This window comes from Perca fluviatilis, chromosome 11 (assembly GCF_010015445.1).
Source record: "Perca fluviatilis chromosome 11, GENO_Pfluv_1.0, whole genome shotgun sequence".
Classification (NCBI taxonomy): domain Eukaryota; kingdom Metazoa; phylum Chordata; class Actinopteri; order Perciformes; family Percidae; genus Perca; species Perca fluviatilis.
The window spans coordinates 4,310,475-4,372,974 of record NC_053122.1 but is presented as its reverse complement, the minus strand read 5'-3'; the positions used below and the strand labels follow the sequence as shown (position 1 = coordinate 4,372,974).

At 43.2% G+C, this 62,500-nt stretch overlaps 2 protein-coding genes across 2 annotated transcripts in view; both read right to left on the bottom strand.

Annotated features, from left to right (window-relative positions):
* Positions 1 to 23,816: 23,816 nt before the first annotated feature.
* cavin4a (caveolae associated protein 4a) lies at positions 23,817 to 35,890 on the bottom strand. Its single transcript, XM_039815669.1, has 2 exons — positions 35,241 to 35,890; positions 23,817 to 24,880 (listed from the first exon to the last, which is right to left on the bottom strand). The coding sequence occupies exons 1-2, from the start codon at positions 35,646 to 35,648 to the stop codon at positions 24,284 to 24,286; spliced, it is 1,005 nt and encodes a 334-aa protein (XP_039671603.1). The 5' UTR covers positions 35,649 to 35,890; the 3' UTR covers positions 23,817 to 24,283.
* Positions 35,891 to 49,393: 13,503 nt separating this feature from the next.
* Positions 49,394 to 62,500, bottom strand: part of tmeff1a (transmembrane protein with EGF-like and two follistatin-like domains 1a) — a 111,458-nt gene continuing 98,351 nt past the window's right edge. The window contains exons 9-11 of the mRNA XM_039816105.1: positions 56,750 to 56,873; positions 55,814 to 55,975; positions 49,394 to 50,028 (exon numbers count right to left, since the gene is read on the bottom strand). Of these exons, the coding sequence (XP_039672039.1) occupies positions 49,944 to 50,028; positions 55,814 to 55,975; positions 56,750 to 56,873 (371 nt within the window). The 3' untranslated portion in view covers positions 49,394 to 49,943. The remainder of the gene's footprint in view (positions 50,029 to 55,813; positions 55,976 to 56,749; positions 56,874 to 62,500) is intronic.

Here is a 62,500-nt window from a genome sequence, read left to right as displayed (position 1 = left end):
ATCCATCCATCTATCTATCTATCTATCTATCTATCTATCTATCTATCTATCTATCTATCTATCTATCTATCTATCTATCTATCTATCTATCTATCTTTTTTACTTGGTTGAAACATGAAAGAACAGTGGCAAAAAACAACTAAGGAATCACTCAGTTGTCATTGGCTTATGTAATTCCAGGCCCTGTCACTACTAATACTACCACTACATACATACAGGCTCAAGATGCTTTATAATAACAAATAGAAAGTGGTGTTTTTTTGCTTTGTGTTGCAGATAAGTAAAAGCTGATGAAACACATTCTCCTTTTATACTGTTAGTTGTTATCAATGCTCATGTATCTCATCTCTTCAGTACATTAAATATATTCAACCTAAACACAACCCTGTTACCTTATCCAGTGAGGCATGCATGATACACAGTCTCAGTGCTTGTGTGAATTTGTATGTGTGAATAATTCATTCCTCCACCCCTCCTGCGGTGCAGCAGGCAGTGGAGGGAGGGGGGGTGTTTGTTTAATCTGCATGCTGCTCCCTGTCTGCCTGTCTGTGAGCCTGAGCACTCAGGTGGAGCTTCCTGGTGACTGTGTTTGATCGACGGGCCCGCTGACTGCCTGCTCCACCGCTGATGATGCTCAGCGAGACGCTTCCAGTGATGTAATCATGCAAACACAACACGGACGTGTGATACAAACATATAAAAGGAATATTCTGACATTTGTTCCCCACAGTCAGATGTTTATGAAGCTGTGTGTCCGGTATCGCATCCTCATGACCGGGTTTGTTTGATATCGTATGAAAAGTTATGCACAACAATTCGTATTATTATGATATGATGGAATTAGGCGACCGCCAGCAGGTCACATGACGACCGGTCACATTGCCGTGACCTGTCGGCCATTTCAGCAGCCGTTGCTTGTTGAGTTTAGACGCCAAATATGGATGTTTTATGATATATGTGTTGGTCAGTTTGCCTCCTTGACTATCCCATTTTGCAGCAATACAATTGAAGTGAGATGAACAAACAGAGAAATGTATCTTTTTAGATAAAACAGAAGTTTTCTTTTGGGGACATCATTTGAAATTGGGAAAAATTTGAAGTTGGAAAAAAGGGAATACATTGCAATATATCGCAGAATATTGCAATATGTTTAAAATCGCAATAATATCGTATCGTGACATAAGAATCATGATTATATCGTATCGTGAGGCCTCTGGTGATTCTTTGTTTAGGCTAGTCCAGCAATGCCAGACCTTCCTCCACAGTGCTGCGGAGGAAGGTCTGGCTAGTCCTTCTGGCTAGTCCTACTTTATCGTTCCCTTGGCCTTTGGAATTAAAATAGCCCCACATCATCACATACCCTTCACCATACCCCCACATCATCACATACCCTTCACCATACCCCCACATCATCACATACCCTTCACCATACCTAGAGATTGGCATGGTTTTATTTCAGTTAGCCTAATAGCTGGTTTGATTTGCATTGAGAGATGATTTTATGGAAAGTACCCCATGCCAATCTCTAGGTATGGTGAAGGGTATGTGATGATGTGGGGGGTATGATGAAGGGTATGTGATGATGTGGGGGTATGGTGAAGGGTATGTGATGATGTGGGGGTATGTTGAAGGGTATGTGATGATGTGGGGGTATGGTGAAGGGTATGTGATGATGTGGGGGTATAGTGAAGGGTATGTGATGATGTGGGGGTATGGTGAAGGGTATGTGATGATGTGGGGGTATGGTGAAGGGTATGTGATGATGTGGGGGTATGGTGAAGGGTATGTGATGATGTGGGGGGGGCTATTTTAATCTCAAAGGCCAAGGGAACTTTATCAGGATGCATAGTATTCTGGATCCATGAAATAACTGGCCTTTAAAAATAAACATCTGCCTGCCTCTATGGGAATTTAACATAGGGGTGGACTGACTTTTGTTGCCAGAGGTTTAGACATTAATGGCTGTGTGTTGAGTTACTTTGAGGGGACAGCACATTAACACTGTTATACAAGCTGTACACTTAATACTTTACATTGTCGCAAAGTGTAATTTCTTCAGTGTTGTCCCATTAAAAGATATAATGAAATATTTACTAAAATGTGAGGGGTGTACTGACTTTTGTGAGATGCTGTATATTTTCAACATGTTACACATTCTACATTTCTAGGCAAAAACAGGTTAAACCCTATACATGTGTGCATCACATGTTGTCGCATGGATTTAACGGTGAGATGTGACAGAAATGATGGCCGCTTGTTTTCCTTCCACCTACAGTACAACACTCATTAGTCTGCAGCTGGAGACACATGTGTACTGGCCAGATGGTTCATCAGAAAGTAGTTCCAGCTAAAGAAAAAAAACATTGATACATAAATTACATGAATGTTAAAAAGATAAATGAATGTTGGATGATTTACATGTCATTATGGAGGCACCGAGAGAATCTGGCCCAGATAATTGGACACTAAAAATGAACATTTTGGCACACGTCTGCCTTTCCCATCCCAGCAAGCCATTTGATTAATTGTTATGAAAACTATCATCTAGGTGTCAACGCTCCAGCTGCAGCAGATGTTGATGAATCTCCTCCAGACGCCTACAAATCAAACACAGACCTGAGTGAGTCTTTACACCAGCGGTTCCCAACGTTTTCGGTCTGAAGTTCATCAATTCCCAATGTATGTTTCGAATGTTTAACACTATTCATTACACTATTCATACACGGTCGTCATGTGACCTGCTGGTGGTCACCTAATTCCATCATATCATAATAACACGAATTGTTGTGCATATAATATCGTGATATGACATAAGTGTTGTCTTTTCCTGGTTTTAAAGGCTGCATTACAGTAAAGTGATGTCATTTTCTGAACTTACCAGACTGTTCTAGCTGTTCTATTATTTGCCTTTTACCCACTTAGTCATTATATCCACATTACTGATGATTATTCATCTAAAATCTCGTTTGTGTAAATATTTTGTGAAAGCACCAATAGTCAACACTACAACATCGTTGCGGTATCGATATGGAGGTATTTGGACACAAATATCGTGATATTTGATTTTCTCCATATCACCCAGCCCTAGGATCGGGATACGGGTCCCATCCAATGCGCTGTACACTTGTGGCACAAGGTGCGTAGTGGAGTTGCGGGGCGCTGTAGCCTGGGCCTCAGCCATGTCGGGTACATTGATTAATTGGTTCAACAGCTTGAATCATATGGCCGTGCACACCGCATATACACAGCGGTGAATGGTTGGCTCGCTGACACCAAATGTCTCTGCCACAACTCTGTATTCTGCACAGGTGGCCAACTTGTCTTAGCTTAGCTTCTAAACTCTTTAATTTAGTAAGCTGGTTTGCAATCTACAACCATAAAGTCAACTTGTGACGAAACTAAGCTTTGCGTAGTCTGGTTTATTCGGTCTTAAAATTTGCTTGACAATTAGACAGAAACATGACTACGTACATGTTCAGGTGCAGGTACAGTTACGTTCATGTTAGTATTTGGATATATTCTTCCAAACAAATCATATTTATGAATTTTTCTTAAAATTAGTTGAGCTACTCAACAATCTTTCCATGTAATGTATCGCTGGCAACTGCAGATATACCCCCTAGGGTACAAGTACCTCTGGTTGGAAATCACTGCTTTACACAACCTGTGTAGAAAAGAAAGAAAAACTTGGCTTGTTCTCTGCTCTGGTGTGATTGCAGGCTCGGTGCAGCCAGACAGCGTGTCAGCCTGTGCTCTGGCCTTCTTTTTCTTGGCTTGCCCGCGTTGGATGGAGAGGTAATTGGGAAGAGAGGCAGAGGTGGATCCACGGCTTAACCCGAGCGAGGCGGTAATGAGTGCAGGCTGCTGGGGGGCCTCGCCTGAGGGCCAGCAGGAAACTTATCAGCCTGCTGGGCGTCATTCAGAAAAGCTATTTATGCCTTTTGCTCAAAATAACTGCCATCTGAGAGTCAGTATTTCACTGGATATTTTCTAAAAGGGGTGGTAGGTGACGTTTTCACTGTTCTGCAGCAATAAAGGAGCATGTGGGGGTTGATATGGCTGTCATTGTAATGAGGAGGATATACGGCCCTGTGAGTTATCTCAACATGTTTGACAATAAATTACAAACTAACCGTTTACTTTTATTTTTAAAACGGGAAATTAATCCTGGTCTGTTGGGTGAAAGTCCTGTATTTGTTTGACTCATCCACCAACCCCAACCTGCCTCCTTACACCGAACCATAAATCAAGCTTTATGCAGAACTTGGTGCTCTTATACTTCATCACATTACTTCCTTCTTAGCTCCCGTCATAATTATAACGGCTGCTAGATGGCGCCTTCACTATAAATGTCTATATGTGTCACGGAATCACAAAATGTCGGACCCATATGCAGAGACTGACAAGTAGTGTAGTGTTGCTAGAGGATTTAAAGGTCCCATGACATGGTGCTTTTTGGATGCTTTTATATAGACCTTAGTGGTCCCCTAATACCGTATCTGAAGTCTCTTTTATATAGACCTTAGTGGTCCCCTAATACTGTATCTGAAGTCTCTTTTATATAGACCTTAGTGGTCCCCTAATACTGTATCTGAAGTCTCTTTTATATAGACCTTAGTGGTCCCCTAATACTGTATCTGAAGTCTCTTTTATATAGACCTTAGTGGTCCCCTAATACTGTATCTGAAGTCTCTTTTATATAGACCTTAGTGGTCCCCTAATACTGTATCTGAAGTCTCTTTTATATAGACCTTAGTGGCCCCCTAATACTGTATCTGAAGTCTCTTTTATATAGACCTTAGTGGTCCCATAATACTGTATCTGAAGTCTCTTTTATATAGACCTTAGTGGTCCCCTAATACTGTATCTGAAGTCTCTTTTATATAGACCTTAGTGGTCCCCTAATACTGTATCTGAAGTCTCTTTTATATAGGCCTTAGTGGTCCCCTAATACTGTATCTGAAGTCTCTTTTATATAGGCCTTAGTGGTCCCCTAATACTGTATCTGAAGTCTCTTTTATATAGGCCTTAGTGGTCCCCTAATACTGTATCTGAAGTCTCTTTTATATAGGCCTTAGTGGTCCCCTAATACTGTATCTGAAGTCTCTTTTATATAGACCTTAGTGGTCCCCTAATACTGTATCTGAAGTCTCTTTTATATAGACCTTAGTGGTCCCCTAATACTGTATCTGAAGTCTCTTTTATATAGGCCTTAGTGGTCCCCTAATACTGTATCTGAAGTATCTTTCCCGAAATTCAGCCTTGGTGCAGAATTACAGCTACTAGAGCCAGTCCCACAATGAGCTTTCCTTAGTATGTGCCATTTCTGTGTCTGTAGCTATTGAGGAGGAGAGAGGGGGGGCAAGGTGGAGGGTGGGGGTGTGGCCTTGACTAACTGCCACTTTGCTCGTTTGAAAGCCATGATGTCTCTCTCTCATGGGTGGGCCAAATTCTCTGGGCGGGCAAAGCAGAGAAAGGGGAGGTAACCTTGCTCCTTATGACCTCATAAGGAGAAGAATTTACATCAAATAATTCATCATCAATTTACAAGCCCTGCAGAGCTCGGAGAGCAACAGTTTTCCCAATTCTCCAAAGTCACTCTGAGGTTCTGCTGTTAACACATGGTATATCTATTCTTCATAACTTAGGGTGCGATCAATAATTGACCAATGGCTACAAGCCAACTGGCCTTCTTTTCAACATCTTGGGGGCCCCATTGATAACACTTTCCAGATGTTTCCAGAGAGGTGTCCAGTGAATGTAGGCTAAAGTTCATATGAGTTTCTTTGTTACCAAAAAATTAAGACAAAGTTTATAAAAAGTCCGTTAGAAGTCCAGATACTACACTTTCATTTTCTCAAAGGCAGAGCAGGATACCCAGGGCTCGGTTTACACCTATCACCATTTCTAGCCACTGGGGGACCATAGGCAGGCTGGGGGAACTCATATTAATGTTAAAGAACCCTCATAAAGTGAAATTTTCATGCCATGGGACCTTTAATAAGTCCATACCCAACAAAAGGTGTCTTGAAAACAGTAGGCAAACACCGAGACCATTGGGGTAGCTGACACACACTCTCACAGGGAATACCGTACACAGTACAATGACCTGACAAGAGACAAAGGAAACACAGATACTAAATACAAGAGTTAACGAGCAAACAAGGGACAGGTGACACTAGGGCTGGGGAACAGGTGAAAGACATCAGGCGGGAACACCAAAAGACAGGAAGTAAAACAAGATAACACATACAAAATAGAACGATATGGAAATGGAAAACCAACAGAAAACATGAAACCAACTAAACACAGAAACTTGACATTGGACGAGACGTGACAATATGAGTCGTAATTGCTGCTTGAAGAAACGACTTATGGGTTTGTTTTTTTCGCATAAGACGTAGCCTCGCGATAACACACCACGTGGCTTTAGAAAGTGGCACGTATATTTTAACGAAATGTTATGTTGTAAGTTATATTTTAACGATATAAGTTATATTTTAGATGTTACGGTTAAGAACTAAGTTATATTTTAACGTTATAACTTATATTTTATGTCTTACGGTGAAAAACATGCCATTTCCGGCAGCACATGCCAGGACTTGCCACTTCCGGCTGCCACATGCCACTTAAAAATCTAACTCCTACCTAATTTTGGGGTACAATTTGGTTTTGATAAATTCTACAAGCAGCAATACCACAGGCCAAGCAATCGTCCCGTTCCAAACAGGCACATTTTCAACGGGCACTGCACTAGTTTGATTAATTGTTATGAAAGCTATCATCTAGGTGTCAATGCTCCAGCTGCAGCAGATGTTGATGAATGGACGAGATGTGACAATATGAGTCGTAATTGCTGCTTGAAGAAACGACTTATGGGACTGTTTTTCCGCTGAATTAAGACGGTAAAGGTCAATAAAGATCAAAGATTGCTCATTGCTCCTTTAAAGAAGCAGCAGTCAATGTTTTTAATAGTTCCTGTTGTGTGAGCACAGATGTGAGATTGTCCCACAGCTTCATTAGTATTGCACTTCCTCTGCCGCCTATGTCAGCGCTGCTCTCCCTAACACACGGTGTCAGTTCTTTCAATAGCTCGATTTGTCATTTTTTGGAAAGGAAAACACTCTTTCTCACAGCTCGATGAGTCATTATGTTCCCCGAAAAAACCGAGTGACAAGCAAAGCGATTAGATCCCACACACTGAGAGCTCCTTTCACACACAATCTGCATTGACAAGATTTTACAGGTCTGGAGATGATGTCTCTGAGCGGGAGAGCAGCTCAGTGTGTCGGCTTAGAAAAATTATACAATATAGACAGTTTTAGTGTGAAACCATTCTTTAATTTTTTAAAGACACACACACACACACACACACACACACACACACACACACACACACAACTTATTATGATGCTTTGAATGGAAGCCAAGAGCTGCCGTACTTGGAATAGACCTGAGGGTTGTGTTCCGTTTGAATATAAAAGTAAATGGCAAGTTTTTTTTTTTTTGTACTTTACAGAGCTAAGTTATGTTCTGCCGCGTCATGTGCGTAACCGTAAAAGTGAAGTAGGTTGGGATGGTGGATGGGTTATAAACAAACAGACTTTTTACTATGTCACGTTAAGTGTTACATGTGCATCAGGATGCAAAGTAATGTAGATTTTAACCCAAACTCTAAACTTAAAGGGGAACTATGCAATTTCTTTAGCTTAATTGACCTTAACTTTGGAGTCATTGGAATGGTTATATGACTTTTTTCGGGTTGAATGGTGGTCGTCTCGCCTCACTCCCCCCTAGCACCTGTGAGCGGAAAAACCACCCTCGCAACTTTTGGCCAGCGAGCCGCTGGCCTCAGCATCAGGAAGTATGGCGTGATATCAGGCCCCGCCAAGTAACGAATTGCTTCACAGCACTGCACACATACAGGAACTGGCTAGCTATAAGAACAAGGTAGCGATGGAGTTTTTCACACTATCGTCACAGCTGAGTCAGCAAAAAAGAAGCAGAAAGCACGGAAAGCGTTGTCGGAGGAACAGAGAAAGAGGAAACGGCCGACTGACCGAGGGAGGACTCAGACACAAGTAAACATAGGAGCTGCATTTTCAACTCGTTCTCACTCCGAACTCTTAAAATAAGGACGTTTGGACAGTGGCTGTCAGCATCTGATGCGACGAAAAAGGCGTCCTTCAGCGTGTTTGTATAACGCACCGGGGAGAGCAGCAGTTAGATAGGATTTAGCGAGTAGTATGAAAGGGCGAAATTCCGCGTAAGAAGGTTGGTTGGGGTGGAGCATGGGTCAAACACAGGACTTTCACCCAGGAGACCGGGGATTGTGTCCTGCTTGTCACGCTTGCTATAGTCGTTTTTTCTTTAACCGTTCCGTTGTTCCCGTGTGTCACAGAACCGAACGCCCACCCACGACCATTTCCTTAACATAACTGCATCAAAAGGGACGCCAATAGACCCGACCAAGAGCGTTTACTTAAAGCGCTAAAGGAGACTTGTAGCGTCAATAAGAACGACAAAGGCACCTGACCAAGCATCCATATTTAACGAGATGGGAGTGAGAACCTTTTGCCGTTTTGAGGAACCTGTAGGGGGGGCTCTATAGAGAAACCTGTAGGGGGGGAGCTCGGTAGAGAAACCTGTAGGGCGGGGGCTCTATAGGGAAACCTGTAGGGGAGCTCTATAGAGAAACCTGCCAGCAAAAAGCAAGCCAAGAAATTGCCAAAACTGCATAGCGCCCCTTTAACTAAGCAGTTTTGTTGCCTAAACATAACCACATTACATCTTTAACAACGTGTTTAAAACAGCGACATTATGTTTTCTGGTTTAGAGATGAAACGCACCTGTGGGTTGTATTCGAGGGTAGGCAACACAAGCCCAAGCCCAACACAGTTAAAATAAAAAAAATGTCCTCATACTGACACATGTAGGCTACGTTTGTTTGTGTGGAAAGCCCTTTTTTATTAAGCAACTGTAGGAAGACATTCAGAAATGTCAACAGATGAGCTCATCAGCGAGCACGGGGCAAAGAGCCCACGTTAACACAGGCGCGCACCTACATAATAAGCTGTTTTAAATTTAAAATTTTCAATGCCTTATCGCGCGGGTATAAATCCTCTAAAACGCACGGGCGTCAGATTGGTTTGAAATGTGCTGGGGACAGAGACGCATTCGGAAATGCATTTTCAGAAGTGCTGGGTACAATGACGCATTTCATGGTTTGAAAGACGCTGTCCTGTAGCTTACTAATGTAACTGAATAAAAATGTATACAAAAATGTGGTGATGTCCGACACGTTTTATGAAGAAGAAAGCTTTGACAAAGTAACGAGTCCCATTTGGCAAACACATGCCACCGACCCCTTCACCGACCCAGAACGTTTCCAGATGTTACAGTTGCTGTTGCAGGGTTGTGAACAGAGAAGGGAGCAGCAGAGCGGCTGTGTCTGTGCCTGCCCTGCAGGGATAGTAGAGATTTTTGTGGATTTCGGGAACTCATATTTTATTTTCACCAAAATATTCCATTCCATACATACAACACAATTTTACATTTTTACCTTACACTTACACACATTTAAAGCTGCTACAAAATACACACATAAACAATTAAAAAACTAAAAAAATACAAGAAGACAAGAACAAAAGTTTACTTTTCTTATTGCATTAGCAAACTCATTACAGGGCTCCATCTCTTTATAAATGTGGGTCTTTGTAGCCATATTGCATATGTAATTTGTTCCATCTCATACAGTTCCCATACTTTTTTAAGCCATTCTAGTTTCAACCATCTTATCGTGATACACTTAATAGCAGCCCCTAAGAGTATTTGTAACAGATAGATTTTTGGCTCTTCCCCCAAAACCTTCTGAGGAGAAGGTCTGAGGAGATCAGGACCCACTTTGCAGTTATTTGTGGTGGATTTTTGTGGATTTGTTGGCATCTGTCGCCCAAGAATTATATGTGTTATGAACTTTTTTTTTTTTAACTAAATTGAGCTTGAGGTTTTCAAAAAAAGTGGTCGGTACAAAATGACTTGGGTTTGACGATCTGATAGGTACGCGTACCCACCGAAATCGACACCTATGTATATACGACTTAAATCATCGTATGGTTTAGAGGACTTAGGGCCCTATCTTGCACTCAGCGCAATTGGCTTTGTACACCGACGCATGTATCATTCCTATTTTGCACCCGACGCACAGCGGACTTTTCCCTCCACAGACTCACGTCGGTAAATTAGGGAATGTATTTGGACTCCCGGGGGCGGTTCAGCGAAAAGAGGAGGCGTGTTCAGGCGCAAACGGTCCCTGGTGCTATTTTGCAGTTTCAGAAAACAATTCCACCACTGACCAGGAAAAACCTGGTATAAAGTCAGTAGTACGTTATTCAGATGCTATTTTAGGGGCGCATGCTTGGCCATAATATAGCGTGAAAAAGAGAAATATTACTGAAAATGCGCTTCATGTGTTTGGATAGATCAGCAGGCACTTTACAGTACAGTCCTCAAAAAGTCCCAGCATTCTTTGTGGCTTGTTGTGTTTTACACAACGTTTCCATGAATCATGGATGTGTTGATGACATAAATGAGGAAATATTAGAGGACTTAAGGAGACGTGATGTTGAACTACGGCGGGATTGGACACTCGATGTGCTCCTGGTGGAGCGGGTGGACGGAGATGGAGTGGGGGGAGGAGATGGAGTGGGGGGAGGAGGAAGGGGCACAACAGGTACTGGTGGTGCGTTTGGAGGCCCAGACTTGAGGAGATGCACCCGAGGGGCTGCAGCAACATCGCCACCCGGCCAAGACAGGCATTTATTACGTTGCCGCATCCCGGACAGCTCCCGCTGGCGTGCGCCAAGCAAATCTGCCGTTATGATAGCAATCCGCCATGGAACAATACGCCTGCTCTTAAAGGGAATGTGAGATGACGCTCTGATTTGTTATTTTCACGTTACGCCCAAACCACACCTAGCTACTTCAGACCAACCCATTTTAGATTTGCGTCGGGCGCAAGAGTCATTTATCCCGCCAGTATCATAGCAACAGCGGCCGAGATCTGCCCACAAAGCTACTTGCGTTTCACGTTTGATACTTGCGTTTCAGATCGTTAAAATAGGGCCCTTGATGTGTTCTTCCTGTGGTTGTGTGCTCAAAGCTTTTCTGTAGCAACATTCAGGTGCGCTCCAAATGAAATGTTTTTCATTTTAAAAACACACAGCTTCCACTCTGCAATCAAACTGTTTCACTGACAAGACAAAAATATTCTGAAAGTATGATAAATGCTTAGAAATGTCTCAAATATGGAGGATGCGTGCAAGTTAAACACGTCCACCTGCTGCCTTTGTGTGGAGGCCAAAAAACCTCCGTAAACAAACTGCAGTAAACGCTGCTTTCATCATCACTCGGTGGTTTAAATTGTTCATCTGTTCATTTAATCCTTCCTCCTGTTGGGGAAGCTTTGACAAATTCAAACTTTCCAATCAGTGTGGGACAAATCCAGAACGGCTGTGAAAGAGTTATGGAGATTAAAGTGCTCATTTTATGCTCATTTTCAGGTTCGTAACTGTCTTTTGAGGTTGCACCAGAATAGGTTTACATGGTTTCATTTTTCAAAAAACAACATATTTTTGTTGTACTGCACATTGCTGCAGCTCCTCTTTTCACCCTGTGTTCAGATCTCTGTTTTAGCTACAGAATGAGACATCTCACTGCTGTAACATCTTTGTTGGAAGTCGCACATGCCCAGTAGCTAGGTAAGGACTACATGAGCTAGCTAGCTGTTTCTCCAACTTCGGCCTGTACAAGGCAGGATTAGCCGGGAGACTTCTTCTAAACGAGGGCGCAATTCCGACTTTGCGTGGAATCCCTGCAGAACAGGGACATGGAAGTAGTTCTTTTGTAGATTATGGTGAACTAGTGTGTGTTGCAGCAGTGTTTTGCCATTGAAAACGAGGGGGTTAACCACTAGCATGGTTTAGCCCGCTCATTTCGGCTAGTGATGTAGACGTCCCTGCAGATTTTGAACAGCTCACCCGGTGACCACTAAGGTCTATATAAAAGAGACTTCAGATACAGTATTAGGGGACCACTAAGGCCTATATAAAAGAGACTTCAGATACAGTATTAGGGGACCACTAAGGTCTATATAAAAGAGACTTCAGATACAGTATTAGGGGACCACTAAGGTCTATATAAAAGAGACTTCAGATACAGTATTAGGGGACCACTAAGGTCTATATAAAAGAGACTTCAGATACAGTATTAGGGGACCACTAAGGTCTATATAAAAGAGACTTCAGATACAGTATTAGGGGACCACTAAGGTCTATATAAAAGAGACTTCAGATACAGTATTAGGGGACCACTAAGGTCTATATAAAAGAGACTTCAGATACAGTATTAGGGGACCACTAAGGTCTATATAAAAGGGACTTCAGATACAGTAGACTGAAGGCAAGACACATTCAGAAACCATATCTCACTCAAAACAGCATGGATGTTTTTTTTCAAAGTTTGTATGCGTATGGAAACACCAGAGACACAAAATAACACCCCAAATCCCAGAAAAAGTGATTTTTTTCATAATATGGGCACTTTAATACCTTAAGAATGTGTTGTTCCTTCAGTATATATGGAGATGAAATTAACTTGAGTTCAGTCGATTCGTTATTCTCTGCATGAGACAGTTGGCCTAAAGAGAAAACAACATACGCACACAGCTGTAATAAAAACAATAAGTCATATCTATAAGTCCTCAGAGGCGCTCTCCGAACTCCACTGATTTTCCACACAGCAGTTTCCAGGTGCTGTGGAGTACTGCGTAATTATGTGAAACGAGCTGTGGAAAGCCTTTAGTGTCCCCTGAGGGAGCTGTGTGAAGTCTGGTAAATGCAGTGGCTTATCTAAGGTAGGGCCACGAAAGCTACGAAAAGTAAGGCACTATTATTCGTATGTATTCCACGTATTTATTGCTGTCAGCAGCACACTGACTGCTGCTGTCTATGAGCGTGAAGGGAAGAGGTCGGGGGGGATGTTTGGCTCCTAAAAACACAGGGCTTTCGGGGAGGGGGCAGGGGGTGATTATAAAGTTGTGTTCTCGTATACAGGCGGCCGCCGTCTTGGGAGCTACTGTCTTTTTAATAAACTGTCTGTACACTTACAATGTTCACTATGCTTATGGTTAACATTTAGGGACCCTCATTATGCTACCATTGAAGTGTGGTGATATTTTGAGCCTTTTTAGTGGTATATATTGTTTTTACTTTCCCTGTACCCCGAATACTAGCGTTGTAAGCTAATCAGCAGTCAGCACTAGCTTGTTTCAAGCTACAAACACATTCGATTAGCATGAAAACATGTTTCAGAGAGCGACAGAGTGGGTACACATCTGTTATTAACCCCTAGGTTCGTTTTGCGCCGGAATTGTCCTTTAACCGCATCCTACGCTCTTAATGTAAATGTAATTCAGCTGGCATTATCTTTTTGCATTACGCTGCTGTTGAAAATAAGTAGCTTTACAAATGCTATTTCAGGTAGACAGGGTTGACTTCTCCAACGCCGACACTGCAGAAAATGCAGCATGTTTTTCAAACTCTCTCAGTCCCTTGTCTTCTATACTTTGACTTTGATAGCTCTTTTTTCGTGGTCTTGTAGCTGTCACAGTGGACAAAGAAGAAAACAGTACTACACCTCGACAGACCACAGTCTTGGCTTAACACGGATGATTTTTAAAAGAAGAAATTGGATTGGATTGGATTGTAACTGAAACTTTCCAGGTGACAAATGGAGTCAAACACACAAAAGAACAGAATCCAGTGCAGCAAATTCACTCCCGCTCTGCGCAACGAAATGTAAATGTAAACCTGTGAGAGTGTAAATTCGTGTTACGCTTGCTGAAAGAAGAGCTTTGACAAGTCAATCTCAGAGCAACGGAGACCCCTCAGGAAACATCTGCAGGTTATTCAAGTGTTTCTGGCACAGACGTCAACGCCAAAGTGTTCCCAGACTGTAAGAGAAGATGAAAACGTGTTAATGAAACCTTGTGTCGTCTTCTCCTTCTCTGCACTGGAACCACCCGAGGCCGTTTCTTTTTCTACAGATTGCTTTAAAGAACTCCATTGTGCTCAGCTAATGCATAACAAACAGATGGAGCTGAACACACTCGCTCCAGAGTGGCATCTCTATCTCTTTCTCGCTGCCGCTCTCTGAAATAAATCTAAATTATGGTTTCTGGCGTCAGCGCAGAAGAAACACTGCAGACCAACACAGTCATCATGTGGCTGAACGAGGGGAAATTAAGAGACTTTCCCTACCCTCGAGAGACGCCCGTAAGGCCTCCTGCACGCTGGCTGCGTGGCGTGAGCGCGGCGTTTCTGTTGCGTGTCAGTTGCGTGGCGGCCACGTGGCGTTTTCTATGTCTTTGCACACCAGGAACGTGTCTGACGCGGCGCTGCTACGTGATTTGGATCACCCTTGTTCGGGGAGAGAATTGTGGAAATGTACTGCCCTCAAGCAGTAGTATACTTCATGTTAAACATAAATATATTCTGATTTGATTACAGTTACAATTTAAATGACATTTATATCAGCATTTATGTCAAAACCTCGAGACTTTCAAACATCAACATGTCATGTATTAATATGTATTCATGTCTAAACGACATATAAACATCTTTTCCTATTCTATTTTGCCTGGAAACGCTTCCAACACGCTTGCGTGTCGCGTGAAAAATAGGCAGTGCACGCTCTAAGCTGTTAACATGGGAGCTGAAATAAAAACGGACACGCCACGCAGCTGACACGTTCGCGCCACGCAGCCAGTGTGCGGGAGGCCTTGGTCGTTTGTTCAAGCAGCAATTGCGACCTTCATTTCCAGTGGCGGCGCCCAGTAGTGGCTCCAGTCATTTTGACAGGAGCAAAGCAGGAAGTAAGGTGTCAAAGTATAAGAGCGCCAAGTTCCGTGTAAGAGGACGAACAGGACTTTCATCCTGGGTCAAAATGAAATGGCGAGTTTTTTTAACTTAATTAAGAAACGCAGCTACATCACGTTCTGCCTCACGTGTGTAAACGGAAGAAAGTAAAGTCTGATTTTTAACCCAAACCACCATCTTTTTCTAAACTTAACTAAGTAGTTTTGGTGCTGCACAAGACGATTGTGATTGTTTTAAAGAAATGCAAACAACCCAGAATGCATCTGTGGTGTAGCCAGACGTTACCAGAGACGGTTTAGAACTGAGATGCCCCCAACTCGAGCTAGTTTCCTGTATCTGTGTCCCGTGGGCTCCGCCACGGCCACGCCTCTTTAGGAGACTAGCGACATGTCCTGAGTGTTTGATTCCAACGGGAGAAGTGAACGTGAACACAGATTATGAGCAATTCTTTCGCCCCATAGTCACCAAAGTAGATATTTGAGCCATATCTCACAAGCCACATCTCTCCAGAACATTCTGACACTAAAATGGCATTTTTCAGGACCAGGGGCGTAGGCAGTAATGGGCCAGGGCGGCACTGGCCCGCCCACTTTACTCACTGGCCCGTCCAGCCAAGTTTGATCAAAATACGTTTTGTTATGAAAAATATTCAAATATATGCAAAAAAGAAATAATAACAGGACTAGCTAGTTGTGTGTGTTTAATGTGTATTTTCTTCTGATTAAAACCAAACTGTTTAAACCAAACAATCAAACAATTAGATCAAACGCCTTCAGGAACGTAGTTGGTTGCTATGGTAACAACAGGCAGACTCTCCGGGCTGCCTTCAGCAGCTAACGTTAGCTAGCTGGCTGTTTAGACAACGTAGCTAGCTACCACGGATGTGTTAAGCAATGCACTGTTAAAAGTTACCGTGACAACAATGGCTTCTCTTTAAAGTGGTATGGACAGTTTTCTCGGATGGAATCCAGTGGAAATAAGGACGAGCTTTTCTGCAGCATGTGCAGACATTTCCCCAGCAGAGCTGACAGCCAATCAGAGAGAGAGGAGGCCCTCACACAGGTAACATTAAGTCAAACGTCTTTCACGCTTCTTGTGTTATTAATTAAGTAACCTAGCTAACCTAGTAACCTTCCTATTTTAGTAAGAAATTGTGAATTTGTGTTTTGCCCACATTAAATAAGAAGATAACTTCTCTGTGAGTGACCTAGTTTTGAGTTTTCTTTGATCCTGTCACTGCCGTGGACTTAATACACTGTCTAAGATTTGGCACCTGGCTGGCCACTTCTCATTATATCTTTCATAATTCAAACAATGCTTGGCTGGAAGTTTTCATTCTTTGATTTTCTTTTACTGCTGGTAGCCATTTGCTGCTCATGATCTGACCGTAGTCCTGAAGCAACAATGCTGTTGCATTGTTACATGTGTGATTTCTGTCTGATGGAGGCTATTCTATGTCCTGCAGTATGTAAACACCTTCTCTGCTGTGTGGGTTCATGTTTAGTTGCCACTTTGTGCAATAAAAGGGTTAATTTTATAACAGTGCTGTGCAGAGCCAAAGCTGCTGTTTCTGCCGGTGCAAATATATTTTAGCCTGAATATGTTACAATCTACAGTTTTTATCTATATTGTTGTGTACAAACTTTTTAGACGGAGCTTTGTTGGTTGAGCATGTCGGAGACAGTACTGTTATTGCCGTTGTAATGCAGTATGTTGGAAGGTAAAATCAGTTTTTTTCAGTTAGTCCTTTTTGCTACTTCGTCTTTTTGAAAATGGCCCACCCACTTTTGTACTGGCCCGCCCAAAATACTATTTTTGCCTACGCCCCTGCTCAGGACCGAACTGTCGCGAGATCTGGCGACACAGAGAAGCTAACGTCAGCTAACGTTGGTGAACGCCCTAACAACACTAATCTCCGCGATGCTAAATATGTCTTCTAGCTGTGTAAATATCTAACGTTTTCAATAGAACATATTCATAAATGATTGAAATATAACTTTTCATTCATCCACATGACGTTCACTACACTTTCAAACGAGGCCACGCCCCCTTTAGGAGACAGGAAGTGTGGACCATTTCATACCGCTGGCGATGCTTGAAATGTGCTATCCAGGGCCAGCCCTAGACTTTTGGGGGCCCTCAGCAGGACCACTGCACAGGACCAATTTGTGTATTGTAAATATTAGTTTAAGCACTAATAATGTACAAATACGCATTTAAAGACTAATGTGAGACCTGTTAGCAGCAACACTATCTTTAAATAGACCGGCTCTGTTATGAGCTCTATTGTGGGACATTTCAAGCACTCTTGGGGGCCCCCTCTGGTAGCCACAGGGCCCTAAGCAGCCGCTTAGTTCGCTTATGGGTCGGGCCGGCTCTGGCGCTATCTTTAGTATAAAGGATCCTTTTTTGGGGGGGGCATGTCTGCCTTTATTTGATAGGAAAGCTGAGATATGAAAGGGGAGAGAAAGGGGGGAAGACATGCAGGAAAACCGTCACAGGTCGGATTTGAACCGTGGACCCTTCTGCGTCGAGGCATAAGCCTCTGAATATGTGCGCCCGCTCTACCGACTGAGCTAACCTGGCCCCGTATTAAGGATCTTTGACCTTACTCCACAGCGCTGTGGAGAACCTGAAGCATAAACACAGACACTACTTCTTCTAGGACTACTTAGATCTTTCAGAATACTGCTCTGGAGACGTCTCTTTTGGACTCAGCTTGCAGATAATTTGATTTGCTGCTCGGACCACAGAGCGCCTTTCATCCTCCCTCATCTCTACGAGGTTTATGTTGCAGCTGGTCGGTTTGATTGGACTCCTTGAGGAAATATGACCCCACCCTGTGTTTGTTTCAGGGTTGATAAATTGACAAACGGCCGCGGAGTTCTCCGGCCAGACAAGAAGACGAGTCCAACTGTGAATTCCCTCCGGAGCGAAAGCAGAATGATTGACATTTCATTTAGACGCTGAGGCCGGGGCGGAGAAGCCAATCTGCGGGACTCTGCTGACTCAGTTAGGTGATTGTGTTTTTGCTCTAGCCGACATCACGTTAATTTAAGCGGCAGATGAATGAGATCAGGGGGAGATAGCGACAGAGTGGAGAGATGATCTGAGCCTCTGGCGCCGTTGGGGGGGGGACACAGTTTGAGATGCTAGTGATACAACCAGGCGTCTGTGAAAAGATAAGGAAGAATCAAAGGGTCAGACCTTGACGGAAATGATAATTATAATTAAAGTTATATAAATGATAACAGTCAGTGCTACTTTATTGTCCAGTATTTAGCTAATGGAGTAGGATTAAGTTATAATTTAAACAGGATCTATACTGTAAAGTCTGTAAAGAGATTAATGACAATTTGATTAGGTATGATTGAGAATGTAGTTTTGTCTTTTTGTGGTTTTATTTAGTATGGCTTTGGGCAGGACGCTGAGAACACCAAGGCAGAACAGGTCGAAGAAGAAAGAATCAATCAATGGTCTAATTAACAAGCTCACAGTCGGCCAAGCGAAGGAAGTCCAAAACAAGCAAACAAATCCAGAGGAGAGAGAGGCAGATATCGATAGTGAACTAGGGGGTTTTTGCTGCCTCAGAATGGTGCTTTTGGGGGTGGGGTTGGGCATTACTGGTCCGCATACAGAAAAGGCAATGAGTCTGTGTTACCTTATTTGAGAGAGAGAGAGAGGTGTTAACCTTAGATAAAACAAAGTGGTAGAGCGAGCTGGAGAAAGAAACAGAGAGAGAGAGAGAGATATAGGGGGAGAGGGAGAGAGAGAGATGCTAACGTTGGATAAAACAAAGTGGTGGAGCGACCTAGAGAAAGAACAGAGAGAGAGAGAGGGAGAGAGAGAGAGATGCTAATGTTGGATAAAACAAAGTGGTGGAGCGACCAAGAGAAAGAACAGAGAGAGAGAGAGAGAGGGAGAGAGAGGGAGAGAGAGAGGTGCTAACGTTAGATAAAACAAAGTGGAGCGAGTTAGATTAAGAACAGAGAGAGAGAGAGAGAGAGAGAGAGGCGCTAACCTTAGATAAAACGAAGTGGTGGAGCGAGCTGGAGAAAGAACAGAGAGAGACAGAGAGAGAGAGAGAGAGAGAGAGAGAGAGAGGTGCTAACGTTAGATAAAACAAAGTGGTGGAGTGACCTAGAGAAAGAACAGAGAGAGAGAGAGAGAGAGAGAGAGAGAGAGAGAGAGAGAGAGAGAGAGAGAGAGAGAGAGAGAGAGCGGTGCTAACGTTAGATAAAAGAAAGTGGTGGAGCGAGCAACGGGCATGGCCATTGGTCGCCTGGTATACGCCTGGCTGGGTCATATGAGGAGGCATCAATCATTTTCATTTTGGCCACATACACAATATCAGCGAGCGGCAACATAATACAACACAGAAGTTCTCCATGGTGCACTGAAGAGGAGGGAACACATGGCCTCCTGCACATTTTGCAACAGAACTATCCTCTGTCTTGACTGTCTCTCATTTGGACTCGGACTGGTCTTGAAGTTGGACTCGACAAAGGTGGTCTTGACTACAGCATTGCTTCCACCAAGTTTAATGAAAATCAGGCCTGTAGTTTTCTGTAATCCTGCAGACAGACAAACAAAAAAAAACAGACAAACGGAACCGAAAACATAACAATTTTGGCGGAAGGTAATACAAATAAAAACACCAAAAACTTTAATCCCAACGTACAAGTTCATTACGGTTTCATGAGAACTTTATTTATACAAAAACAGAATGATTAACGTCCGGTGCTGCTTATAAAGTACAGGCCAAAACAACAACAACAGGTCCTCAATCAGCTGTTTCTTTTCATTGTGAAATGTTAAAACTGGATCGAGATGATTGTAAAAATGACAACGAAATACAACAAACTGAGCTGTAATCGAAAATGACAAAAAGGAGAAATATATGCAGTAGATGAAACCTTGTTCAGAGTGTATTTCTCAGAATTAGACACTGTGCTAATATATCGCAGCACTATGAATAGAGTTAAGCTGCTACAGGAGATGTGAGGAGTATCTGAACATCCTGATATAATCCTGATGAAAGCTGTAACCTCACTAAGCACTGAACTTCAAAAGAAACTATGAATATCAAGCAGCAAAAACTGGACAAAAAAAAACTAAAACATTCATACGCCAAAAATCCAGCAGTGCTCAAAAAGCTTTGAAGCCGCCAACACCTCGTCTCTGAGCGCCTGAAATCCACTACGTTCACTTCCAGAAGAGTAATTACAGTCTAAAATACAACAATTTCAAGCTTTGTATCAGGACTAGTTATAAGGGACCGTGTTGCTATAAAGTTCATGCAAAGCTTTTATTAGTTTCATCACTGGCTGCTCAATCAATGGTGCCTATGTTCCACAGCCCTATGTTCATACAGCCCTATGTTCATACAGCCCTATGTTCATACAGCCCTATGGTCCCACAGCCCTATGTTCCCACAGCCCTATGTTCACACAGCTCTATGTTCATACAGTCCTATGTTCATACAGCCCTATGTTCATACAGCCCTATGTTCATACAGTCCTATGTTCATACAGCCCTATGTTCATAATTAGTCCCACAGCCCTATGGTCACACAGCCCTATGTTCCCACAGCCCTATGTTCATACAGCCCTATGGTCCCACAGCCCTATGTTCACACAGCCCTATGTTCCCACGTTTCTAAATTTTTTTTTTCAAAATTAGGCCCTATGTTCCCACATTTCCTTTTTCATAAATTTGTATCAGGTTTTATCCCCCTAACCCTAAAAAAATGTTGTGGGAGGATAGGGCTTACATTAAAGGGAAATGTAGGAACACAAGACCTAATTTTGAAAATGTCCTACAAATGTGGGAACAATTGGGCTGTGGGAACATAGGGCTGTGGGAACATAAGGCTGTGGGAACATAAGGCTGTGGGACCATTGGGCTGTGGGAACATAGGGCTGTGGGAACATAAGGCTGTGGGACCATTGGGCTGTGGGACCATTGGGCTGTGGGAACATAGGGCTGTTGGACCATTGGGCTGTGGGAACATAGGACTGTGATACCATTGGATTGTGGGACCATTGGGCTGTGGGAACATAGGGCTGTGGGACCATAGGGCTGTGGGAACATAGGGCTGTGATACCATTGGGCTGTGGGAACATAGGGCTGTGATACCATTGGGCTGTGGGACCATAGGGCTGTGGGAACATAGGGCTGGGGGAACATAGGGCTGTGGCACCATTGGGCTGTGGGAACATAGGGCTGTGGGACCATAGGGCTGTGGGACCATAGGGCTGTGGGAACATAAGGCTGTGGGAACATAGGGCTGTGGGAACATAGGGCTGTGGGACCATTGGGCTGTGGGAACATAGGGCTGTGGGACCATTGGGCTGTGGGAACATAGGGCTGTGGGAACATAGGGCTGTGGGACCATTGGGCTGTATGAACATAGGGCTGTGGGACCATTGGGCTGTGGGAACATAGGGCTGTGGGAACATAGGGCTGTGGGACCAGTGGGCTGTATGAACATAGGGCTGTGGGACCATTGGGCTGTGGGAACATAGGGCTGTGGGAACATAGGGCTGTGGGACCATTGGGCTGAGCCCGCTAAATCATACTTAAAGCTGCAGCCAGGGTCAGTCTGGGAGCTGGAAAAACCAAACTCTGGTCAGGCCAATCACATCGTGTATAAAGTCGGTGGGCAGGGCTTAACATAATGACGGCAGAGTTGCGACGGTTACGCGTGCATTGGGTCTGGCTTGTCAGGCTAAAAGATACCAACTGTCAGGATGAATTTTGGGGGAAACATGTTTAAAATGTATGAAGGAGACTTATTGTTTTGCCACTATTTGTTGGTGAAAAAAGGCACGAAATACTGTCAGTTTTTGTTTAAGAAGTTCAATTTTAATTTCATTATTGCACATATAAAAATATATGTTTTGAGACCAGGGGACTTGAAGCAACTGCTTATCTCACTGCCTATGTTTCTTCAGTAGTTGTGAATAAATAAATTAAATAAAGCAACCACAGCCGCAGCTTCTGTGTGGACTGTAAATCATGTTGGTGGGACAGATACGACCCTCAACACTGACTGGATCAGGTAAAAAATGGCAATTAAATGTGATTAACACCTGTATAATTGAGGTAACTACACTGTAATTTAATGCACATTTCGTACCTGCTAACTATATTTCCCACCCCCATGACAAGACTTCATCATACCTAAACGACAGGGCTAGGTCGAACACCAATGACTTCCAAAATTACATGTATAACCGTTAACGTTGTGAAAAGGCCTCATGGTGGCCTTCTCTTAAAGGTGACCTGTTTAACGTAACGGTTGCCGTTTTAAACAGAGTTAGCGTTGTGAAACGGAACTACTTAAATGTAGGCAACAAAAATACTTAGTTAGGTTTAGGCAACAAAAAATACTGGTTAGGGTTAGGAAAGAAATCATAGATTGGGTTCAAATATACTGAACAAAATTATAAACCCAACACTTCTGTTGTTGCCCTCATTTTTCATGAGCTGAACAAAGATCTAATACTTTTTCTATGTACACAAAAGGCCTATTTCTCTCAAATATTGTTCACAAATCTGTCTAATAATAATCCATCCACCTCACAGGTGTGGCGTATCAAGATGCTGATTAGACGGCAGGATTATTGCACAGGTGTGCCTTAGGCTGGACACAATAAAAGGCCACTCTAGGTTAGGGTTAGGGTTCATCCGTGAAGAGAACACCTCTCCAAAGTGCCAGACGCCAGGTCGAGAGAGAGAGAGAGAGAGAGAGAGAGAGAGAGAGAGAGAGAGAGAGAGAGAGAGAGAGAGAGAGAGAGAGAGAGAGGGAAGGAGAGAGAGATGAACTCTAACACCGGTCACCGTTCTCCTTGGTGAAAATATTGTTTGTTTGATCTATTCACCACCCTGACCTTCCTTCCTACGCGGATTTTGGGGCTCTTATACTCCACACCATGCTTCCTCATTTGTTCCTTGGATTGCCAGGCCCTCAGGCAGAGCACTCAGACTTGCAGCCAATTCTTTTTCCCAATGGCCACCTACAGTATTGCAATGAAAAATCTCCCTGTGGCCCAAAAAGGATTTTGCCTGTAGGCCACCATTGTAAAAGAGACGTCGGTAAAACTGCTGCCAGGACACCTCCAACTGCAAACAAGGTTGGTTATGACTCTTGCTATGCAGTTGATTTTTTTATATTTGAAAAACGTTCCCTCAAGCCGAGAAAAGCGATTTAAAAACATGTGACATCACCACAATGTAAAGTCTCTGGGCCAGCGGCAGAAACTTTTCTGCACATATTCACTGGGATGCATATCACAAAAGTAAGAAGCTTAGAAACCTTTTAGGCGTACGTGCCAGGCGAGCAGCTCCACTGAACTAAATATAGGAACCATTTTGGGATCCGGTATCCAGTTCATATAATACATCCATGGTTTGCTCCCGCGATAATTATTACAGCCACCAGAGGTCTCTGCTAAACAACAAACGTAAATATGGGTTGTTATAATCGACCTATACGGCCGCTTTTTTGGAGTGGAAAAGTCTGCTTCATTACCAACTTTCTGGCCCTGAACTTTTAATTTAGTTCATTTATTCCACATGTAATGAATGCTGGGTAATGAAGTCCCAAATCTTAGTGGAAATTCTTCGCCTGGTGCAGCTTTAATGTCTATCTAAGCGATCACTTTTTTAAGCACCTCAAAGTTAACTTTATCTCCTTCCTACTATTTTGCAAACAGAAACCAGTCTGCCGTTGAATCCATGTTATTTTTTTTTCATTACCAGGCGTCTCAGAGACCAGCTGAGTCCTGCACCGACCAAATTTCGACTCCCCAGTGTTGGCATTATATTATATATTATATGTACATCCAGATAAAAGATCAATTCACAAACTTCAGATCAACATTCATCATCCTTTATCAACCGTTTCTTTTCCTTCAAGCCATCTGGTGCCACCATGGTGACCAATCCCAACACAACCCCGGTAACAATCTCACATCTCTGACATTTTTGGGACTCACAAATTAGTCAACAAATTCTAAAACTGCGTTTGTTTCTTAGTGCATTTGAAATAAAGATTCGCACATTCATGTCAAGTTGTTTAAATTATATAATTGTTGAAAATGTCAACAGACAAAATCTGACAGAGTGACTTTAATCAACACCCTGAAATAGATTTGATAAATAACCAGTTCGGATGAGTTTTTGGTGTCAGTACTGATTCTTCCGTTTGAATAAATCCTAGCGAATAAAAATAAAAAATGTCCATCAATGTTGACCAATCACAGACCCTCTCTCTAAATCCTCGGCATTACGAGCTTTCCGCGGCGTCCCGCCTCCTCTTCATGTCTGATCTGACGTCTGATCTACTTCCTGTAATCCTCGTCTTCTATCCGGGTGGCGCCGGCTTCCTCCACTGGCCCTTCTCTCTTGGTTTCCATCGCGACCTCGGTGTAGGCGAGCGGCTTCTCCTCGGCCGGAGCGTCGATGTGGAGCTCGGCCTCGGCCTCCGCTCCGGCCTCGGCGCCCTCCTGGCCCTCGGCGACGGCTCTCTCCTTCTTCAGCTTGATGCGGAAGGTCTCTCTGGTTGGAGCTTTCTTGGCGATGTTCTCCTTCAGCCGCTCACCGGACTGCTTCAGTCGCTCGCCAGCTTGGTGCATCTTTTCCCTCCGCTCGTTGGGCATGACCTTCTCTCCCAGGTTGTGGAACTTGGTGCCCAGGTTGCCTTTAGTTTTGCTCATCTTCTCCTTGGAGAAGGCGGCCTTCAGGCTCTCTGTGCTCTTCACGACTGATTTCTTGATGCGGGCGGCCCGCGAGGGGTCGGCCTCCTCCACGCTCAGGTACTCCTCGTCGGAGGAGAGGTCTGCAGGGACATCGTAGGAGTCGGGCTCAATCTCCAGCCCGTCCAGGCCGGATCCTTTGGAAGACTTAGTGACGGCCACAGATGGGATCTCGGTCTCACCCTGCAGAGAGGAACAAATAAAGGACACAAACAGTCAGGGCAACAGATTAACTGGTCCAGAGAGAAACAACCTAGACAGTAAGGAGAATAAAACCATCAGACCATCAGACCCAGGTATGCACCTCCCATTATTAGTCTGGATCAATGGAAGTCTATTTCAGGGACTAAACCTGACACTGAGATGAAACACAGACACAGAGATGAAACTGAAATTCATCTGAAGAGAGAAGATGATTTAAAACACTTGAGTTCTGCTTGATTTCTAGGGGGCTTTTTACACCTGCTTTATTTAGTTTGGTTGAATCGCACTAGAGTTCATTTCCCCATTTGGTGCGGTGGGTTTGGGCAGGTGTAAACGCAGCAATCTCACTCCAATGCACACCAAAAAGTGGACCAAACAAGCGTACCGAGACCTCCTGGAAGAATTGGTTTCGGTACCATTTCAAACTTACTCTGGAGCGGTTCGTTTGTCGGGAGAATGTGATCCGACATAACTGCTGGAAAAACAGCGCGTTTTTGGACTAAACCAGCGGCCGTACACAAACAGTGTGGTGTGAAAAGGGATCAATCGGCTAATAAATGCTACAATGTATTATTTTTTTGCCCTTGGTCCATACCAAAAGAACTGAACTACAGATATACAGCACCCTCAATCTCGGCACAGTTTCGTCTGCATCTGATTTTCTCTTTAAAGATTATATCCCATTGATTAGTTAATAAAATATCACACTGCACATGTTGGCGTTTACTTCCATATGGACCTAACACTGTATGGGACACACAGACATGAAACCGATATCCGCCTTCTCATCTGTCTCTTCGATCCGTTAACGGATTAATAGTCATGTTGCTCGTTGATGCAGGTCGAGATAGAAAACATGATATTCCTCCTGAGAGAGAGTCGGCAGCCTCTGAAAACACTGGCATCTTCATGAGATCAAGTTTTCCTATTTTTACAGATGAGGAGTAAGTGAGACTCGTTCAAACAGGAAGCTGCAGGCAGCAACACAAGATGGACGCCAATAATAATGGTTTTAGCTGTGGGGCAATACTTTTATTTTCAAACAGGATACAAACGACCTATGTGGGCGTTTTCCGGGGTAGGACAGTCTCTTAATTTCCCCTCGTTTAGGCAGATCTGTGATTCTGAAAGACAAGATAACTGTGTTAGTCTGCAAAGTTTGAATGCAGGACTTTAGCGTTACGTTTAGCTGAACCTTCAGTGTAAATAAAGATATTGCGAGGTCGGTAAACACAGATACTTAACCTGACTATCTCAGCACGGACAAAATGTGAAATGTGTTTAGTTTCCCTATGACCTTGGCAGGATAAGTAGCAGTGTCTGTTCAACGTACGTCCTGACCCAGAGCGTCAAAAAGTGACACCAAGAGTCCCGACCAAGCGCGTTTAGATCTAATGCTAAAGGAAACTTTTAGCGTCAACAACAAATGCCAAAGGCACCTGACCAAGTGTCCGTATTTGACGCGATGGGAGTGAGAATGTGTTCAGAGTTTAAAATATCTTTCTATTGTTAAAGGTCCCATGACATGGTGCTCTTTGGATGCATTTATATAGACCTTAGTGGTCCCCTAATACTGTATCTGAAGTCTCTTTTATATAGACCTTAGTGGTCCCCTAATACTGTATCTGAAGTCTCTTTTATATAGACCTTAGTAGTCCCCTAAAACTGTATCTGAAGTCTATTTTATATAGGCCTTAGTGGTCCCCTAATACTGTATTTGAAGCCTCTTTTATATAGACCTTAGTGGTCCCCTAATACTGTATCTGAAGTCTCTTTCCCGAAATTCAGCCTTGGTGCAGAATTACAGCCACTAGAGCCAGTCCCACAATGAGCTTTCCTTAGGATGTGCCATTTCTGTGTCTGTAGCTATTGAGGAAGAGAGAGGGGGGGGCAAGGTGGAGGGTGGGGGTGTGGCCTTGACCAACTGCCACTTTTCTCGTTTGAAAGCCATGATGTCTCTCTCTCATGGGTGGGCCAGATTCTCTGAGCGGGCAAATCAGAGAAAGGGGAGGTAACCTTGCTCCTTATGACCTCATAAGGAGAAGATTCCTGATTGGCCCATCTGAGCTTTAATTTTCTCAAAGGCAGAGCAGGATACCCAGGGCTCGGTTTACACCTATCACCATTTCTAGCCACTGGGGGACCATAGGCAGGCTGGGGGAACTCATATTAATGTTAAAAAACCTCATGAAGTTAAATTTTCATGCCATGGGACCTTTAAACGTCCATGGAGAGAGTCTTTTCTCTCTCTCTCTCTCTCTCTCTCCCCATCTTCTCTTCTTCTATCACCATTTGACGTTATTAATACATGACTCGACCCACATTCCCTGCCGGTGTAATTGTTGTGTCACTCTCAGTGTCCGGACGCGCTCTGATGACTCCTCCCTGATTAATGAGTGTGATCGTTGCAGGTGGCCGCGGTTTAATTAGGATTAATTAGCTTTCACATCCAAAGTCACCTGTAGGGCGCAGCAGGCGGAGCAGGTCCGGGAGGAGGGTTTGTTTAAATCAGCCAACAAAGAAACATTCAGAAACATCGAGGAACAGATGACTGTCCTGCTTGGCATGTATTTAAAAAAACGAGGACATTTAAAAAAAAAAAAGATGTGTCACAGTATTACCTCCACCACTCAACCTGGCTCCTTACCAGGACGCAAATTTACCAATCCTACTATGGCCATGCCAACACCTGCCCTTCAATCACTACTATTGGCCAGGCGTCCATGCTTGCGCAAGGTAACGCAACCCCATTTGAACAGGTCCTATCCCCTGACCAATCGGCTATCCTAACCTTAAAGGAATATGCCACCGTTTGTTGAAATAGTTCTTATCACGGTCTCCCCTGGCTGTAGATAGGTGGGCCAACGCATTTTTTGTCTCAGTGCAAGTAATTACGTTGTTTTTTTGTCTTTTGTCGCCTCACTTTTACTCACAACATGCTAACCGGCAACATAGGATTCCATTCACTACGCTAAGCTAACTAGCGGTGGCGCTGCCAGTGTTGCACCGGACTAAAACAGTGCATGCACAAAAAATGTGTTGGCCCACCTATCTACAGCTAGGGGAGACCGTGATAAGCCCTATTTCAACAAACGGTGGCGTTAATAATGGTCGTAATCGCTGCTTGAACAAACGACTTAAGGGGAGCGTTTTTCGGGGAAGGACAGTCACCAAACTCAACTCAGAGAAGGGGATAAAAAACTGTCATCTAAAAAGTAAATAAAGCTGTCAGACAACACAATAAAAGTACAATATTTACCTCTGAGATGTAAAAGTATAAAGGAGCAGAAAATGAAAAAAAAAATGCTTAAAGGTCCCATGGCATGAAAATGTCACTTTATGAGGTTGTTTAACATTAATATGAGTTCCCCCAGCCTGCCTATGGTCCCCCAGTGGCTAGAAATGGTGATAGGTGTAAACCGAGCCCTGGGTATCCTGCTCTGCCTTTGAGAAAATGAAAGCTCAGATGGACCAATCAGGAATCTTCTCCTTATGAGGTCATAAGGAGCAAGGTTACCTCCCCTTTCTCTGATTTGCCCGCTCAGAGAATTTGGCCCCCCCATGAGAGAGAGAGAGACATCATGGCTTTCAAACGAGCAGAGTGGCAGTTGGTCAAGTCCGGAGTTGTGAACAGCAGCCGAGGCAGAGAGAGAGAGAGAGAGAGAGAGACATTTATCTTTTTCTTATTACCACCCCGGCCTTCATTATTCAGCCTCTGGCGACGAGCGTCTCTAACCAGCCGCCTGTTGCTTCCTGGGTAAATGACCGCAGCTGAAGCTCTATATTAGGACATGGACGGAGGCCTCAGAATAACCGACAGCGCATCAGTCATGAGGAAACTCAACACTGCGACTGTCTCCTCTGCAGGCGGGACGGAGAGAAAGCCAGACTGAGTTAAACATGGACTCAGAGAACAGAAATACAAAGACAGAGGTAGTTGTCAGAGGTAGAAGTAGCTGTTGTATATTTGGAGACGCGTGCCACCCTGCGGTGACTAAACCAGAGACTGTTCAGAACCGAGACACCCCCGACTCAGAGTAGTTTCCTGTATCTGTGTCACGTGGGCTCCGCCACGGCCACGCCTCTTTAGGACAGTTTCTTATGCTACGTTTACACGTGGCCGGCTATTTTCATAAATGGACATTTCAACCTCTGATTTTCAAAAATAACATCGTGCACAGCTGTCAGTTTTCAGAAAAGTGTTTGTTTAAACGTACCCGTGTATATATTATATGCCGTCAATGCAGCCAAGAGCACGCTAGACCTGTAGGTGGCGGTGTAACGAGAAGCTCAAGCCCACGTTAGCCAATCAGAATCCAGACAATAGCAACAACAGCAACCGATCACTTCCTCTTTCTCTTTCTCGGCTGCCTAAACCTCCGTTTGTCTCAGTTTACGTCCAAACGTGCAAACGAAGATTTCAAAAATCTCCACTCTGGCCGGAGTTTTTAGAAAGACTCGGTTTCAGAGGAGAATTCTCCGTTTGCGTGTAAACGAAGGGCACAAACGAAGGGAAATGTCTCCGTTTGTAAAAAATAACCACGTACGTGTAAACATGGTCTTAGGTGTTTTAAGGGGCGGTCCTTGCAGCAGAAGGTCCGGATGATTGACACCCTATCTGTCTCTGTCTCTGTCTCTCTCCTTCTCTCTCTCTCTCTCTCTCTCCTTCTCTCTCTCTCCTTCTCTCTCTCTCCTTCTCTCCCTCTCTCTCTCTCTCTCTCTCTCTCTCTCTCTCTCTCTCTCTCTCTCTCTCTCTGCCCTGTCAGACTCTGATTCTGGTTGACAGCAGTTTGCTGGCAGAGAGGATGAATGCTGCGATCCCAGAATAGATCTCTGTGTCACGGAGCCACAGCAGCTGTTAGCAGCACATAGCGGCCCAGTTACTATTCTCAAGTCTGGACGTTAACGAGAATGACATCTCCCTCTGATTACTGACGGCTGAATGTATATATATATATGTATATGTGTGTGTGTGTATAATGTGCAGAGCCAAACGTGAAGACGAGTGTTTGTCTAAGGCAGTGGTTCTCAAACTTCTTTCAATAATGTACCTCCCATTTGAATTGTGTTTTTAAGCCAAGTACCCCCTGACTAGCGATAGATTTACTTAACATTAAAAAAACTGCAAAAAACATTAAAAAGTGGGTAGAAAGAATGAAGTAAGGCAAGAATAGGTGGAAAATAGTATAAAAAACTTAGAAAAAAGTGACAAAAACGTTGTAAAAAGCGACAGACTTGTATAAAAAAAACACAGTAGAAAGAAGGAAGTAAGTGAAAAAAACCTTGAAAAGGGCGCAATTGTTTTTTGAAAGTGACAAAAACTTCGACAAACTTGGGGAAAAAAAGAAGACAGTAGAAAAAAGAAAGGAAGGAAGGAAGGAAGGCTAGAACAGGTCAAAAATAGTGACAAAAAGCGTCAAAAACTTAAAAAAAATGACAAACTTCAAAAACTGCAACAAAAGCGCACACGTACCCCTGCAGTCCCATTTGAGAAACACTGGTCTAAGAGATAAAAGCCTCAGGAATTACTAAAAATGCAATTAACATTTTAATTCTATTTCTAGTTCTAGTTCTAGTCTGACTCTTTCTGATTGAACTTTTTCGGACCAAAGCTGCTCTTGTTCAGCCTGCAGCACACCGCACAGAGAGTCTTTGATCACCGTTAAAAATCCTCAGAGAAGCGTCTGTTTTTCGGTCCAGCTGCTTCCCCGAGCACGCCAATTGTATGGCATCATAAAGTCTGTCCATCTCCGTGACAACGTACGGCCTCCTCAATCAACACGAGGGCTTCAAAGTGTTCTCGCTGTCTTTGCATGTTGAGAGGACAAATCACACGCTCTGTTTGGAGATAAGACACCTTGTTTAATCTGTAAAAAAGTAGCCTAACATGTTTCTTTTTTTTTATGATTACTTTCCTTTGCTCTCTTTCTTCCCTCTTTATTTTCTCCCCTCATTTAATATTTTTCTTCTGTCCCTTTTTCATAGACTACATGTTTATTATTTTCTATTTTCTATAATATGCCACCTATCGTTGGATTATTTCAGGAAACCCAACATGCCAAGTCCCCCTCAGTTTATTTTGACTTAGTGTTTTGTAACTGTACCATTGTTGTTGTTTTCTTACATGTGCTAAATTAATAAATCATATATTATTATATTTTAACCCTTCACGTTAAGAGACGACTCAACGGCAGGTCCATACACACTTTTCGTGAATGTGTTAACTGGCACGCGACATGTAACAATCTAACATCTAATGTAGCAACAATCCACACGACTAACTTTATGCTTCATAGCTAAATCTGTGAGGCGTGCGTGCGTTTGGACATGATCTTGGTAAGCAATTTGATAACACTGTAGTAAATATTTTCAGTGCATCAAAGAGCGTGCTGGTTAAGATGCCAGCTAATCCAGCACAAATTAATGCATAAAAAGTTACCAAAATGAAATACAAAATGAAGGAAAAACTGCAAAAAGGTCAAATTTTTGTAAAAAAAAAAAAAGAACCCCCTTCCACTAGGCTGGCTATGGGCATGAACAGTGGTGTGAAACTTCCAGCTTATTACCTCATGCTATGTAAGTTGAGACAATGGTACCCAGGTGTCATTCAGGTCACTGTCCAACATAACCCTTATAAACCCTTTCCAGGCAGAGGAGTAATTTCTTTGCCTTATCATAAGACAACATAGACCTTTTTCACATGTTGACATGTCATAGTAGGAAAAGCACAGGTGTATTCAAAACCATTAATAATGGCTGCATTCCACTTAGGAGAGGCCCTGGTATTAAACCATTACTGATGGCTGCATTCCACTTAGGAGAGGCCCTGGTATTAAACCATTACTGATGGCTGCATTCCACTTAGGAGAGACCCTGGTATTAAACCATCAATGATGGCTGCATTCCACTTAGGAGAGGTCCTGGTATTAAACCATCAATGATGGCTGCATTCCACTTAGGAGAGGTCCTGGTATTAAACCATTACTGATGGCTGCATTCCACTTAGGAGAGACCCTGGTATTAAACCATTAATGATGGCTGCATTCCACTTAGGAGAGGTCCTGGTATTAAACCATTACTGATGGCTGCATTCCACTTAGGAGAGGTCCTGGTATTAAACCATTACTGATGGCTGCATTCCACTTAGGAGAGACCCTGGTATTAAACCATTAATGATGGCTGCATTCCACTTAGGAGAGGTCCTGGTATTAAACCATTAATGATGGCTGCATTCCACTTAGGAGAGGTCCTGGTATTAAACCATTACTGATGGCTGCATTCCACTTAGGAGAGACCCTGGTATTAAACCATTAATGATGGCTGCATTCCACTTAGGAGAGGTCCTGGTATTAAAGCATCAATGATGGCTGCATTCCACTTAGGAGAGGTCCTGGTATTAAACCATTACTGATGGCTGCATTCCACTTAGGAGAGACCCTGGTATTAAACCATTAATGATGGCTGCATTCCACTTAGGAGAGGTCCTGGTATTAAACCATTAATGATGGCTGCATTCCACTTAGGAGAGACCCTGGTATTAAACCATTACTGATGGCTGCATTCCACTTAGGAGAGGTCCTGGTATTAAACCATTACTGATGGCTGCATTCCACTTAGGAGAGGTCCTGGTATTAAACCATTAATGATGGCTGCATTCCACTTAGGAGAGGTCCTGGTATTAAACCATTACTGATGGCTGCATTCCACTTAGGAGAGGTCCTGGTATTAAACCATTAATAATGGCTGCATTCCACTTAGGAGAGGCCCTGGTATTGTGCATGCTGACTCACTGAAATATCTTACTTAGCTATCGTTAAGGTTATCAATTACAGCTGTGCTTTTCCTACTATGACAAGTCAAAATGTCTGCTGTGAAAAAGGTCTATATTCTCACTCCCACCGCGTAAAATACGGACACTTGGGCATGTGTCTTTGGTGTTGTTATTGACGCTAAAGGTCCCCTTTAGCGCCATATCTAAATATCTGGGTCAGGACTCTTGGCGTCACTTTAGGCGTGGTGGGTAGGGATGTAAGTTTAACTGCCATGCAGCACAACAACAGGACAGGTTTAGGAAAAGATGGTGGGTGGGGTTACAAAATGAACGTTTCAGTGAGACGAGAATAGGACATGAACCCCCGGTCTCTTACTACTTTCTACTGTTGTCGTTCTTAATGCTATGTCATCTTAAAAACGGTTCCCTACAGCGCTCTTCACAAGTAAAAAATGATCAGTTCACTACTTTCATTGAATTTGGGTGTTTTATTAAATTATATATCATTTGAAAAATGTTTTATAAAAGAACGTTGAAAAAAACCCAACGAAAAGAAAAACGACAACAGAAAACAAACTTTAATTTTAAATTTTGACCCATTAAAATAAAAAGTTGCATGACCGAAGGGAAGACAACACAAGGGTTAACGCACCATACGTGCATTCCATACAAAACGCTGAATAGTGCTTTAAGCGTCCGTATATTACGCGTTGGGAATGTGAAAGGGTTGGATAAGACTTCTACTCACCCTGCCAAGGATCATAGAGAAACTAAACACATTGCACATTTTGTCTGTGCTGAGATAGTTCGGTTAAGTATCTGTGTTTACAGCCCTCGCATCGATAACACATCGTGGTTAAACTGCACTGCCTGCCTAAATTCTTTCCTCAATTGAGTGTTCATTAAATGCTTCTGTGTAATTCATCAAGGTCTCCCGAACCTTCTTCATGTAAGTGAAATGAGCTCTGCTGCTCCTGAGTTTTTCCTTAACAAAGAGGAATATTTGTTCACGCAAATGTGATTTTTAGACAATCAATGCGTGATTTCAGATTAACGATAACAGGCGAATCATCCTGTTTTCACCTAATCTGATTGAGGTTGTTTGCACTTTGCATGAGAGCGTGCCCTCTCAACATAACGAGGAAGCTTTTCTATAAATTGTCAGTGTTTCAGAGTCGAGGGCTCTTCAGCGTTGAATTTAAAGCACTCTTCATTTTCTTCACATCCCCATTCACCCCTGTCACTGTGTCCACCGCTTAATGAATTGAGTCAGAGCTCATTACAGTTAAGATCTGGCACACAGAGTTCATGCTGCCTGATTTAATGAATTCTACTTTTCCTTTTTATACTTAACTTAATTATGCTCCAGTTGCTCTTAAAAGGAAACCTGGACCGAACACTGGAGCTGCCCTGCCACAGAATCCAATGACTGCATCATTGTGTCCAATGACTGCATCTTGCATTTTCAGATTATTATTTGAGTTTTAAAAGTGGTCTTTCTTAAACTGTCCTGACTGAGAGTCCTCACTAAAAGCCCCAATAACAATTTTCTCAATCAGCGTTTTCACTGCGAGCGATATTTTCCTGATAAAGCACACAACTTTCTGCCAAAGTTGCAAACAATCGTGTTTATCGACCCAATCAAAATGCTTGTTTCCAATAACTTCCGGGTAGAAACCTCCAGCGTCCCCACTGGTCACATCTTCACTTCTGTTCAATCTTTAGAAACCCAGAAACACCGACCATCTCGACATCTTGAACAGCAACAAATTTGAAACACTAAAACCAGTGGTGTAGTCTACGTGATACGCAGGTGTACGCAGTATACCCACTAAGAAAGCTCCAGGATTTCCATATACCCACTTAGAAATGAGCAATGACATGCAACAACATACTTTCTATTATAGTTTTGATATATTTTGAATTGTCATCTGTTTTTTTTCTTCACATAGGCTAAATAAAGGGATTTCCGTTGTAAATTGGTGCAAAAAAGTGTATTTGAATACAGGAAATGAAGTCTTTGACGCTCAAGAAATCAACACCTAGACCTCCCCTTATGATATGCCCGCCCCCTCCCCCCCCACACACACACACATTAGACTACATCACTGACTAAAACCCACAAATGCATTTATGCATTTATACCATTAATAATTATTTGACAAAATTGTTGTGACTGACTGATCGATTAATTGAGTAACAAATTAAAAAATACTTCTTAAAGTTATTTGTGTCAATCGATAACTGTATAATTGTATCAATTATAACTCTCTGCAGTTTAGAAAGCCAGAAACAAAACCCATCTCCATTTTCCATCTTCATCCAACTATTTTTGATATCACTTATTCTTTAAAAAATTGAAGACTTTGAGTAGTGTAATGTGTTTTTTCTTTGTTTTTGATTAATTGTGTCAATGTGATATTGTAAATTGTATTGTCCCAATAATAGACTGCAGGACCCCAGGAAGAAAAGCTTCTAGCTCACGCTGAAGCTAATGGGGATCCAAATAAAACAGACCAACAAACAAATCTTGCCATCTTGAACACTTTGATCCGAGCCTGGGCTTACCTGGTAGATGACGACGCGGAACTTGTTGCGGGTGAGCAGCTCGTCCTGCGTGGTTTCCACCTTCTTGACGCGAACGTTTTGTTTCTCGACGCGCGCCCGGACCTCCTTGACGTTGGCGCTGACCTTGCGAGTCTTCTGCAGGAGCTTCTCCACCGTGCCGCTGGTGTCCGTGTGGTCCTTGGCCAGCTTCATGACGTCGCCCTGGATGGTCTTGATGTTGGTCTCCAGGTCCAGCTGACGCTCCTCCATGCGCTGCTGGCAGGACTGCACATTGTCGATGATGCCGGCCACGCGCTCCAGCAGAGACAGGATGGTCAGGGCGCTGATGGGGTTCCCATCAGCGTCCTCTACGCCGATGATCTCCAGCTTCTCCTGTACGCCCGCCGTACGATACTTGTGCTGATCCATTGCAGGGTTTCGATGACTAGGAGATGTTTCCCTTTGAATTTGCTTGAAACTTAATTAAAAAGTTACTAAGTGTGTTTCAGTTTGGGGAAAGGGGACCAGGACCAGTGGACTCGCCAGCAAGGAGACCGGAAAGTGGCAACACCCAACCGATGTGACCAAACTCAGGTCTGGGGACAGGAGAGAGGCGAAACTCCACCTACCCCTTTTTAAAAAGGCTTCAGGATCCAAAGGGAATCTGAATTCAGCCCTCATCAGGATGTAGGCCAGGCGTAAACTCAGAGGGGAGCGGCAATGCTCACACAACCACCCCCCTGACTAAAAATAAAAAATCTTTGTAAGGTGACACTCTGACATTTTGGGAAGTGGCAAAGCAGAGGGTGATGGAAACCCCCCGACCAAGTCCTGCTCTGCTTTGTTACAGCCAAACACCGATTCATAATTTTCCGTTATTTGCGCGTGGGTTTTTTAGGCTAGCAGCTGTGCAACATGTTCATCAACAGCAGCTTAGGAGTCATTCTGCAACACTGCAGAGACCAATGCAAAGACGCCACAGTTGTCTAGTGTGATTACACAGTGCTGGAATGTTTTTTGGGGGGGGATTAAACATCGCAGCGCTGCCCTTTTTACTTTCCCCTGGGCAGAAGAGTACAAACATTGACTGTGACTGAGATCTAAAGCCCTGACAGTTTCAGAGCGCGGAGGAGTGTCAAAGTGACTAACACCCACTGATCTGAACAGCGACTGCACAGAAAGATTGAGCCTGATGTGTGCTAAGTGCAGTAGGCTATTAAAAAGGCAGTCAAAAGCTAAAATAGCAAACATGATCAAAACAACAATAAAAACCGGTAATCGTGAAAAAAAAAAAAAAATCACACCCATCCCCTCAAATAATCTTTGAGTCATCCGTAATCACACATGCACACAGGATCCTGAAAGATCCTTCACACATTCTCTTCAAGTAATACAAACTCCTCCCATCAGGCAGACGCTATAGAGCCAGTAGGTGCAAAAGCAACCGCCTTAAGCTCTCATTTGTACCCCGCATCGATAGCACTACTGAACAAACAACCAGTCCAGTCCTCATCACTATATATCACTATATATTAGGGGTGGGAATCACCAGAGGCCTCACGATACGATATCATCACTATACTTATGTCATGATACAATACATTTCTCTGTCTGTTCATCTCACTTCAATTTTATTGCTGCAAAATGGGATTGTCAAGCAGACAGACTGACCAACACATATATCATAAAAGATCGATACTTGGCATCTGTGTATCCATACAGTATTGCCACGAAAAATATCGCGATACTATGCTGTATTGATTTTTACCCCCACCCCTACTAAATATATATGTGCTGGCCTTCACCAATGTAACCTGTGTATGTTTACTCACTATGTCCAATTCCTATATTCACACTTTGCATTTATTTATTATGCGTAACTAATTTATTATGGGGCACATGCAATACTTTACTATATCAGGGCCTGTGCAATATCCTCTCAAAGTCTTTCTTTTTTGCTTGTCCTAAAGCACATTGTTGTCTTGTTATATATTGTTATGCACTTACTGTCTGTTGATGTCTGGTGCTTGTGTTTGTCTGCAGCTGTTGTCAGCACTTCTCTTTGCCCAAGACAAATTTCCTTATCTTATCTTATTGATGGGTGGTAAATTTGTTTTGTTTTTTAACCTAGACCTAATTTTCCGATGTTTTTGTGTCTAAGTGATTGATGGGAACAACAATCTTTAGAATTGGTCCAGTATTAAGCGAGACGAAAGAACCTGCATTGTCACATTAATGGGCAATTACGCACCTCCAAATTTAAATGGAGTCGGGTGGGTTTGGTGATGGGGATTTTGGGGCTGTTTCATGTTAAACAAAAAGGTCTATCTTTGTAGGGATCCTTTCCCTAATGTTGTCAGACACTTAGAATAATAATCTGAGCCTGTCAGCGGCAAAAAACTAACTTTTAGTGGACGCCAACTGGCGCTAAACATTTGTCCTGTAGGGGTTACATTTCAGCCCGGTTCAGGGCTGCTGATTACAGCCTTCTCACTCAATACTGGACAAATTAAAAAAGATTTTTATTCACATTAGTCACTTAGATATCTAAACATTGGATAATAGGGTCCAGGTTGAAAAAATACCGATATTACCCTTTAATATGCTCTGTTCAGTGGAGCGATTCATCGTTGGTCCTGAGCTCACATGAACTAGTTTCGTGACCTTTTAATAACAATGCGTTGAAAAATATTTCTTGTCCATAAATACACACATGAACGGGTTGAAAATAACACAGCCGCCCCCCTAAACTCTGCAAGGATTAGCTTTCGTGACTTGCTCCCAAGCAGTAATGGGTCAGTCCCAAAGAGCGCTAAAGGGTTAGCATTGAGAACATATTCTCTCCTTGCATTTTCCTTTTAGATCCGTTTTTAGTCGCCTACAAACAGCCAGTAGACAAACTGTACAGATGCAAAAGTCGGATAGAAGATACGTAAAAAGGCTCTGCAGATTTTAAACAAATTAAACATAAAAAACTCTTAACACATCACCATGACAAGCAGAAAACAGTCCACTGTCAATTCTGCTTGGATCTGTTGATAATACATGAAAATATTTTGCCTTAATGCGTTCTATCTTCTAATTTACGGTCATGAGTCACTCATGTGTTCATAAACCTAAACATGTTTGTTTTAAGTTAACCAACAAACTAAATTAACCTTCTTAACAATTCTGTACTATGTTTGATTGCACTCGCACATGCACAGTAGCTCAGATGTAGATCATGTCAGCTAGCTCCATAGACCGTAAAAGAAAGGCTGTTTCTCCAACTTCAGTCAGTTCCAAGGCAGGATCAGCTGGGAGACTTATTCTAAACCTGAAAAAAAAAAATCTGTGTTGTAGCAGTGCTTTGCCATTGAGAACGAGGTAGCATGCTAGCGCTAGCATGCTAACAGTTGCGGTTAGCCAGCTCGTTTCGGCTAGTGACGTAGAAAGCCGTGCAGATTTTGACCAGCTCACCCGGAGACTGAAGGCAGGACACATTCAGAAACCGTATCTCACTCAAAACAGCATGGATGGTCTTTTTTCAAAGTTTGTATGTGTGTGGAAGCACCAGAGACACAAAATAACACCCTGTGATGGCCTAAGCCACACAGGTTAAACAGCCAGCAATGGTAATATAGTACACCATTTCACCCCATGCTTTTTGGCACACATTATACATTCAGTCACACTTTTAAATAATTTCAACATTAAAACAAACTCATAACATTGTGGTTAAAGAAGGGGCTTCAGTGAGACAACTTAGTTACAGGATCCCTGAACGCCTACTGGCTTCACTGGAAAAGGAGATTCACCTGATGTTGTCCCTGGGGATCATCGAGACTTCAAGAAGTGAGTGGTGTCACCCAGTGGTGTTGGTGCCAAAGAAGGATGGCAGCATACGGTTCTGCATTGACTTCAGGTACCTAAATTCAGTTTCTCAGTTTAATTCCTATCCTACACCAAGAATTGATGAACTGCTTGAACGACTGGGCAAAGCAAAATACTTGACCACATTAGATCTGTGCAAGGGTTATTGGCAGGTTCCACTCACGGAGTGATCCAGAGAGCTGACAGCCTTCAGGACTCCATTGGGTCTCTTCCAGTTTACGGTCCTGCCATTTGGGTTGCATGGAGCTCCTGCTACCTTCCAGAGGCTCATGGACCAGGTACTATGTGATTTCACTGGTTTTGCGGCTGCATATCTGGATGACATTGTCATTTACAGTACCACATGGAAGGAGCATTTGGAGCATCTACAGGCTGTCTTGGACCAGCTCTACTCTGCCGGGCTGACCATAAACCCATCAAAGTGTGTCTTTGCTGCTGCAGAGACGGCATACCTGGGCCACATCATCGGAAATGGGGTGATACGGCCACAAGTCAACAAGATCCAGGCCATAGAGTCATGTCCTTTGCCACAGACAAAGAAACAAGTTCGATCTTTTCTGGGCATGGCAGGCTTCTACCACCGCTTCATACCGCAGTTCTCCAACAGGGCAGCTCTTCTCACAGACCTGACTGGATCCCGGTGGCCCAATCAGATCCTGTGGACAGAAGATGCAATGGCAGCTTTCTATGACATCCGACAATCACTGAGTAAGGAACCAGTTTTGTACAGTCCAAACTTTGATGAACATTTTATTCTGCAAACAGATGCTTCTGACAGGGGTCTGGGGACTGTGCTTCTCCAGGGACCACCTGGTGACCGCCATCCAGTTGCCTACATCAGCAGGAAGATGTTCCCAAGAGAGGTTCGGTATTCGACAGTGGAAAAGGAGGCCCTGGCTATCAAGTGGGCTCTCGACTCCTTAAGGTACTACCTCCTAGGCAGGGAATTCACCCTTGAGACGGACCACAAAGCTCTTCAGTGGATGGAAAGGATGAAGGATAGCAATGGCAGAATAACCAGGTGGTACCTGGCACTCCAACCTTTCCGCTTCAACATCCAGCACATCCCAGGCAAGAACAACCACACAGCTGACTACCTCTCTCGCAGTTCCAGCAAGAGTCCTGAAGGGGGGGCGTGTGTGATGGCCTAAGCCACACAGGTTAAACAGCCAGCAATGGTAATATAGTACACCATTTCACCCCATGCTTTTTGGTACACATTATTCATTCAGTCACACTTTTAAATAATTTCAACATTAAAACAAACTCATTACATTGTTCGGTTAATTAATAATCCACATTTATTTCCTGTAGCTTTATATGGTTTAAATGGAATACACTTTTCTACATTGCAAGGTTTTGTTATATTAATCATTATTTTGTTGTCTTTGTTACCTTGCTGGTGGAGAGGTCCTTCCAGATGCAGAAAAGGCGTGGCCAAGGGTGAAGGACTGTTATATACTATGGCCTTCCAATTAGGCCGTACCATCAGATGCCATGCTGGAGGGGGGTTTAGGTTTAGGTTGGGGTTTATTTGTATTAGTTTCAATTATGTCTATTTTAGTTTTCCCCTGTGTGGTTATTTGGTTTGTCCCAGTTAGTATATACAGTGCCTTGCGAAAGTATTTGGCCCCCTTGAACTTTTCGACCTTTTGCCACATTTCAGGCCTCAAACATAAAGATATAAAACTGTAATTTTTTGTGAAGAATCAACAACAAGTGGGACACAATCATGAAGTGGAACGAAATTTATTGGATATTTCAAACCTTTTAAACAAATAAAAAATTATTCAGCCCCTTTCGTTAATACTTTGGGGCGCCCCCTTTTGGCGCGATAGCTGGGAATTCGAAGTCCCGGGTATGTCTCTATCAGTTTTGCACATCGAGACTGACATTTTTGCCCATTCCTCCACGCAAAACAGCTCGAGCTCAGTGAGGTTGGATGGAGAGCGTTTGTGAACAGCAGTTTTCCGTTCTTTCCACAGATTCTCGATTGGATTCAGGTCTGGACTTTGACTTGGCCATTCTAACACCTGGATATGTTTATTTGTGAACCATTCCATTGTAGATTTTGCTTTATGTTTTGGATCATTGTCTTGTTGGAAGACAAATCTCCGTCCCAGTCTCAGGTCTTTTGCAGACTCCATCAGGTTTTCTTCCAGAATGGTCCTGTATTTGGCTCCATCCATCTTCCCATCAATTTTAACCATCTTCCCTGTCCCTGCTGAAGAAAACAGGCCCAAACCATGCGATGCTGCCACCACCATGTTTGACAGTGGGGATGGTGGGTTCAGGGTGATGAGCTGTGTTGCTTTTTACGCCAAACATAACGTTTTGCATTGTTGCCAAAAAGTTCGATTTTGGTTTCATCTGACCACAGCACCTTCTTCCACATGTTTGGTGTGTCTCCCAGGTGGCTTTTGGCAAACTTTTAAACCGACACTTTTATGGATATCTTTAAGAAATGGCTTTCTTCTTGCCACTCTTCCATAAAGGCCAGATTTGTGCAGTATACGACTGATTGTTGTCCTATGGACAGAGTCTCCCACCTCAGCTGTAGATCTCTGCAGTTCATCCAGAGTGATCATGGGCCTCTTGGCTGCATCTCTGATCAGTCTTCTCATTGTATGAGCTGAAAGTTTAGAGGGACGGCCGGGTCTTCGTAGATTGGTAGTGGTCTGATACTCCTTCCATTTCAATATTATCGCTTGCACAGTGCTCCTTGGGATGTTTAAAGCTTGGGAAATCTTTTTGTATCCAAATCCGGCTTTAAACTTCTCCACAACAGTATCTCGGACCTGCCTGGTGTGTTCCTTGTTCTTCATGATGCTCTCTGCGCTTTACACGGACCTCTGAGACTATCACAGAGCAGGTGCATTTATTTGGAGACTTGATTACACACAGCTGGATTCTATTTATCATCATTAGTCATTTAGGTCAACATTGGATCATTCAGAGATCCTCACTGAACTTCTGGAGAGAGTTTGCTGCACTGAAAGTAAAGGGGCTGAATAATTTTGCACGCCCACTTTTTCAGTTTTTTATTTGTTAAAAAAAGTTTGAAATAGCCAATGAATTTTGTTCCACTTCATAATTGGGACCCACTTGTTGTTGATTCTTCACAAAAAATTACAGTTTTATATCTTTATGTTTGAGGCCTGAAATGTGGCAAAAGGTCGAAACGTTCAAGGGGGCCGAATACTTTCGCAAGGCACTGTATGTTCCCTGTCTCGTTCTGGGAGGGCAGGTTTGATGTGCACATGTATTTTTTGTTATAGTTATTTTTGGTTTAAGTTATATTGAGTTGACCTATTTTAGAGGTTTATATATTAAGTTCTTGGTCTTATATTGTTTTGTGCCTTTTTTGGGTAAATAAAAACCCACTTTTTTCCAACTAACTCCTGTTATCCTAATTGTCTAACTGCTTGGTCCCTGACACACCCATTTCCTTTCATAATATGGGCACTTTAAACTTGTAAACTTGTGGTTCTTAGAGCTTCAGATTCTGTGGAGCCTCCAACGGGAATTGATAGATACCCTTAGAATCTGGAATTCCTTACCTACTAAACTCAAACTGGATCCTGACTGGGATAATTTTATACTATACAACTGAAACTATTGAATAGGGAGCAGTCACGTAGTCATGAATGATCCGCTTGCATCCTGTTTAATGTTGTTTTATTGTTTTAGTCTATGGCTGTGTCTCATTCCGCATACTTCAGTCAGTACACTGCTAATGTGCACTGACCACTTACTGCTGTAGTGCCCACTTTCAATGGTTAGTATTGTCCCAAAAGGAACACTTACTGTATGTTAATACACTTACCGGAAATGACGAGCGGGATGAGCGTGACGAACGCTCATGTGAATGCGATTTTCCAGTCTGCCAAAAATACAGGCTTTCCTGTATGCAAATGAGAAGCGGCCGGTTCGGCTCACTGCCTCTAAAAATCTGACGAAAATCTTTTAAACTGACTTTTGTCGATTAAAGAAACAGACAGATTCAGCAACTGTACGGCCTATTTCTCGCTTAAAATGTTTTCAGAAACACGTTTTGGTGAACTATTGTCGTAATATACGAGATCGTATTCCGAACGAGCCGCCATTATGGTCGGCTTGAAATTCTCGAGCAGCAAGTCGACGTCCCGGGTACCTCCCCTTCCTCATTGTAGTCAAGATGGCGCTCGTTTAGTGCGAGTAGGGTCCATCGTTCCACACTGAACTTTTTGACCGTTTTTAGGGGGTCATCCTGGTACTTTCGGTGCACTGACTTTTTGCGTTATCTACACGATATACTTAACCCTTGTGTTGTCCTTCGGGTCACTGGGACCCGTTCAGTTTATTTGACGTTTTGTATTGTCCTTGAGTTGAGCTTTGGGTCCCCGGTGACCATTGCGTACTATGTGATGACATTTCACGTGAAATGGCGGGGGCCTCGGCCTTCGGGGTCTGGAGACCCATCCTGCACTTGAACGCGTTAAATAAACTAAACAAGTCCCTGTGACACGAAGGACAATAAATAGGTTAAAACTACGTGTTTGAAGTGTGCAAGTAGGTGGTTTGAGACGCAGGCTATGTCTGGTATTATTTCGTCTTTATTTGTTGTTGCGTTCTGAGTTTTGCGTTTTAATGCATGTATTGATTGTTGAGTTTGTGTTCTGTACTGTCTGTTACGTATCTATTAAGTTTGAATATGTGTTTTATACGGTCTTCTACGTATGTGTTGAGTTTGTGTACTGTACTGTCTGTTAAGTATGTATTAAGTTTGAATATGTGTGCGGTACTGTCTTCTACGTATGTGTTGAGTTGTATGTATTTTTAACAACCCTTCTAGGGACGGGCATTGCAAATTAGCTTCGGCTATAAATGCTGTGGCGTGTGGTTCATGGGGTTTATTCTACAAACTCATCTCTATACAAACAAACATAACATTTAAATGAAATTAATATAAAAACTTCCTGATATTTCCTGACTGTAAGTGAGGCTCTAATTCAGTATCACACATGTTTAAATGAATGAATGTTGGATGAGGATTGGTGTTTAGTACAGTGAGGTACTTTGGAGATGACGGATTGCTGAATGTGTTCGACTGATGCCAGCAGCTGCTCCTGTCCCTAAATACCCCCCGCCACCCACCCAGCCCCCCCCTCCCTCCCTCCCTACCCCACCTCTACTCTTTAACTCTATATTTACTGCAGGCGAGCGTGCCTGAGTCCCCTGCCCCTTGTAGAAATGTCCGACACATTTATTTTCACGTGGAGAGTCAGCGACCTCTGCTCCGCTTCTGTCTTTTTTCAGATGAGCAGTTTTTTAATAAGACCAGAGAGTCAATGAATGGCTGGAGGCCATATTTAACCTCTTCTGGCCTCGTTTTCAAACCACAAAGTCCCAAAACTTCTCTACAATAAGGGTAGATATTTTTTTTTTCTGCGTTTGATAAATGAAAACCGCAAAATGCCGGATAAAAACTAATTCAACAGAATATAAAAAATGCTGAATGTTTTTTCTGACCAACACTCCAAAGACCCAAAGATATTCAGTTTAACATGATATGAAACAGAAAAGCAGCAAATCCTCACACTAAGAAGCTTTAGGCTGAGAATATTTAGATTTTCTGCTTGATAAAAGCGATTCCACACGTTGGAATTTTTAGATTTTGCTGCGAACTTTCTCCGTTTTAAATCCTGGTGTGTCCAGGCGAGTTTTTGAGTCCGGCCACATTTTGATACATTTTCTTTGAAAAGAAAGTCTAACTTGTGTGATGTCAGCTTGGTAAATATGAATATGTTCTAGTTTCTTCTCTTCTCTGTGACAGGAATCTGAATGGGCCCTATCTTGCACTCAGTGCAATTGCCTTTGTACCCCGATGCATGTATCATTCCTATTTTGCACCCGACGCACAGCAGACTTTTTTTGCTCCAGGGGGCGGTTCAGCGAAAAGACGAGGCGTGTTCAGGCACAAACGTTCCCTGGTGCTATTTTGCAGTTTCAGAAAACAATTCCGCCACTCACCAGGAAAAACCTGGTCTAAAGTCAGTAGCGCTAGTCTAAAGTCAATAGCGTGTTATTCAGATGCTATTTTAGGGGCGCATGCTTAGCCATAATGTAGCGTGTTCACAACGCGCATACACTTTGCTTCTCTCATCTATACAGACGCATGCAGTTCCCATTTTTGCAAACCATACATAATTACAAAGAAAAATATTACTGAAAATGCGCTTCAGGTGTTTGGATAGATCAGGAGACACTTTACAGTACAGTCCTCAAAAAGTCACAGCATTCTTTGTGGCTTGTTGTGTTTTACACAACATTTCCATGAATCATGGATGTGTTGATGACATAAATGGGAGGAAATATTAGAGGACTTAAGGAGACGTGATGTTGAACTACGGCGGGATCTGGTCCGGGAGTGGCAATGCGCGATGCGCTCCTGGTGGAGCGGGTGGACGGAGATGGAGTGGGGGGGGGGAAGAGGAAGGGGCACAACAGGTACAGGTGGTGCGTTTGGAAGCCCACGCTCCACGGCTGCAGCAATCCTCTCCAGACTTGAGGAGATGTGCCCGAAAGGCCGCAGCAACATCGCCAACCGGCCAACCACGGGCATTTATTACTTTGCTGCATCCCGGACAGCTCCTGCTGGAGTGCGCCAGGCAAATCCGCCGTCATAATAGCAATCCGCCATGGAACAAGCGCGCCTGCTCTTAAAGGGAATGTGAGATGACGCTCTGATTGGTTTATTGCACGTTACGCCCAAACCACACCTAGCTACTTCAGACCAACCCATTTTAGATTTGCGTCGGGCACAAGACTCATTTATCCCGCCGGTATCATAGCAACAGCGCCCGAGATCCGCCCACAAAGCTACTTGCGTTTCACGTTAGATACTTGCGTTTTAGATCGTTAAAATAGGGCCCCATATCTTTTGAGTTGTGGACAAAACGAGACATTTGAGGACCTCATCTTCGGCTTTTTGGGAAACTTTTTATCCATATTTTTCACCTTTTTCTGACACTTTAGAGACCAAACAACTACTCTGTTCATCCAGAAAACAATTCAGACATAAATCAACGATGAAAATAATTGTTAGTTGGTCTAGTATTTAGTATGGAATTGGGACACAGTGTCTCTGAAGATTAAAAACTATAGAAAAGTAATTTGTACGTGTGAACTTTAGAGTCTCCCGTGACTCATCACACACACGTCACAGTCAATAATCTGTGTTTCTTGCAGTGATCTCTCTCTCTCTCTCACACACACACACACACACACACACACACACACACACACACACACACACACACACACACACACACAGACACACACACACACACACACACAGACACAGACACACACACACACACACACAGACACACACACACCCACACAGAAGAGATAATCAGTCAAACAAACCTCACGGAATAAAAAGAGATACATAAACAACAACACACATTTCACTCAAATGACACATCGGCACCCCCGGGGTACATTAAAAAAACATTTCCTTTTTTATTTTGGCAGAGACCAAAAATAGCCTCTCAAAGTCTACATGCAGAATATTAACATGTCAAACACATTCTAGTCACATTTAGAGAAGTCACGGCTGCGAAGAAACCTACGACCTGTAGACTAAGACTTTACAGAAATACAACTCCTGTGACAGAAAATAACGACAGACATACAGAGAAGACAAACATGCCCTGAACTTGCACAGTCTAAAGCCCAGTTCAGACCAAAGATTCATGACGAGACGAAACGGTTTTAGAACGTCGTAGAGAAAAGTTTCAGCGGTCTGAACCGGCCCGTCTCAGCTCGACTCAAACCAGCTGATGGTGTCGCTGCGACTTAGCTGGTGGAGTCTCCCGAGGCTGGTTTTAGAACGTAAGAGACGTCTCCTGTTTCAACAGCCAATAGAGAAGTCAGCTGGTGGAGTCTCCAGAGGCTGGTTTTAGAACGTAAGAGACGTCTCCTGTTTCAACAGCCAATAGAGAAGTCAGCTGGTGGAGTCTCCAGAGGCTGGTTTTACAACGTAAGAGACGTCTCCTGTTTCAACAGCCAATAGAGAAGTCAGCTGGTGGAGTCTCCAGAGGCTGGTTTTAGAACGTAAGAGACGTCTCCTGTTTCAACAGCCAATAGAGAAGTCAGCTGGTGGAGTCTCCAGAGGCTGGTTTTAGAACGTAAGAGACGTCTCCTGTTTCAACAGCCAATAGAGAAGTCAGCTGGTGGAGTCTCCAGAGGCTGGTTTTACAACGTAAGAGACGTCTCCTGTTTCAACAGCCAATAGAGAAGTCAGCTGGTGGAGTCTCCAGAGGCTGGTTTTACAACGTAAGAGACGTCTCCTGTTTCGACAGCCAATAGAGAAGTCAGCTGGTGGAGTCTCCAGAGGCTGGTTTTAGAACGTAAGAGACATCTCCTGTTTCTACAGCCAATAGAGAAGTCAGCTGGTGGAGTCTCCAGAGACTGGTTTTACAACGTAAGAGACGTCTCCTGTTTCAACAGCCAATAGAGAAGTCAGCTGGTCGAGTCTCCAGAGGCTGGTTTTACAACGTAAGAGACGTCTCCTGTTTCAACAGCCAATAGAGAAGTCAGCTGGTCGAGTCTCCAGAGGCTGGTTTTACAACGTAAGAGACGTCTCCTGTTTCAACAGCCAATAGAGAAGTCAGCTGGTGGAGTCTCCAGAGGCTGGTTTTACAACGTAAGAGACGTCTCCTGTTTCAACAGCCAATAGAGAAGTCAGCTGGTGGAGTCTCCAGAGGCTGGTTTTAGAACGTAAGAGACGTCTCCTGTTTCTACAGCCAATGGACCTTTATCACAGCAGACATGTTGACTTGTCATAGTAAGAAAAGCACAGCTGAAACTGATAACCTTAACGATGGCTCAGTTCCATCAAGTGTCCCAGTAAGATATTTCAGTGAGTCAGCATGCACAATACCAGGACCTCTCCTAAGTGGAATGCAGCCATCAGTAATGGTTTAATACCAGGGCCTCTCCTAAGTGGAATGCAGCCATCATTGATGGTTTTGAATACACCTGTGCTTTTCCTACTATGACATGTCAACATGTCTGCCATGAAAAAGGCCTATAGAGAAGTCAGCTGGTCGAGTCTCCAGAGGCTGGTTTTACAACATAAGGGACGTCACTGTGATGGAATTTCCAAAACCACCGTGTCGTAACAAGACCAGACAAAACGAAAGCTTATGCTGGGTTTCCACAGGCAGCGCTTTTCAACGCACAAAAAGGCATTACTTTACACACAGGTTGTGTTTCAGAGAACTCAGGGAATCGAGGGAACGACACAGAAAAGGCATCGTCATTCATCGGATGTAAAGTTCCTGTGGACATGTTAGGATTGTTTTTGTTCACTTTCTATATAGTAGTTGTCTTCGCTGTTTTCACACAACATTAAAACGCTAAGACTTTAAAACGATGGGGAGTTAGTTACACACCGCTAACATCTGTAGGACCTGTATCTGTTCACATGTTAACACAAGACGGAAACAGGGTTTTTAAGTGATGTTTTAAGAGTGTTTCCTCTAGGATTATTATAGGTTTTTTTTCTGCAAGGGATCATCTGTGCTTGGAATGTTTCGCGGAGGAGCAAAAATGCAGGAATAAAAACAAACAAAAGAAAGAAGAAATAGACAATTATTCTCTCACATTCAAAGAAAAGTCTTGGTTACAGCTATCTCAGCAACCAAGACTCTCTCAAGTTACATAAAAGAAACCATTTAGAGTTGACCTCCATTTGCAGTAGGTCCTTCAAACCCCAAAACAGCCGACACACACGTCCGTTACAATCCTCTGAATTCCGATTTTCGGACGAAGATGCAAAAACATTCCTTTGTGTGTTTAAATCAACACGACTTCCTCGTCAAAAAAAGCAAAAGTGGTTTTTAGAAGAACGCACTCCAATGTTTTCCACCCTCGATGCAACTACAAGTGTTTTTTGATTTGTTATTTTCTGGTGCGGGTAAAGACAGCTGACTGTCCCCCCCCCACCCCCCAAAACTTTACACATTCCTTTCTTCAACAGCGACTAAAACCATCAGTGTCCTCCGTTCATCAGTCCGACTTTTTGGATCTCCGTCGGATCTCCGCGGCTCTGAGATGAAGGAGGCGCCGAGGCCGTCGGCTTTTCTTTTAAAAAGTTTACAACTACACCACAATACACAGTTTTCACAAGTCATGCGCATATACAGGATCTAGAATTCAGAAAGCAATGCTTGAAATAAAAGTTAAACATAAAAACCTTTGAGTAAAAACTACTTTAAAGAAAATCATGATTATAATAATAAATTATTAGCTTGTTTGGAACACAGTGACGTCTTTAATATAACAAAGAATAAGTGTAAACATATATATATATCACTGGCTGGCCCCGACTCACCTCCTACGTAAATACAAACTGCATTTGGTGATCAGCTGCACATTATTTGTAAAACAAGAGACCGGCCTGGAAATATTCGTTTTCAATAAATAAGCACATTCCAGAGGGGCAGACATCACTTTGTTAGCCAGTTTACCAAAGGTACCGTATTCATAAAGCATTCAACAAAACCTCTAATGAAGCAGTATAAAGTAATTAACACAGCGGACATGTTAACGATGTAAAGTGACAGTGGGTTTTGACGATTCGGCTCCTTGGACTTGCGGCAAAAAACCAAAACCAAAATTCCATCCAACTATAAAAAAAAGGAGGGAAAATTAAGGCCCCTTAAATAAATATTCTTATTTTTCTTATCGTTTCCCAGGAGAGAGAGAAAAAATGTATGCCACACATCTACCGTTTAAAAAAAATGGTATTCCCACGCCGTAAGAAAAGACTTTTTAAAAAAAGAACCCAGACCAACACGGCTATACCATCCGGGAGTTAGTGTCCGAGGAAAAGTGTCCGAGGTTTTGTTTTTGCCGGCGGCCCCTGTTGTTCTTCGGACATTTCCTAAAAAGAGACAGAGAGAAGAGAAATGTATTAGTTTCCATGATGTAACTGAGAGTAAAGAAACACGTTTCCCTTCCCTTCCAGTCCCTCCAGAAAAACGCGATTATGCGATGGCATAATTCAATGCATAATCAGCCAAAGTCTGCATATTTATGCATTTTTCCAAATATGCCGCACTTTCGCCGCACAAATTGCCGATTTCTGCGCAAAATATGCGGGGCTTGCATGATTTCATAATCCCCGCATTTTCGTTGCAAAAAAGTCACATAATATATCTTAACAGAAAGTTGAAAGTTGTTGCGTTTACTTCACACAAAAGCAGCCATTTTCCCCTGTTGCCATGGGAACGTTATGAAGTGACGTAATTACGCGACGTGAACATCATCGAAAAGCCCGGTATTGGGGGAATCACTTTTTTTTTGCAAGTTCCCGCAATTTCATCGCATAAAACTGCATAAATATCCCGCATATTCCATCGCATTTTTTAAGAAAACGTGCCCGCATAATCAAGGAGTTTTGCCCGCAACAATCACAAATAAACTCTCGTATTTTTCTGGAAGGACTGCCCTTCTTGTCTAATAGGTTTCCTTGGATTGTGGTGGCACCTGGATTGTGGCTGCACCTGTTGCTGTGATCCTGCTCAATAAATATCTTTACTGTTACTATACTTGCCACTGTTCATCATGTCATTCATTACACCCACTGCCAGGGCTTTAAATTGACACCCGCTAATAGAGATGTTCCGATACCGATACCACTACCTGAAAAGCCTCCGACACCGCCTAAAATGCTGGTATCGGAAAGCACTGGAGTTTATGCACTGATCCCATACTATGTAATTTAGCCCAGAAGAAAATCTACTTTAGAGTAGTTTATTTATGTTATTTTTCCGTTATGACTCACTATCAAACTGGATAATAAAATAAAGTTCCACGGCGTTCATTGTCTGTGTTTGTTAATGTTTCACAAACAACAACAAAGATAGAAATCATATAACATCAGTGTTGGGAGTAACGCGTTACATATAACAACACATTACTAATTAAATTTCGGTAATATTATACCCGTTACAATCTCAGTAACGCGAGTTACAACGCATTTTAAAGCAGAATTTAGTGGTGTTTTGTTTTTTTAAGAATTCACCAACAACGTGAAACATTTCTTCACAGGAAAAAATTAAACTGTGAGTGTTATTGAGATGACTGCAGAGACAGATACATTTGCGAAATCCATCTCGCAAATGTATCTGTCTCTGCATTATTTTTAGGAGTTGTTACGCTGCGTTGAAGCGAGCTGTTCCGTCACTGTTTCCGTGGTCAGAGCCAGAACCAGAGACGGTACGGACAACATCGGTGTCCCAACAGGTGACGGTACATCAGCGTGGACAGCAGTGTGTCCGAGCTGCTGACAGATAGAAACATGTCGGGAATTAATGTTTAGGCTTACCATTGCATTTTATCAGCCGTGGAGAGTAACTGTGGCGTACTTCAATACAACTGTAAGGTACTTTTAATTGAGTATTTTCATTTTCTCCTACTTGCCTATTGTACGTTTTACTTCTCTATTTTTATATCTTTAGTTACTTTGCATATTCATATTAATTATACAAAATATTATGAATAATCTATGATGTATTAAAGTGGATAAAGAGGAGACTTCGTTGATCCGGTGGTGAAATTCACAAGCTAGCTGCCAAGTCAAACTTCCGCTGTTATTTTGGTGAAAGTAACTCAAAAGTAATGCAAAAGTAGTGTAAAGCATTACAAGTCAGAGATAGTAATATTGTAATATAACTAATTACTCTCAAATGACAGTAACTAGTAATCTATAATGTATTACATTTTGGAAGTAACTTGCCCAACACTGTAAAACATCCATACAGGGATAGGGGTATACAGCTGTTAAAACATAATCAAATATAAGACACGCTGGTCTCGGATTGGTACTCGGTATTGGCCGATAACCAAGTTCAGGTATCGGAATCGTATCGGGAAGCAAAAAATGGTCAACCCGCCAACTGTGGGTAAACATTGTAAAGTTAGTAGCCAATTTGGCCGATGATGAAAGATGCAAATAATACTGCGTCTGTTTGAATCGATGCAACAAGTCAGTGTTGCCAGATTAATCTGTTTCCTGCCAAGAAATTTGGGCGGTTTTGTGTGTGTTTGGCTTGGAAATGTAATCTTTATCTGGCTAACACTGCTTGTAGTACTAATCCTACATTTCCCATGAACACTATGTCCTGATGTGTCGTACAACCGTTGGCTACGTGCCTAGCGCGCGTGGTATCGATTACGAGTTACTCTGAAACGGAGAAGATGAACGGAACGCAACAAAATAACCAGAGGGGCTGAAATTAAAGTAAAGTCAGTTAGGAGAAAAACAAACAAACGTGGCTAGTGGAAAATCTGATTGGCTGGTTACTTTAAAAATCTACTAGCCATGTTGGCTGGTGATCAACAAACTGCTATAAATATAATGAGTCATATTTCTGTATTTATTGTAGTTACGTCCGAGGCAGACGACCGCCCACCAAGAGCCAGTGCAACCAGTAGCCAGTAACATAGCTCAAACACAGCGTTCGTGATTCGACTGCTCATGACTGTTTTCTAAGATGGCGCCCGAATGTAAACACAAACGCAACTGTCTTTATAAACTGTCTGTACACTTACAAAGTTGTCAATGCTTCAGTTTACATGTAGGGACCCTTATTATGCTACCGTTTAAGTGTGGTGCTATTTTGAGCCTCGTTAGTGGTATAAAATAGTAATTTATGAAGTTCCCCCGAAAGTTAGCGTTAGCAGCTAATCACCGGTTTGCAGTAGCTTGTTTAAAGCTAGAGATGCATTCGATGAGCATGAAAACATGTCCCAGAGAACGTTTGACTCGGTACAAATATGTTATTAACCCTTAGGTTTTGTTTTTGGGCGAGAGGGGGGTGTTGGCGGGGGGGGGGGGGGGGGGGGGGGGGAGGGGGGTGTTTCTCCTTAACTTCTTCAGGACATGAACACCTGTTTCCTGGGTGAAAGTCTTGTGTTTTCTCCTTAACTTCTTCCGGGACATCAATTCTGCTTACCCTCTTGAAAGCCCTGTGATTTTAGAAGCCAAACATCCCCCCCGACCTCCTCCCTATGAGGATCTTCACGCTCTTATACAGCAGCAGTCAGTGTGCTGCTGAGAGCAATAAATACGTGGAATACATACCAATTACAGCCTCGCAGCTATACAAAGAGTTCACGAGGACAGCCTGACTGCTTTAATGTCAATAAGATGAGAGGCTTGTTGTACTGTCAACCAGCTGCCTCTTCAATTCAAAGAGAGACCGATATTTCATCTTCTCCTCAGAGTGACGGAGGAAAGTCTGTCTGCTGCCTCAGAGCAGAGAAACCAGGCCAAGTCCAATGCTGTTTAATTCTCCTCAGCTTCTCCTTCCCCTGCAGAAACCTGACAGAAATCCCTACTCCGTTGCGCGTGTGATGAACGAGCTATGAGGCTGCGTTCACAGCCGGTTGTCTCAACTTTACTTTGTTTGTCCAGGTGAGACAAACAACATTCAGCAAAAGTAACACCTGAAATATTTCTCTGCAAGTCTAAACCTTCCCGTCTAGTACACACAGATTAGTTTCTGTGCACTTTATGCATAAGGGGATTATCATGAAGCATTATACAGTCTTATTATTATGTACGTAGAGTAGTTTTCAGCAGGTTAACACTGCAGATTACAAGCTGTACTGGAAAAAAAATCATCACCATCTTCCTCCAGGTTCTCTTGTTAACTCAAAGGGATTAAAGCTCCTCTGACTCTCCTCTGTTTCTGTACTTTGTACCTGGAATTTACATGAATTTACATATTTTCCTTTGTTACATTGTTTAAAAAAGAAGCCTATAGATACAACCAAAGAAGGAGCCAGAGTTTGAACTTCTCAACTCTCTTTTTCATTTCTGGACACAATTAGTTCTGTTGTTTTTTTACGTGAGCAAGCGAGTGCAACACTATGAAAGTCACATAAGCTATGTTTCCATCCACACGTTTTTAACCAAATTAAGCGATATTGAATGAAAAATGCCGTCATGGAAACAATAAACTTCGATTGAATTTCATGTATATATCGACTCAAAGGAAATATGTTCGGTCTCATCGGATTTTCTCTTGATCGATATATACGGTTTATGCAATAAACGCTGATGGAAACGTTATTTACCGAATAAATTAATGAATGGTGATTAAGTTTTAGGTCATTTTATGGTTGCAACCCGCCACAAAATGAAGAAGAAGAAGTTTGAGTTCATTTCCGCCCAGTATTTCCGCTCTGTTTGCACACATGGCAGGTGTCAACAAAGACAGATGTAAGTGGACGAACAAGGAGACAAGAGACTTTTTGAATTTAATTTACGTTCCCACACCACAGGCCGCCTCCGTTGTCGTCGGGCATTTACGTGCATCTGCATCATCATAGCAATGTGTTGATAGCGTCGTTGTTTTCTTATTACAGCTTGATATGTCGCTATCAGCTGGCACATCAGCACTGTTACAACTTGTGCAATATTGATCCTTTGTTGGTAGATTGCGCGATCCATTTTGTCTAGCAAAACAAGTTTGCCTGAATGTTGTGCGATTCAGTGCGAAAATGAACGGAAACACCTTAAAATGTCTCTAATCAATTCGATATACCAATTTAACCGCAAAACAGCACGTGACGTCATCACGCAACAGGTTTTTATTCGCTTTAAAGCCGTTGGATGGAAACACACTTTCGCTGGCTTTATTCGCATGAGTTTTTTTACCGAACTTCAGATAATTCGATTGACAAGTGGATGGAAACTTAGCTAGAGACACATCATGTTCATGAATGCATGCAACATTTATTAATGATCTTCATTAGTCCGGCTATCACCAGACCAAGTTCAATCTTTTAAGACTGAACATTAGTCTGGGGAGTCTGCTCTGTATTTTCTACTGCACAAGAGGCGTGATCAACAGCCATAGTTCAAATGACGCTGTACGCGATTGGATAGTTCTTCAACCAATCAGAGCAACGAGCCGGGTGACGTAGCAGCGACAGCGGCATCAAGAGATCGCTGAGCTTCGGTGGCCACCATGTTGAATGTAAACCATGGATGTATTAAGTGAAGAGAAGCTGCTTGGTCACTTCTCTATCGTCATCGTGTTAAACCAGCCAATAGCGCGCCAGGTGGATAAGCCAGTTTGTGATTGTAATGGAAGCAGGATAGATAAACATACAGGTTTCCAGCCTGAGCTGCAGGGAGGAATCAAACCACCGGCAGATCGGTCTGGGTTTACCCGGTCTAGGTGTTCATGGCTTCTTCAACAAACTGACCAGTCACAGCAGTGTATTCTGAAACATGATGATTGAAATTAGCCTCATGAGAGCGTCCTGATCTGGCGAGCTCCAGTTTTCCACTCGCATATCAGTCTGGCATCTTGAGATAGAGAAAATTTGGAGCCGTTCGCCAAATGACCGACCAATCAACGTAGGTTTTGAGGCAGATTTAGGTGTGACGCAACGAGAAGCGTCTATCACCAATCTGTGATAGACAGATGGTTTATCCAATCAGCTAACCAGGATTTTCGCCACTTCCCAAAAGTTCTCCAACGGTAAGATGGATATGCCGAGCAAATGCGAAGCGATCCATCTGGTGGAGTCAGGTTAGATTGAAATGCCTTAATTGACGCATTAATTAACGTATTGTTCATGCATTTAGTCATGCATGAGACACTATTAATCCTTGTACGTTACTGATAGGGGATCAAAGCAAGCTTCACCTTGTGATGCACATCACCACGGCGACGATAATGGCGATCTGCACGGCGCCGATGATGGCGGCGATGAGGACGTAGTGAAGCTTCTGTCCGCTGGGAACCACGTAGAGGATGTTGAAGTCCAGAGGCTCGTCACACTGAGCGCCTTTGTAGCCGGCGTCACACCTGAGACAGACACACACACACACACACACACACACATAGACCACACAGACACACACACACAAACACACACAGAGACAGACACACACACACACACACACACACACACACAAACACACACAGACACACACACACACACACACACACAGAGACACGGACACAGACACACACACACACAGACAAAGACACACACACACACACACACACACACACACAGACACACACAAACACACACAGATACACGGACACAGAAACACACACGCACACACACACACACACACACACACACACACACACACACACACACACACACACAGAGACACAGACACACACACACACACACGCACACAGAAAAACACATATACACACAAACACACACACACACACACACACTTGTCAACATCAGCCCACAAAGGATGTGTTCAGGCAGAGTATTGAGTGTAGGTCAAGCTTAAAACTCTCCTCTCTGGCCCATGTTTGGTTGAACCAGCTCTTAGTTATTATGCTATTAGTCTATATCGACTACCATTCATTTAGGGGATTGCTCCGGTGCTGCCAGACTACACACCGGATGTCCCTCATTTTCAGCTGGATCTCTGTCACCTTCCGTTTTCTTTGTGTTAATGTTGGCATCTAGTATTTTTACTGTAACTACTCACAACATTTCTGTTTCTGATTACGGGACGAAATCCGGGTAATGAGCCGCCACAACTTTCTCTATTATTATTTTACTGATTTATTATTATTTAGTTTAGTAGTTCAGGTAAAGTCACAGACCTGCAGGTGGCCACGTTGTACTTGATCTCACACTTCCCGTGAACACAGAAGCCGGCGTAGCTGTCGGCGCACGGGATCGGCATCCCGGCGTAGAAACCATCGCCGTGGTCCAGAGCGGTGGTTTCTGAACAACAAACAACAAAAACACAGCGTCAGAGGACCACCTGCTGCTGCACAGGGGAGCGTTTGGACACATGTCTCACCTGGTTTTATTTCATTTATCCCAGCCTACAGTTCTTTCTTTTTTTTGGAGACATAAAAAAATTTAAATAAGCACAAATAAAACCGCTAAATACCATCCATCAAGAGAGGCCAGAAAACAGAAAAGGAACGGATTGAGTGACATGACTACAATTCAAAAACAGTAAGTAAATAAGTTATATACACAATGAAATACATTTAAATACCTTCACTACATTCAAAGAGCACGTGTCAAACTTGAGGCCCGCGGGCCGAACATGGCCCGTCGCAGGCTTTGATCCGGCCCGCATATCAATTCAGGTTCACAATTATTTGGAAATCCTAGTTGTGCGCCAAAACAAAAAGAAGGGAAACTGTTTTTCAATCTGTAATCACACGGCACTCAGAGCAGAATTTGGAAGATTTGCCGACCTTGAGACACAGAAATTCCCTCAAAATCATATAGTTTTCACATTCAGGCTGTGAAACAGGTTGTTGTAACACACGTTATCATTGTTTTGCTTGATTTGCTTAATTCTATGATGGCTAAGGAACTTTTTTCCTGACTTTTGTATGGCTTTATGTCGACAAAAATGTGCCAAAATTACGAAAAGAGTGTCAAAAAAGCCACCAAAATGTCAAAAAAACTATAAAAAGAGACAAAAACGTTGGAGAAAGCCCCAAAAAGCTGGACAAACGACAAAAATGATGAATATAAAGCTACAAAATGTCAAAAAGCGACATTCAGCAATACAGTCAAAGATATTTCACTTTTTCCCTTAAATAAAATCACATGAATGAACTGTAAAAAAGGGCGTGCCCTGACAGTACCTAGATAAGGACTACTAGCCAGTCAGAAGCAGAGTATGAGGGCGTGCCCTGACAGTACCTAGATAAGGACTACTAGCCAGTCAGAAGCAGAGTATGAGGGTGTGCCCTGACAGTACCTAGATAAGGACTACTAGCCAGTCAGAAGCAGATCATGAGGGCGTGTCCTGACAGTAGCTAGTTAAGGACTACTAGCCAGTCAGAAGCAGAGTATGAGGGTGTGCCCTGACAGTACCTAGGTAAGGACTCCTAGCCAGTCAGAAGCAGAGTATGAGGGTGTGCCCTGACAGTACCTAGGTAAGGACTCCTAGCCAGTCAGAAGCAGAGTATGAGGGCGTGCCCTGACAGTACCTAGGTAAGGACTACTAGCCAGTCAGAAGCAGAGTATGAGGGCTGTCCTGACAGTACCTAGGTAAGGACTACTAGCCAGTCAGAAGCAGAGTATGAGGGCGTGCCCTGACAGTACCTAGGTAAGGACTACTAGCCAGTCAGAAGCAGAGTATGAGGGCTACTAGTAACTGTGTGTGTGTGTGTGTGTGTCATTAGAATTCCTCATGGGGGAGACAGAAACTATGCACTACAGCTTTAATACAAGACAGAAAAATTACATTAAACTATAAGAAAATCCGAATTCTGCATTCAGTGGTCAGGAAGTCCTTTAACCTGTATATAAAAGCTTCCATGCTAATAAAAAAATTATCTTGATTAACATGACTTTGTAGCTCACACATGTGGCTTAGGGTTTTAAAGTTTTATTTTTTTAATTTGTGAAACATTCTGTGCAATTCTGTGGCTGCAGATTTTGCGTGTGCCTGATCATAAAACACAAAAGCTGTGCTCATGAGGGGATTCTTCTCTCACACAGCCGTCTCATCCTCACTGCAGCAATAAAGAAACCGCCCACAGAGCAATCTGTAGTGCTCATTAAAATGACAGATATGCAACGTACCAAATTCACATCAAGACAGAAAAGCCTCCGAGAACAAACACAGAGCGCGGCAGTTTAAAGGTCACCGTTCGGCACTTTAACGACGACACAAATAACACGCAGTGCTGTTTAATCAAACCCCTAAACTGTCAAAGTGTCGGGAATATTAGAGAATATGAAGAAGATCTTTATTGGTTTCTTCTGTACTCTGTTTTTCAACCTGCAGGATCTTCTCATTCAAGTAAAGAGTAGGGATGTAATACCAACACAATGTCACTCCTATCTCGTAAAATATGGACGCTTGGTCAGGTGCCTTTGTCGTTTTTATTGGTGCTAAAAGTCTCCTTTAGCAGCATATAACGCACTTTATCTAAACGCGCATGGTCGGGATAATTGGCACCACTTTTGATGCAGTTATGTTAAAGGAAAAGGTTGTGGGTGGGCTTACGCTTCCGTAGGCAGGCAGACAATGTGGTGCCCCTGGGCACTATACCTCAAAGTGCGCCGGTCCACATTTTTGGGGGGTTAAACGGGCCACCCTTCCCATCCCCCAAATGATACATTTGTGCATACTTGTGGACCAACTCAACTCTGACAGTTTGGTGAGGGGAGTGATAGTGGTCATCATTCATATTGTGAATTTAGTGTTCATAAACGAGTAATGTATGGTCTTTCAACAATTTCAAGTGAATAATATAACAATTTACGGAAAATAATGTTAATGCTTGTGTCATGTGGTGCCCCCCCAGATGTTTGGTGCCCCCATGGTTGGTGCCCAAGTGCCCTTATGGATAATCCGGGCATGCTCGTGGGAATAAAAGCGATTAAGGAACTTGACAAGTGGACACGATCCCGCGTCACCGTGGGTAGGAAGAGCCTGAGTGTTTGATGAGACTGCAACACAACCTGACTTGCCCCTCAAACCGAGTCGAGGAATGGAATTCCACATGACTCGGTTAAGGAACTCAGACCGAGACAGAGACTGAGGAGAACAGCTAGGGACCAGACGAGAGAAACTGACCCCAGACCCAGGGGGGAAAGGAGGGGAACTGAACAGAAGGGAATGGAACGGAAAGTAACTGGGGTAACAAGGTAAATCTAAAGTATATTACACCCAATCCGTTTAGAACTGAATCAGATTACCAGTTGTCTGATTATATCTATTCCCACCCATGAGCTTCACCCCAGAAGAGGAGCTGTAGTCTGTAGAAGGAAGTCTGGAACTGAACTAGTCTCTAAAATGGGTCTGAACGATGTAATTCAGGAACCAAATGAAGTAACTGTAAAATGAATGGTGTAACTAATGGAATGGAACTATAGTTGTAACTGTAGTCTGTAACCTGTAGTCTGTCTGTGAGGGAACTATAATCAGTACAACCTAACTGTAGTCTGTAAACTGTAGTCTGTAAAATGGAACCAGAACTGAACCAGGCCCAAAATAGTTCAGGAATCCCAGGAAGGAATCCAACTGAACTGAACCAACCAGAACTGAATGGAATGTCTGGAATGGAACGGAATCCTAGAAATGGAACCCGAACTGGTCTTAAATCAGGTCTGAACTGGAATAAAATGGAATCCCAGGTCTCGCGGGCCACGCATCGGTTGGTCTCAGTAAACTACGGTGGTCTGTGGGAAGTCTCAGGAAGTCTGTAAACTGGAATCAGGGAACAGGGGTCTGGGAAGTCTGTGGGAATCAGTCTGTGGGGAAGGATGGAATCAGGTCCCAGGAATCCCAGAACCAGGCCGAAATCGTGGCCCAACCAGGCCCCAGGAAATCCACAACATGGAACCAACCAGGAAGGAACCAGGTCTGGAATGGAAATCCCAGGTCTGAACTGAAATCCAGGAAGGGTCTGGGAACTGGAACCCAGGAATCCCAGTCTGGAACCAGGAACGGAATGAACTGAATGGAATCAGGAATGGCCAACCAGGAACTGAACCCGAAATGGAATGGAATCAGGGGTCTGAACTGAACCCAGGAATCCCCAGGAACTGTGGCCCCAACCCAGTCCCAGGAACCCAGTCCAGGAACTGTGGAACTGTAGAAATAACCCAAAACTGAAATGGAATGGAATGGACCCAGGAAAGGACCCAGGAATCCAGGAATGGAACAACTGGAACCAGGAATGGAATGGAATCCTCAGGTTCAGGAACTGAAAGGGTCCAACTGAACCAGTCCCAGAACGAACTGAAATGGAACCAACCCCAGGAACTGGAATCCAAAATGAACTGGAATCCAGAATCCCAGAACTGAACTGAATCCCAGGAATCCCGGAATGGAATCCCAGTCTGGATGGCCCCGGAAATGTAGTCTGAAATGGAATCCGAATCCAGTCCAACCAGAATGGCCCAGGAATGGACCCAGGAACCAAAGATGGAACCCCAAACTGAAACTGAAATCCCAGGAACCAGGAATGGAACAACCGAACGAACTGAACTGAAAGCCAGTCTGAACTGAACTGAATGGAATGGAATCCCAGTCTCAGGGAACTGAACTGAATGGAACGGTCCAAAATGGAAACCAAACTGAACTGGCCCAGGAACTGAGCCCACAGGAAGGAATCCCAGCCCAGGAATGGAACCAAATCCCAGGGGAATCAACCAGGGAACCAGGGTCTCAGGAATCCCAGTCTGAAATCCCAGGAAGCCCCAGGAAACGGAATGGAAATGGAATGTAGTCTCAGGGTCTGAATGGCCCCAGGAATCCCAGGAATGGAACCAACCAGGACCAAACCAACCGGACCCAACCAGTCCAGGAACCACAACCACAACCAGCCAGAAATGGAATCCCGAACCAACCAGGAAACGAACTGAAATGGAATCCCAGGCCCAGGGTCCAGGTCCACAACCAAGATGGAAACGAACAACCCAGGAACTGGGAACCCAGGAACTGGGAACTGAATGGAAATGGAATGAATGGAAGTCCAGGAAACTGAACTGTGGGAAAGATGTGGAATGGAATGGAATCAGGTCTGTGGCATGGGGTTCAAATGGCCTGAAACTGGTCTGAATCAGGGGTCTGGAACTGTAGTCTCAGAAGATGGAATGAAATGGGGTCTTAGGAATGGAAGGATGGGAAATGGGGAATGGTTCAGGGAACTGGGAATCAGGAATGAAATGTAGTCTGTAAAATGTAGTCTGTAAAATGTAGTCTGTAAGCTGTAGTCTGTAAACTGTAGTCTGTAAAATGTAGTCTGTAAAATGTAGTCTGTAAACTGTAGTCTGTAAACTGTAGTCTGTAAGATGTAGTCTGTAAAATGTAGTCTGTAAACTGCATGCCGAAGTGACTAAGCGATTATATATGATCATATAGACGCCAAAAATCATGGGGCACCTACCTTGTTTTGAGATAAACGTCTTTTATTCGCGATGTCTTGGATAAGTACTTCATTACCCACAATCCTGAACAATCCCACAGTGATGCCTCTGATTGGTGGAACTCATGCTGGTGAGGAGGGGGAGGAGGGCGCGCTGCCTGCACGATCCGTCACGAGGATTTACGACACTGCACGAATCACGATCTGTTCCACGCTTCTGCCGTTAGCCCCCGCCGGGAAGCTAACGTTAGTTTGGCTAACAGCTAATTTGGCTAACCGCTAGCTGACAGCTTGATTCAGTCTAAAATAACGTTAACTCAAACTAAACATTGGGGAAAGCAGGCTACAACTGATGTAACAGCTGTTTATATATTTTAACGGTTATTTTCAGGTTTTATTTTGAGGGTCTTTTAACGTTATTACATGCTGTCTCAGCTAGCGGTTAGCCGAATTAGCTGTTAGCTAAACTAACGTAGCTTCCTTTATTCAGTGGTGCGC

Excerpts from the sequence above, each read along its gene's own strand:
- cavin4a (XM_039815669.1), bottom strand. The coding sequence starts at position 35,648 with ATGGATCAGCACAAGTATCGTACGGCGGGCGTACAGGAGAAGCTGGAG. Across the intron at positions 24,881-35,240 it reads TCCGCGTCGTCATCTACCAG|GGTGAGACCGAGATCCCATC; the intron begins GTAAGCCCAGGC and ends TCCTCTCTGCAG.